This window comes from Oncorhynchus masou, chromosome 9 (assembly GCF_036934945.1).
Source record: "Oncorhynchus masou masou isolate Uvic2021 chromosome 9, UVic_Omas_1.1, whole genome shotgun sequence".
In the NCBI taxonomy this organism is placed as follows: Eukaryota; Metazoa; Chordata; class Actinopteri; order Salmoniformes; family Salmonidae; genus Oncorhynchus; species Oncorhynchus masou.
Genome location: NC_088220.1, coordinates 55621145 through 55692827, shown reverse-complemented (window position 1 = coordinate 55692827; position 71683 = coordinate 55621145). Strand labels below are relative to the sequence as shown.

Sequence of the window (71683 nt, the reverse complement as noted above, 5' to 3'; positions counted from 1 at the left end):
CACACAGTGCAGCCGCACAAACAAATACACCACCGCATACACACAATGACAAAATACACAAACCAACACACTTGGAAACAGACACAATAATTGTGCTCATACTGACATGCATGCTGTCATAATACATATTACATAATCATGCATTACATTATACACATTTTCAATTCCTGCCCCTGGTCTCTTTTGCTTTGGGGCTCAGGTTGAGGGTAAATGATTGTGCTCTGAAACAGCTGCAAATCAACCAAAGGACTCTAATGTGTCTGCCCTACTCGGCCCCTCTCCCTGTGTGAGTGTGTGTCTGTCTATCAGAGCTCTGGTTATTTAGAGCGTTAAGTAAAGCGGCCCCAGGCCAACAGGGGCTCAGCCAGCCTAGCTAACCCAGCCATTCAGGGAGAACTGTAGGGAGCGGGCCAAGGGGACGAGGGGAGGGGAGCTCTGCCAGGTGGATGAAAGGACGCAGGGTTAAGGGGGCATGGGGAAGGAGGGGGAAGGAGGGGGCTACTGCTGTACGTCCACAAGCCTCCAAGCAGATGGCTGAAATCTTCATTTTCAGTCTGTCGCTCTCCCTCAAGCCCTCTCTCTCTATCTCTCTATTTCTCACCCCCTCTCTCTCTCTCTCTCTCTCTCTCACCTTCTCTCACCCTCTCTCTCTCTCACCTTCTCTCACCCTCTCTATATCTATCTCTCTCTTCCTCTCTCCCTCTCTCACCCTCTCTCACCCTCTCTCTCTCCCTCTCTCACCCTCTCTCTTTCTATCGCTCACCTTCTCTCTGTATCTCTCCCTCTCTCTCTATCTCTCACCCTCCCTCTCTATCTCTCACCCTCTCTCTCTATGTCTCACCCTCCCTCTCTATCTCTCACCCTCTCTCTCTATCTCTCACCCTCCCTCTCTATCTCTCAACCACTCACTATCTCACACCCCTCTCTGTATCTCTCACCCTCTCTCTCTCCCTCTCTCTCCCTCTCTCTCCCTCTCTCTCTCCTCTCTCTCCCTCTCTCACCCTCTCTCTCTCTATCGCTCAACTTCTCTCTCTATTGCTCACCTTCTCTCTCTGTATCTCTCCTTCCCTCTCTATCTCTCACCCTCCCTCTCTATCTCTCAACCACTCTCTATCTCGCACCTCTCTGTATCTCTCACCCCCTCTCTCTGTATCTCTCTCTCTCTCACCTTCTCTCACCTTCTCTCACCCTCTCTCTCTCACCTTCTCTCACCCTCTCTCTATCTCTCTCTCTCTCTCTCTCACCTTCTCTCACCCTCTCTCTCTATATCTCTCTCTCTCTCACCCTCTCTCACCCTCTCTCACCCTCTCTCTCCCTCTCTCACCCTCTCTTTCTATCGCTCACCTTCTCTCTGTATCTCTCCCTCTCTCTCTGTATCTCTCACCCTCTCTCTCTGTATCTCTCACCCTCTCTCTCTGTATCTCTCACCCTCTCTCTCTGTATCTCTCACCCTCTCTCTCTGTTTCTCTCACCGTCTCTCTCTGTATCTCTCACCCTTCTCTGTATCTCTCACCCTCTCTCTCTCTGTATCTCTCACCCTCTCTGTATCTCTCACCCTCTCTCTGTATCTCTCACCCTCCCTCTCTATCTCTCAACCACTCTCTATCTCGCACCTCTCTCTGTATCTCTCACCCTCTCTCTCTGTATCTCTCACCCTCTCTCTCTGTATCTCTCACCCTCTCTGTTTCTCTCACCCTCTCTCTCTGTATCTCTCACCCTCTCTCTCTGTATCTATCACCCTCTCTCTGTATTATCTCTAACCCTCTCTGTATCTCTCACTCACCCCCTCTCTCACTCACCCTCTCTCTCTCTATCACTCACCCTCTCTCTCTATCTCTCACTCTCTCTATCTCTCACCCTCTCTCTCTGTATCTCTCACCCTCTCTCTCTGTATCTCTCACCCTCTCTCTCTGTATCTCTCACCCTCTCTCTCTATCTCGCACCCTCTCTCTCTATCTCGCACCCTCTCTCACCCTCTCTCTGTATCTCTCACCCTCTCTCTGTATCTCTCACCTTCTCTCTCTTTCACCTTCTCTCACCCTCTCGCTGTATCTCTCACCCTCTCTCTGTATCTCTCACCTTCTCTCTTTCACCTTCTCTCACCCACTCTCTGTATCTCTCACCCTCTCTCTGTATCTCTCACCTTCTCTCTCTCTGTATCTCTCACCCTCTCTCTCTGTATTGTCTCTCACCCTCTCTGTATCTCTCACCCACCCACCCACCCTCTCTCTCTCACTCACCCTCTCTATCTCTCACACTCACCCTCTCTCTCACGCACCCTCTATCTCTCACCCTCTCTCTGTAACTCCCACCCTCTCTCTGTAACTCCCACCCTCTCTCTGTAACTCTCACCCTCTATTGATATCTCACCCACTATCTCTCTCACCCACTATCTCTATCTCTCACCCACTATCTCTATCTCTCACCCTCTCTCTCTCTATCTCTCACCCTCTCTCTCTGTATCTCTCACCCTCTCTCTCTGTAACTCACCCATCTCTCACCCCCTCTCACTGTATCTCTCACCCCCTCTCACTGTATCTCTCACCCTCTCACTGTATCTCTCACCCTCTCACTGTATATCTCACCCTCTCACTGTTTCTCTCACCCTCTCTCTGTATCTCTTATCCTTTCTCTGTATCTCTTATCCTTTCTCACTGTATCTCTCACCCTCCCTCTGTATCTCTCACCCTCTGTATCTCTCACCCTCTCTGTATCTCTCACCCTCTCTGTATCTCTTACCCTCTCTCTGTATCTCTCACCCTCTCTCTCTGTAACTCTCACCCTCTCTCTCTGTAACTCTCACCCTCTCTCTCTGTAACTCTCACCCTCTCTCTCTATCTCTCACCTTCTCTTTTTCTCTCTTTCCCTTTCTATTTCTATGCTCACTTTTCTCATTTTTTACCAGCATACCAGTCACACCCCTCCCACATCCCCCTTTCCAGTCTGTCCTTCCCTCCTCCCTGATCCCCTTCTCCCCCTCACAGTCTGTTTCCTCCAAAGGCCCTGTTCTGATTTGGCCTCACCAGCCTTCTCTCTCTGTCTGCTGAAAGCTAACACAAGTGGAAGCTCCTACCCTGGGACTCTGTAAAGGTTCACCATCCCTCTGCCAGATCCAAACTAACTCCAGCTAAAGCCTTTCTGGCTCAGATCGTTTGTCTCAACGGATACATTAGAACGATGAGATGTCCTGTGCAAATGCTTTTTTTAGTCTGGATCATGTTGTTGTGTTGTATTGTATTGTTGTATGTTTTATTTATGTCATGTATTGATTGTTGCTGCCTTCTTGGCCAGGTCTCCATTGATAAAGAGACTCTGGGTCTCAATGGGCTTGTCCAGGTTAAATTAAGGTTAAATTAAGGTTAAATAAATGTTTAAAAAAAAAAGAAAAATACATCATGAACTGAGCACCTCACTGTTAATGGTTGAGTGAGGGATGAACGGGATGATGATCTGATTGTTTTGTCCTTTCTGCTCTCTCCTCTCTCAGCTCCATGTCCCACCGGCTGCCCCCGGCCTCACCCTCCACCCACAGCATCGCTGGGGCCTCGGGGACCTCCTCCTCTTCGGGCTCCCGCCTCACCCGGGGCTCCAGCATCCGCAGCACCTTCCACGGGGGCCAGCTGAGGGACCGGCGGCCTCCCTCCCACGCACCCCCCACCTCCCCCACTCTGTCCCACGACGCCAGCCCCCTGCCCCACGCACGTACCCGCGCCACCTCCAACCTGTTCAGCAAGCTCACCTCCAAGCTCACACGCAGGTAAGAGGAGAGTGAAGGGAGTGTGAGGAAGCCCTGAGCTTTAGCCCCCCAGTATAAGTATGACAACACTTCTAGGCTAGTCCATAGTGAGGGTAGAATTCTTAGCTGTTGACTGGATATTTAAGGAATTTCAGTAGAAACATCAGAAGTGTAAGCAATCCTAGTCTAAACAGCTGAAAGGGACAGGAAGCGTGAAATTGGGAGGATTCTAATAGATGTTAGTTCTAATTATACGATGCTGCGCGCGACATTGTGAAATTCAACACTCGTCAGGGATAGCGACTGCCGTTTAAGCAATTAGATCAAATAAAGATCATGTACGGTCTAGCAAGGACAAGGATTACTGTGAGCGTTTGCTCCTGTTACGCCCCCGTGTTATTTTAAGTGTGAAAATCTGGGGAGCTCTTTGTTTAGCGAAGCCCAGTAAACTGCTCATCTGTGTGCACTGATGGAGACAGGCCTGAACCAAAAGGGAATGTTGATTCAGGCAAATCAACATGAAATAGCACCCGAAATGAGACTAGCGTGAGGTAGAGGCCTTTATGGGTCCAACAAGTTAGACGTGTTCCAAAATGGAAAAATGCATAAATACATTTTTAAAATAAAGAGACCCGTTCCGAACGGACCCGAGGACAACTAGACCCGTTCCGTATAGACCTGGTCGGATCCAGACCCGGGCCCAGCCGAGTGAAAGAAGCAGCAGAAAAGTCAATTTTTAAGCTACTTTATGAACCGGAACAGATAAAGCGTGAAGGAGAGGAGGTAGAGAGAGGTGACGCTCTAGCAGGGGTCGTACTGTGTGTAGGCTACTGTGAGTGTGTGTGAGTGACACGGGAACAGGGAGGAGGGAGGGAGAGGAGAAAAACTGGCAACCAACCGAGCCGACTCGCGCTATAGTAGACTAATAGCTGCCATAGCTAGGTTATTTATCATCCAAAATGTTTACATCGCACCTGTCTTGACTGCATCAAACCGGGAGGAGCTAGTTAAGCTAGCAGCTAGCTAGGCTAATTGGTGTTGCATGCTCTTTCTCGTCCCACAGTTACAAACAGCAACAACTCCATTCAGAATATAAATTAGCTGCCTACCTGTTGGCTCTTGGTCATTGTAGCATATCCTTCTCCTTTAATTTTTAAATCCATCATTTTAATTCCATCTTCCATTGATTAGATATTTCCTAACCTTCGTCCCGAACAGAGGCTCTATGACTATAGCCTATTGTCGCTTTGATGACTTATGATTGACCAACAACAAGCTTACACGTGCCCCTCTCCTGAAAAGCAAAGAGTAGTAGCATCAATTATACAATTACTGTAGCAGTCGCGTTTGGATCTGTATGGGTCCTTCTGGAAAAGTCAGTTGAAATTACTCATACCCGTGACAATCTGATCCGACCCAGATCCGTGACATAATTTAGAGTTCTTGATCCGGAACCACTCGGGTCCTGGATCGGGTCTCGGGTATTCGGAGCCGTGAAGAACTCTAGCGTGTAGGCTACAGTGTTAGATAGTGTGTTAAGGACAATATAGTTAGGTAACTGTAGAGGAGGGCACACAAAGCCCAAGACAGGTGACAGTGACTTCCTCAATATGGAGAGCATTCGTCTTATCCCTAGAGACACAGTGGAGTCAGTAAGGTGTGTGTGTCTGGCCATCGGTACTCAGACTTACACTGCTGGAGGGTCCGAAATGCTTCTGACGTCCCCCTCTCTCACTCTCCTTAATCTGCATTGACTTTACTCAGGCTTACTTCCTCCTCTATTAACCACAGGCTGCAAACCCTCCACTTACCCAGTTCACATCTCCCTACTTCCTACTACACTCTCTCTCTTGGTCTTGGCTGTTTTTTGGGGAGGTGCTTCAAGTTTTTTTCTGTTTCTTAACTACTACTACTTTACTTTTCCTTGTTAACTTTACTTTTCCTTGCCAATCAGCTGCAGTCTTTTATCCTTCTTTCCCCCCCCTTTATCCATATCTCGTTCTCTCTCTGTCTTTCTTTCTCTGTCTCTCTGTTTCTCTTTATTTCTCTCTCTTCTTCCTCGTAGGGTCAATCTTGACCCCTCTAAGCGTCCCAACTCAAACAAGTCCGTCTCGGGCTGCACTCTTCCGCAGGGATCAAAAACAGTTAGTAAGTTCTTCTTCCCATGTTTCTGGCTCCTTCTCTCTGCCTGCCTGTCAGTCTGTCTGCCTGCCTGTCTGCCAGTACCTCTAACCCCTCGCACACTCCCCTCTCATTCACTGCCTCAGTCTGTGTGCGCCCTGTCTGTTGTCTGGGTTCAGTACAAGAGCGCACTCTAGAGGCCACAGGTGACACAGCATACCCTTGACAACAACAGAACAACAGCCAACAAGGACCCTGCTTTCCAAAGGCTTTTAAAATGAGTGCAGGCTTATACATTCTTCTTGTATTTTCAGTTCAATTAAAGACAATTGGTTAATGGATTTATTATTGTATGGATATCTACCAACTGATTGTGGCACTTCAAACAATAATACATGATTGGACATGAAACATTTCTTTATTCTTATCTTTGAAAATCAAAGGGGTCTGATGTGACTTTGGACTCTACGGGCTGTTCTTTACCTTCTCCTAAAGCTTTAGGGTGAGTGGTGATGACCTCACCACTCATTGTGCAGTTGTATGCCGTCCAGTTGTAGTTTTGAATGCAATTGTAAGACGGTGACTCATTTAATGAACTCCATATATTCCTCGCGTTGTTAAAACACCATCAGTCTCAGAGCCAGTTCTGTGAAGCTGTCTCAGTGTTTTTGGTAAAGCCTACCTACCTCTTTGCCACAACACAACGGTATCACAAAGCCAAGGAGGCACAGATTGGTACAGTTTTGTTTGTAAGGAGCTGCTGCCATGCGTTCTTAGCATTGCTGACACTTTAAACCAGGATTAGTTGCTTAATAGAGCCTTTATCCCCCTCTTAACGGGATCCTCTTCACAGTCCCAGCCAGAGGCACAGGCTTGTCATTCCTTATCCTCCCTCTCCACTCCTCTCCACTCACCATGGGCTCCACTCACTCCCTCCCTCCCAGAGAAAGATTTGACCCAACATGGTAGCCCAGACGCTATCCCACTGGCAGGTTTGTTTTAAGACACTCGACAGCTCAGATCTCTCCACTATCCTGTTAGATGTAGATTTTGTAGAAGGAAACCTCTCGTCCTTTCAAGAAACACCTAGTTTCTGGAAAGGCATGTGGTTTGCCAGGTTCTTGGAGATGACATTTGAAATGGGAAGGTTACGAACATAGGCGACACTGTTTGTGGTGCTTGAACAGCAGCGCCCCCTTGTGTGTGTTAGATGGATGTGTAATGGGACATCTCAAAACCTGTCCATACTTTAGTGGTAGTAGACATTGGGCGAACACCATGTGCTTTCATATGCTTTTTGTCCGAATTTATGGTACACATGTTCTACAAAACCACTGTCACGCATTGCAAGCAGTAGAAGCTTTCTAGTCTCTTGGCAGACACCCAAACCTGCCCCCAGTCCTTTCCTCTAAAATAGCTTTCTCGTGTGGCTTCAAAGTGTATGTTTTTATTTATTTAATTTCCTTGCATTTCAGAAGGTTGATGTCACTCTGGCTCTGATGAGTTGATGTTGGCGTTGTGGTTGATGTTGCCTTGCTGAGGGAAGCATTGGAATAGGAAGGGGAGGGAACAAGGGATATTTCTCTTTGGCTGTTGCTGAGGGAAGGATTGGAACAGGAAGGGGAGGGAACAAGGGATATTTCTCTATTGGCTGATTCATTCCTAACACGCACCTTTGTCTTCCTCTTGAGGGTCACAGACGAACCTGAGAGAGTCTGCAGATCTCCGGTCACAAGGTGAGTGTATACAATACAGTATGTCCCACTGTGATGAGAACCTCTTTAATTACTGGCCCAAGATCAGTTTCCCCAAACCCAGTTGTAACCACATTCATTATGATCACACAATGCAAAACTGACCCCAGACCAGCTAGTTAGTTGTGATGGATATCAATCAAAGACATTCTTTATCACTCCATGTCTGCCCACCATTGGGCAGTATGACAGCTCCAGGACCAGTAGTTACTAAAGGCATTTCTATTCTCTCCCTCACAATGTAGCCTCAGCTGCACATTCTCTGGTCAGACAGTCTCTGGTTAAATCCAGCAGGTAAAGCTCAGAGCATGGGTCAATGCAGCATTAGCTCTAAATGCCCTTGGTGTGACTCGTAGATAGTAGATGTGGTACCCTATACTAGATGCCTGTGATTGAGTGCCTCTAATTATTTTCTGAAGTAGGCTCCTCGGTGTTTGATAATAACAATTTAAACTCCCCATCCTTTGACATGAACCTCATTCTCACTTACTCAAATTATTTGAATAAATTAATACATACCCATAATGTAGACATGCCGAATACTTACGGAGCTTCCATTTCATAACTTCCAGTCTTAGTTGTGTTGGGTTGGTGGTGTGTGGATATAGTTGGTAAGTCATGCTGTTGAACTTGCCTATGTTTCCAAGAGTAGTACTAGTACTAGTGTTTGGTATCCTAGCTATGTCCACCCCCAAACCTACACCTACCTACACAGCAGATGTGTTTTTGCAAACTTGTGACTGAGCAAGGTAAGATACCACCTCAAGCTGATTCTGTGACCCACCAGGACAGCATTCCAAGGAAACATTTCTGCTTTAAAATGTAAATAAATCTCAACTTAAATTAGCTGTTATAACCACCAGGGCTGGGCTCAATTTAATTTCAATTCAGGAAGTACACTGAAATTCCAATTATCTTCAATGCTTTTCAATGAGGATTTTTTTAAATTAGAATTGGAATTTGGTTTAATTTCTGAACTTACTGAATTGAAATGGAATTGACCACAACCCTGCCATCCAAAGACACCTCCAGAAGTACTAATGTAATGATAAGAATATACAGTGCATTCGGAAGGTATTCAAACCCCCTTACCCTTTTCCACATTTTGTTATGTTACAGCCTTATGCTAAAATTGATCAAGTTATTTTTTCCCTCATCAATCTACACACAATACCCCGTAATGACAATGCGAAAACAGGTTTTTAGAAATGTTTGCTAATTTATTCAAACAAAAAAACAGAAATACTTAATAAACATAAGTATTCAGACACTTTGCTATGAGACTCAAAATTGAGGTCAAGTGCATCCTGTTTCCATTGATCATCTTTTAGATTTTTCTACATCTTGATTGGAGTCTACTTGTGGTAAATTCAATTGATTGGACGTAATTTGGAAAGGCACACACCTTTCTATATAAGGTCCCACAGTTGACAGTGCATGGCAGAGCAAAAACCAAGCCATGAGGTCAAAGGAATTGTCCGTAGAGCTCCGAGACAGGATTGTGTCGAGGCACAGATCTGGGGAAGGACACCAAAAAATATCTGCAGTATTGAAGATCACCAAGAACACAGTGGCCTCCGTCATTCTTAAATGGAAGAAGTTTGGAACCACCAAGACTCTTCCTAGAGCTGGCTACCCGGCCAAACTGAGCAATCGGGGGAGAAGGGCCTTGGTCAGGGAGGTGACCAAGAACCCGAAGCCACTCTTCAGTAAAAGGTACATGACAGTCCACTTGGAGTTTGCCAAAAGGCACCTAAATGACTCTCAGACCATGAGAAGCAAGATTCTCTGGTCTAATGAAATCAAGATTGAACTCTTTGACCTGAATGCCAAGGTCACATCTCGAGGAAACCTGGCACCATCCTTATGGTGAAGTATGGTGGTTGCAGCATCATGCTGTGGGGATGTTTTTCAGCAGCATGGACTGGGAGATTAGTCAGGATCAAGGGAAAGATGAACCGAGCAAAGTACAGAGAGATTTACTTGATGAAAACCTGCTCCAGAGTGCTCAGGACCCCAGACTGGGGCGAAGGTTCACCTTCCAACAGGACAACGACCCTAAGCACACAGCCAAGACAACACAGGAGTGTCTTTGGGACAAGTCTCTGAATGTCCTTGAGTGGCCCAGCCAGAGCCCGGACTTGAACCCGATCAATCATCTCTGGAGAGACCTGAAAATAGCTGTGCAGCGACACTCCCCACCTAACCGGATAGAGCTTGAGAGGATCTGCAAAAAATAATTGGAGAAACTCCCCAAATACAGGTGTGCCAAGGTTGTAGCATCATAATGTAATCGCTGCCAAAGGGTCTGAGTACTTATGTAAATGTGATATTTCCGTTTTTCATTTTAATGCATTTGCAAACATTTAAAAATATATATGTTTTTGCTTTGTCATGGGGTATTGTGTGTAGATTGATGGGGGACTGTTTAACCAATTTTAGAATAAGGCTGTAACGTAGCAAAATGTGGAAAAAGTCAAGGGATCTGAAAACTTTCTGAATGCACCAAGCATACATCATTGCGTGGGGCAGGACTGTAGCCTGGTCTAATGAATGAGGTATGATGGTGCAGCATCACTTAGAATGCTGTTGCCTTGAAGAACACGTGTCCTCAAAAAGGTAAAATTGTGTTGTTGACTTGCCTAACTTGTGTTGCTGCCTAATATTCAATTTTATTGCGCTCTGGTATCCTCTGAATTGTGCACCACAGATGTATTTTTCTAGAATTGTCTAAATTATGGCAGCATTTTAATATGGCGATGCAGATTGTGTGTGTTGTGGATGCTACATCCACTCTTCAGCGAAGACTGTTAAAAACTTTTTCTACTATTGGCCTTGTTATCTATTTTAATGAATTTCTATTGCTGTTGATAAATTAAGAGTAGTGGCTGTTAAACCAAACCCTATATGATACTAATCTATTTCTCCCCTGTCCCCTTCTTCCCTTCCACTTACCCACATTAATGCATCGTCTCACCCACACTCCACCTGCACCCTCTTCTGTCATTCAATCTCTCACACCCACTCACTCCCCCACTCCCCACCCACTTTGCCCCTGCAGTCGCCATCTACCTGGGCATCAAAAAACGACAGAGCCCCGGACCCCCCGATGCGGCTGGGATGTGAGGGTGCGGAGCCCGCGGGACCCGGCGGAGGTGGTGCTGGCGCTGCGCGAGGCGGCCCAGGGCTGCGGCTGCCAGGTCCACCTGGCTGGGCCCTTCCTGCTCTCCTGCACCCACGGGGCGGCTGGCTCACGCGTGGCCTTCGAGGCTGATGTGTGCCAGCTGTCCGCAGGCCCCGCCGAGGCCAGCGGCGTGCGCTTCAAACGGCTGTGGGGGGCGCCGCTCGCCTTCCGGGACATCGCAACAAAAGTGTCCAAGGAGCTGGAGCTCTGAGGGCGACAGGGGGTGGGGCAGAGGGCTTCTACACTGGACAGACTGACCGAGGGGGCGGGAGAAGTAGACGGGCAGAACCCGCTACCCCCACTGCCAACCTCGCCTCACCCCCGCCAAAGACCCGCTTCTGGTGCCACACTGACACGCAGACACACAGGCACGGATGGTACGGGCCCGCCACTCACAGACCTATGACCTACAAACCCTGCTAAGGCACCTCAATATTATGTGAATCTACGGAGTCAAGCAGTTAGTTTTTAACTCCATATTTGCAGATGAAGATATTTTTCGTCAATGTCGTTATGATTATATTTGTTGTCGTTCCTTTTTAACAGCTGCTATTTAAAAGGTTTTTTAATTTTGTTTTTCTTGTTTTTCGCTTCAATGAGTGATTGACGCAGACTGAATGCATATTTAAGAAACAAGGGACCAGCCCTTTCCTAGACAGACCTCCAGGCTATATAGCAGGGGTGTCAAACTCATTTTGCCCTGGAGGCCGCATTCGGTCTTCAACAAGGTCCGGAGGGCTGCATTGAAAATGTGTTATATTTCTTCGCAGTCAATTTTCCAAAAATAGTCCTCTACCCATAGTTTTTTTTTAATGATTATGCTCTAGCTTTAGACTGTTTAGCTTTATTTGGGAGATTATTAACAAGCTGGACACAGTCAATAAACTGTATGAATGTAGGTCCATTATCTTATAATTTCTACACAGTTTCAATTTGGTTGTAGTTATTTTAAAGTATACCATTGTTTTGTTTTGTTTACTCAAACCCGCGGGCCAGATTTGACCCCCTCGCGCACCGAATCCTGCCCGTGGGCCGTATGTTTGACACGCCTGCTATATAGGGAGACATGCAGAAATGCAGAGACGAACAACAACAAAAACAATGCTGTAAAACAAAATGCCAAATTCTTCTGCCCATCCATTGCATCTGCTCAATTCTGTAAGGCCCCCTCTGCTACTCTCGTCAAGTTTCATTTTGTGTTTTGTATATACCGGTATGTTGGTTACCAATGAGAAAAGCTGTCTGACTTCAATGTCCAAAACGGAGTAGGCGATGACTGCTCTTCTGAGCCACTAACCCTTTGATCTTCTGCGTTTCAGCAGGTAATGTACACAGGCATTCTACATGTTCTTCTGGGAGCACTTTTGGTTTAGCAATATCACCTCTTCAATTGTATTTCCTCTTAAATGGTACAGCACATCCACCAGGCCAAGATTCCAAACATGATTTGATATAAGCAGTGTTTAGTATAATGTTGGGGAACATCATTTGTCACATTTCAAGGAATCTCAATGGATCACTTTTTTGTATAAGATGACCCAAGATCGCATAAAAAAAAGAGAATTGGATCAACTCTAATTTTCTGCTCAAAAAGAAAATAGTATCATTGATCACACAGACTATAACAACTTCAGCGACGCTTGTTGAATTGCATTCAGTATTTCAATTGATCAGCAAAACAGGCGTTATGTATCCGCTTCCCTTCTGGTAACCAATCAGCCTTCTGTATTCCTGAGTGACGTATGAGAGTGAGGTTGGTAGTTTAGAATGTGACCCTGGGTGACGTTGTTGAAATCAACCCTGACACTCTTCTATAAATGAAGAACGCTCCCAAGCTCCTCACAATAGATCCAAGTCGGGTAGATAATCAAGGCCTGGGTGAGTGACTGTTTGTCACTGGCGTTGGTTTGCACCAATAAACAGTAATGGTCCTTGTCGCCTGGCAGTGGGTCACAGCAGCAGACATGCCAGAACGTCATTCCCAGTTGGTGCAGTGAGCTGCAGTGGGCTCCTCTAGTTTAGATCTCAGAACCATGTTTCTATTTTCTCAGCTCAGACTGTGGGTGTCGCTGAATGTTCCTCAACCTTTCTTGTTTGCAGAAAGTCTGTCTGGTCTTTAAATGGCTCAAAGATTCATCAAGAGTGGATGTTCTCATTACAGAATGTGTTTGTCACTGTTCCAGTATGATGACTTCTCTACAGTATGTAACATCCCAGTTATATTCCGTAACCTGTGACACCCCTGACCATCTTCGCCAGCCTGCCCACACTGGACTGCCTGCCCAACACAATCTTCAGTCATTTTCAAACTCCACCATTTTCCACCTTATTCCTTTTGGCAAAATGTATATTGCACACGTGTATGGCAGTATTACATAGTAATCCAGGACACTACTATGACTTCAGTTTGCCCGTTGCAAGGAATCATGGGAGTTTTCAGTTGCAACAGGTGGCCACAAATGTCTTAAAATGTGAAAGCTGTGATTTAGGGCAATTCTTTTGCAACTTTGCCCAAAATAGGACCTCTTGCCCAACAATTCCCATCTGTATTGCTAAAAGCTTAGGACCATGCTTCAAGAGTAGGAAGTCGTTGTGCGTTTGAAGCCGTCGCTGTTATCGGAAAAACGGGGTGCGACTATGGAAATGACTGACCTGCAGTCCTGCATGTCTCCTGAGGACAATTGTATGAAGCAAAAATAAATTTCTCCTTTCAAATTCTGACATTTTGGATCAAGTTTATTTTTGTTCTCAGTGGGGTTGATGTGGTGTCAATAGATGACAGATCGGTCATGTTATATGTTTGTTTATTGTACCATGGTTTTAGGGCATTTACGAGGCTGCTGTAGCGTGTGCATGTGGTGTGGGTGTGCGCCCACTGAGTGTGTGTGAGTGTGTATGTGGATGCACCGTGTGTTTCGAGACCATACATCAGACAGTGGGGTTGATTAACTGGGCCTTGTTTTATTTGATCAATACATTTTACAACCAAAACAATGATTTCTAGATTAGGTGCATACACAAAGTAATGGCCCATGACACTAGACTATGCAATGGTACTTTTGATCCCAGGAAAGAGCGGGAGAGATGGAAAGTGACCGTAGGAAGGAGAAAAAGAAATGATGAAGAGAAAGAATGAAGGATGGAAATAAAAGTTGGATCAGAGTGGAGTCTTTTTAGGAAAAGTCCAGGGAGGCAGTCTCCTGCCCGTGTAACGACAAGGCTAGTCATTTTTATTATACAAAAAACACTGAAGCACAAGTACCACTTTACTTCTGGGCGGGGATCATGCCATCGATGGCCTCTCCCTTCTCCAGCTTCTTCTCCATCTCCACCATGAGCTTGACGCCATCCACCACCATCTGCACCTGCTCCACCTCTGAGGAACCCAGACGATCAGCGTTGGAGATGTCGAAGATTCCGCCCACGGAGGCCGTGTCCACACCACCTGCAGGCAAAGAGGTCAAAGGTGAATCTTCATAATCCTCTACACTGGTACTCAATGATGTACATGTCAGGTTAAATATGGCTTGGCTAGTCACCTCAGAGATCCATATGTAATGGCAATGTAATTACATTCTATGGACTATTGCATGAAGACTGTAAAGTGAGTTTGAGAGTAGCTCGTACCTGTGCCGCGCTTCTGCAGACGCAGCCTGGTCAGGATCTCCTCAAACTTGGCGTGTGTGCTCAGCTTGGGCAGCTTGACGTGCACGCCACCGCGCAGGCCAGTTCCCAGGTTGGAGGGGCAGGTCAGCACGTAGCCGAGATGCTCGTTCCACATGAAGCCATGGTTGTGCTTCTTGAAGACCGCCTCAATCTGCACAAGGTGGAGAAAGACAGGAGACGAGAACGTTCCGGTGAGTGCGTTTTCAGGTGAGAATAGCCAACCGAAAGTGATGTGTGTTCGACTACTGACTATAAGAAAAGCCAGCTGCCATCGTTGTGAACGAGCGATAAATAACAATCTAGGTATTGACAGTGTCAGTCCTGTAGGCTCTGTGGCTAGCCTACCTTCTGCAGACCAACGCAGAAGCGTCTGAAGACCTCCTTCATGTTGCCTCCCTTCTCCATGGAGATGACACGCAGGTGATCCTCCTCGTTCACCCAGACCAAGAAGCTCTTGGCATCGTTGTGCCTTCAGAAAGGAGGAAGTACGTATTACATGACACACCACTATGATACACCGTGGGACATACTGTACATACATTATCTGGTTTCACAAATGTTATTGTTTTGGTTCGGGTATTGGTATGGGCCTGTGTCCTGGGAACTTACCAGATTCCTCTTGCGTCTGGCCAGTCACGGGCCATACCAGCGGAGAGCAGCAAGGGGGAGACGGGCTTGTCAAACAAGAAGTGGTCGGCGATCAGCTGATCCTGCTCGGCATCGGTCATGGCGTTCAGGGGGTAGTACTTTCCCTTGAACTCACCATCCAGTGTGGCCAGGGCTGAGGGGAGAAAGACATACACATGAGATTGACATGGTTGTGCTCCAAGGCAGCACAGCTGACCCTGATTTATAGTGCTGATTTTACTGAGTGCTCAGAAACTTACCCTCAATGGACAGTTTCTCAACCATTCTGCGCTCGCCACGGCTGTTGTGGGGGGGCAGGGTGTATCCCTTGATGCTGCGTCCGGTACGCACACGGCTGGACAGGACGTAGGCGGGGTCAAGATCATCACCTCCCTGCAAATGGGGAAATTAATGTTATTTCACTCTAGACATATAACTCATTCAAATGCTGTCTAGTCACCACAGTCCACTGCAGCCTTATATATTAGTTATTAAAAAAAATCAAGCTTGCAAAAGGATCAACGCCAATGTAGAAATGTGATTGTCATGGCCACTTTCTTCACTCACCTTCAGGTTCTCGAAGTTCAGGTCGGTCTTGTGCTTGTCGGTGGGCTTGTAGCCTCCGTGACGGTCGGAGATGATGGGGTCGAACATATCCTTAAAGACATCGTAGCACTCTTCATCACCAGCAACGCAGCCGACGGTCATGATGAAGGGGTGTCCTGCAGACAGAAAGAGAATAAGTGAGAACTATTGCCACAGGAAAACTACATGTAACAGACTAACAACAAAGTGCACTACCAACAAAGTGCACGAGCAACAGTCTCATTTTTCATGTCAATAGTGTATAAGTTAATATCACTAAGAATATTTTGCTTTGAGGTGCCCTTATCAGCCACCAATCAGAGCTGATCCGGACATGCATATCCTGTGACCTCACAGGGCCCTGACGGGTCTTCCTGTGTGTGTGCTTCCGAGTCTTACCAGGGTTGTCCACACCGGTCTGGGTGCAGTCGTCCAGGGTGAAACCGGAGGGGGTAGACTTGCTCCTCAGCTTTTTGTACATGTCCTTGGTCAGCACCTTGGCCATGTGGTTGTTGTGCAGGGAGAGGTCTGGGAACTCCTCTACATCAGAGAATTTCATCTTATAGTCATTATGGCAGTTCTTCGTCATGATTGCAGCTCTCTTTTGTCCTGCTAAAAGGAGGGGGGGAAGAAGTGTGAATATATGTAGGATGATCTGGCACACAGTAACGAAAGCCCTCCCAACTAAATATTCAAGAATGGTGAAAGAAAAATATCTTGGTCCCGAGCAACAGAATTGTGCCACAATTTGTAAAAGAGAGCATGATGGGTTTTCAGAAAGAAAATCACAAGGAATTGTCCTAGCAATGGCCTAACAAAGCAACACATACCACTAAATGTACCATCTTTTGGGTTTTGTAGTAATGAGTCTCCTAGTGTCTTATCTATCAGTGTCCCCTCCAGCCACCGTCTCATAATTCCACAGAGGGACAGGGGTGTGATCTACGTGCTTTATGCACTTAGCAGCAGAAGGTATTTTTAGACCAGGCCATCCATCCTACACCCTCTTGCTGTGGCTATACTCTGACACTGGCATGCAAGCCACCTTCCCATTCCTTCAAGGGAAACACCATCACTGGAGCCTAGTCTGGCTACCCCCCAGTAGGCGGTACCAGAGAGTTCCAGAGACTGACTTGATTCATTCTCCGGTCATTAGCACAACTGACCTTCATATCAGAATGAATAGGATCGCAGAATAAAAAACATCAGAACTACAAACATGCTGAGGAACAATTGCAGACATTATAGAAATTCAATACTTCACATTGCATGTTTTTTTTCTGCAAAATATCTAAAATGACTCGGTGTCATCTATAGATCACCACTGGTAACAAATCAACCAGCCACTGTTCTGGGACTATCCCTCCTCTACAACAGCCGTTAGTGATCATTGCTGTTTTCAAACCAGTGCTCTCTTTTACGACCAAACCTTTTAACAAAGTTACAGTTTGCACTCAAGAGGATGATGAGTAAAAACGCATAAGTAGTAATATATCTTCCATTTTAGGAAACACTGCAGGAAAAGGAAGAGGGGTCCAATGCAAAAAACAAGAATAACCGATTTCAGGATTCCAAATGGTGCAGCGACGGAGAGGTTACAATTGCCTAGTGTTTGTTTAAAATTCCTCTTTTCTTTTTGTGCTGTTTTTCAGGAGTTCTCCTGATTTCTACTTAAAGCCATTTTCCAGAAGCTCACTGCCTAGTAGGTTTACCTGCACAGAAGAAAAGAAGGAGGTAATGTTCCTGGGATCCACCAAAGCCAATATAGGGGTTGCCCAACTTTGACAGGTGTTCAACCTTAGCTTATATACCCAGAGCTTTGCACCCATTGGCTGGTTTGTCTCTGAATTCTCTCAATCGATTGGACAGCCACAACCCCCGATGTCCAGTTGAGTTTCTAAAAGGCAAGAACTTACATCACAACACCCGAGACGGTATAACAGCTGTGCCTACCCCCTGAATGGCAATGTCCCCCTCCTCCTCTTATTAGCTAGTTGAGGTGGAGGCGGTTGAAAGACACAGTTGAAGTAAAGCGACAGTTGTAAATAAACACTTTCTCCGTGGACAATTATGTAAGTGTTCACACTGAGAGATTGAGGGATCCTGGGGAACAAATAACTACTAAACTCAGCAAAAAAAGAAAGGTCCCTTTTTCAGATCCCTGTCTTTAAAAGATCATTTGTAAAAATCAAAGGTGAGACAAAACCGCGACTCGTCAGTGGAGTATTTTTTGCCAGTTCTGTCTGGTCCAGCGACGGCGGTGTGTAACAGCATCATTGGACTGAGCTTGTTGTCATTGCAGGCAATCTCAACGCTGTGCGTTACAGGGAAAACATCCTCCTCCCTCATGTGGTACCCTTCCTGCAGGCTCATCCTTACATGACCCGCCAGCATGACAAGACCATCTGTAAGAGGTGCGTTACTGGCTGCAGGGAAGTCAGGCGCAGGAGAGCAGAAATGGGTAATAACCGGAGCAGTTTAATAAGAAAAAACCAACGGCACCCAGAACAACAAAATATGGGTACAAAATAACCCGGCGTGAAACAGTCAGAGTGCACAAACACTTTACAACAAACAATTTCACACACAGACATGGGGGGGAACAGAGGATAATATACACAACAAGTAATGAGGGAATGTAAACCAGGTGTGTGGAAAAACAAGACAAAACAAATGGAAAATGAAAGATGGATCAGCGATGGCTAGAACACCGGTGACCTCGACCTCCGAACGCCGCCCGAACAAGGAGAGGAACCGACTTCGGCGGAAGCCGTGACACCACAAGCAATACTGCTTGTTCTGTGTGTGATTTCCTGCAAGACAGGAATGTCAGTGTTCTTCCATGACCAGTGAAGAGCCCGGATCTCAATCCCATTGAGCACGTCTGGGACCTATTGGATCAGAGGGCTAGGGCCATTCCCCCCAGAAATGTCCGGGAACTTGCAGGTGCCTTGGTGGAAGAGTGGGGTAACATCTCACAGCAAGAACTGGCAAATCTGGTGCAGTCCATGAGGAGGAGTGCAGCTGGTGGCCACACCAGATACTGACTGTTACTTTTGATTTCTGTTTGTCACATATCTGTGGAACTTGTTCAGTTTTGTTTCAGTTGTTGAATCTTATGTTCAAAGAAATATTTACACATGTTAAGTTTGCTGAAAGTAAACGCAGTTGACAGTGAGAGGACGTTTCTTTTTTTGCTGACTTTGTCTAAAAGCGTCTGCTAAATGGCATATATTATATTACTAGTTGTGTGTTTTCATGGGAGTTCTCCCCTACAGTCATTGGAGCTCCCTCTCATTCATCTGTAGTGTGTTTGGTGTGTATTCCCACCCCCTTGGTCCTAATTTGAATCAGTCAAGTTAATATGATTTTGCATAGGAATATGGTTGTGGTCCCTTGAGAGAGATGGAGAACAGGACGAGGAGAAAGGAGAAAGCCACTTCATAGAGCATTTCATAAACAATACCTGACAATATCAACCACAAACTGGAACTGTTTGACACACTCCACTTGGATTCAGAGCAATTGGTCTTCGCAGAGGTTTTTGTTGAAGCTCATAGTCAATCAAGGCTTAATGTGATTTCACACAAGGTTTAACAATTTTAACGAGGAGATTGTTTAAAACAAGTCTTCCGCACAGTGCCACTGTGTCTCCCAGCTCAATGACTCGACGGAATGAACAAGTGGCACAATGTTAGTCTGATGTAAACAGACCTATTTTGGGTGAATTTAACAAACTAGTGCTTTTCTTAATATCAAGAATTGTTAAGGTCCAAATGTTGGTGAAGATGATTGTATCAGAAATTATATCTTATATTTGCTGATATTTTTACTAGTCTCCCTCTTTTCCTTTGTCCCTCTTCTCAGTATCCTCCTTATTCCCATCAAGTTTAATCAGGGATGACGAAACAGAACATTCCACTGTCTTTATACCTTGACACAACCTCGTTGGCGAATGTTACCACTTTTTGGCTTTAACGGTTATCATTGGTTTTGTACAGACGGGCTCGGGAGGGGGGCATCTTCTTTCGTCTCTATTATCAGATGAGAATAGTGAGACCTACAACTGTAATACTGAGCTTTGGCATGAATCACTAGATGACTAGGGGCGGCTAGATCGAATCCCCGAGCTGCCAAGGTAAAAATCTGTTGTTCTGCCCCTGAACAAGGCAGTTGAACCACTGTTCATTGTAAATAAAAATGTGTTCTTAACTGACTTGCCTAGTTAAATAAATAAATAAATGACGATGCTAAAAAGTCCAACACACACTAGCAGAGTTGTTGCTGTATATATATATTTTTTTTCACCTTTATTTAACCAGGTAGGCTAGTTGAGAACAAGTTCTCATTTACAACTGCGACCTGGCCAAGATAAAGCATAGCAGTATGAACAGACAACACACAAAAGGACACAAAATTGGGCACACAAAAGGATGAAAGTCCCTTACTCACAAATCCATGCTGGCCACCCTTTGCTTTTGTGCCAACCATTCTGTCAGGACACATCTCCCAACTGTGCTAGATAATATATGCCTTCGTTTCTATTTCTAGCAGCATGCCAGGGCCCTGCCAAAGAAAGATACTGTGTCCCCATGGGGTGATAGTCATAACAAACATGCACACACAGAAGAAGAAGAAGGTGTCTTTCTTTGGTTGGAAGTGCAGCATAAGATTTAATTGAAAGCATCTACTGTCTACAACCAAAGTTTGCTGAAGCAGATTTAGAGACGGTAAGAGTGATAGAGGTTGATGGTCAAGACCTCTTACACAGTATGTATTATCAAAAGTATTATTAAGTTGATCTTTACAAAATTCGGTCAAAAGTCAGTCTTGTATGGAAAATTAACCTTGCATAATACAAAAAGCAAAAAATAAAATAAAGGGAACACTAAAATAACACATCCTAGATCTGAATGAATGAAATAGTCTTATTAAATACTTTTTTCTTTACATAGTTGAATGTGTTAACAACAAAATCACACAAAAATTATCAATGGAAATGAAATTCATCAACACATGGAGGTCTGGATTTGGAGTCACACTCAAAATTAAAGTGGAAAACCACACTACAGGCTGATCCAACTTTGATGTAATGTCCTTAAAACAAGTCAAAATGAGGCTCAGTAGTGTGTGTGTCCTCCACGTGCCTGTATGACCTCCCTACAACGCCTGGGCATGCGCCTGATGAGGTGGCAGATGGTCTCCTGAGGAATCTCCTCCCAGACCTGGACTAAAGCATCCGCCAACTCCTGAACAGTCTGTGGTGCAATGTGGCGTTGGTGGATGGAGCGAGACATGATGTCCCAGATGTGCTCAATTGGATTCAGGTCTGGGGAATGGGCGGGCCAGTCCATCAATGCCTTCCTCTTGCAGGAACTGCTGACACACTCCAGCCACATGAGGTCGAGCATTGTCTTGCATTAGGAGGAACCCAGGGCCAACCGCACCAGCATATGGTCTCACAAGGGGTCTGAGGATCTCATCTCGGTACCCTATGGCAGTCAGGCTACCTCTGGCGAGCACATGGAGGGCTGTGCGGCCCCCCAAAGAAATGCCACCCCACACCATGACTGACCCACCGCCAAATATGCTGGAGGATGTTGCAGGCAGCAGAACGTTCTCCACGGCGTCTCCAGACTCTGTCACGTCTGTCACATGTGCTCAGTGTGAACCTGCTTTCATCTGTGAAGAGCACAGGGCACCAGTGGCGAATTTGCCAATCTTGGTGTTCTCTGGCAAATGGGCTGTAAGCACAACCCCCACCTGTGGACGTCAGGCCCTCATACCACCCTCATGGAGTCTGTTTCTGACCGTTTGAGCAGACACATGCACATTTGTCTCCTGCTGGAGGTCATTTTGCAGGGCTCTGGCAGTGCTCCTCCTGCTCCTCCTTGCACAAAGGCGGAGGTAGCGGTCCTGCTGCTGGATTGTTGCCCTCCTACGGCCTCCTCCTCGTCTCCTGATGTACTGGCCTGTCTCCTGGTAGCGCCTCCGTGCTCTGGACACTACGCTGACAGACACAGCAAACCTTCTTGCCACAGCTCGCATTGATGTGCCATCCTGGATGAGCTGCACTACCTGAGCCACTTGTGTGGGTTGTAGACTCCGTCCCATGCTACCACTAGAGTAAAAGCACCGCCAGCATTCAAAAGTGACCAAAACATCAGCCAGGAAGCATAGGAACTGAGAAGTGGTCTGTGGTCACCACCTGCAGAACCACTCCTTTATTGGGGGTGTCTTGCTAATTGCCTATAATTTCCACCTGTTGTCTATTCCATTTGCACAACAGCATGTGAAATTTATTGTCAATCAGTGTTGCTTCCTAAGTGGACAGTTTGATTTCACAGAAGTGTGATTGACTTGGAGTTACATTGTGTTGTTTAAGTGTTCCCTTTATTTTTTTGAGCAGTGTATAACATTATTTTGAGATGTTCAGCAGTAGTTTGAGATGTTGCAGGTGCCTTGTGTCTGAGATCTATTACATATCAGTAGTGCAATTACTGACAGATATTAAATCAAAGAGAGCCCATGTGACAACAAAATTGTTGATGGGTGTGAAGCAAACACTACTAATCCCTCCCATTATGCAAAGTAGAAGGCAACAGAAGCTAAGCTCAGTACTTATTGATGCGCTCAGGGGTTTTCTATTGCAACGCTACTGAGGGGTCCCGGTCATAGCAATGTAATAAATAACCAAATGTGTGATGACTCAATAACCAGGTTCATATTTCTTAATGAGGGAAGTGGAATGTGTCTCAGCAATATGTTTCAAGCTTGCTATTCTCTGTGGTACAAGGAAGATGCGACTCTGATACACATGGGAATATCTTTGGTTTGTCATTATGAAGCTGAACTATGAATTTCCAGAGGCGAGGAGTCAAAGAAATTTGACTTTGCTTGGGAAGTAAATCTCATACAATGTCATGGGCATTAATGTGGAGCTGCTATAAACAGCCTCCACTCTTCTGGGAAGGCTTTCCACTAGATGTTGGAACATTGCTGCTGGGACTTGCTTCCATTCAGCCGCAAGAGCATTAATAAGGTTGGGCACTGATGTTGGATGATTAGGCCTGGCTCGTAGTAGGCGTTCCAATTCATCCCAAAGGTGTTAGATAGGGTTGAGGTCAGAGCTCTGTTCAGGCCAGTCAAGTTCTTCCACAACGATCTCGACAAACCATTACTGTATGGACCTCGCTTTGTGCATGCTGAAACAATAAATGACCCCAAACTGTTGCCATAAAGTTGAAAGCACAGATTTCCCTTCACTGGAGCTAAGGGGCCTAGCATAGACCATGAAAAACAGCCCCACACCATTATTCCTCCTCCACCAAACTTTACAGTACTATGCATTCGGGCAGGTAGTGTTCTCCAGACATCCGCCAAACCCTGATCCGTCCTTCAGACTGCCAGATGGTGAAGCGTGATTCATCATTCCAGAGTACGCGTTTCCACTGCTCCAGAGTCCAATGGCGGCAAACTTTACACCCCTCCAGCTGATGCTTGGCATTGCGCATGGTGACCTTAGGCTTGTGTGCGGATGCTCGGCCATGGAAACCCATTTCAAGAAGTTCCCGACGAACAGTTCTTGTGCTGAAATTGCTTCCAGAGGCAGTTTGAAACTCGGTAGTGAGTGTGACAGACAATTGTTATGCGTTAAGCACTTCAGCACTCGACGGTCCCGTTCTGTGAGCTTGTGTGGCCTACCACTTCACGGCTGTAGCTCCTAGATGTTTCCAGTTCACAAAAACAGCACTGACAGTTGACCAGGGCAGCTCTAGCAGGGCAGAAATTTGACGAACTGACATGTCGGAAAGGTGGCATCCTATGACGGTGTCATGTTGAAAGTCACTGAGCTTTTTAGTAAGGCCATTCTACTGCCAATGTTTGTCTATAGAGATTGCATGGCTGTGTCCTAGATTTCACACACCTGTCAGCAACAGGTGTGGCTGAAATGGACAAATCCACTCATTTGAAAGGGTGTCCACATACTTTTGTGTATATTGTGTATGTCTGGAAATCTGGTCTAGACTTTATTTTCCTTATCCCTTATTATTATTATTATGGTGGTGCATTTAATATAGGCTATAAATAATAAATGGCAAAAGGGGACCCTGGGGGAAAGGTTTGGCAACCCCTGCTCTAAACCCTTTGTTGTTGAAAGGAACAGCAGAGAAGCAACTAGACAGGTTTAAGTCTGTGTGTGCATGTGTACATGTATGTATGTGCAGTGAGAATAGGGGGGAGGGGTACTCTAAGTCAGGTGTGTCAAACGGATGGTTTGAGTAAAAAAAAAAAATCAAATGACTAAAACCAAATCTAAACTAGTTTCTTGACTGTGTCCAGTTCACTAATAATCACAGAAATTAAACTAGACAATCAGGGAGCATTGGAAATTACAAAAACGATTGATAGAGGACAATTTGTTGCTAATTTTGACGGCGAGGAAATATACCATATTTTCAGTTCAGCCCTCCAGACCTTGTTGAAGACCCAATGGGGCCTCCGGGGCAAAATGAGTTTGACACCCCTGCTCTAAGCCAAGCGTCCAGTTTCACAGCTGTGCCGTGCCTATCTTCCCCTAACATGACTGACCAAATTAGTCTCTGTCCATGTCCCCATGCCCCTCCCGTGTGCCCCTGTCAACCTCATAAATCCCTCCATGATTAATGCACCATGGTCAACAGCATTACCATGACTGCATGTTGGGCACCACTCACTTCTGCAGCTTATTTGAGGTTCCCTTTTCAAATTTTCATCAACCAATCAATAAAACACATTCAATCAGTCATTTAATTTGTCTTGGTCTTGATATTTGTCGTTTTTCCTTTTCAGTTTTGACCATGTACAAAATACACCTACTTGCTGAACACTGTCCATGCATAGGTTTTATGTTTTTACTATTCCCATGTTATTGTGCATTACGTCTACACACCTGCTCTGCCCACTGAGGCCTCCATGACACGTGCTGGTCTCTCCACCAGGGTGCCTGGGCCCTGCTTGTCTCTGTGCTGGTTTGAAGCCAGACCAGAAGCCAGACCAGACAGGTTCTGCTTGTCTCTGCTAGTGTGAGGCCAGACCAGACAGGTTCTGCTTGTCTCTGTGCTGGTTTGAAGCCAGACCAGACAGGTTCTGCTTGTCTCTGTGCTGGTGTGAGGCCAGACCAGACAGGTTCTGCTTGTCTCTGTGCTGGTTTGAGGCCAGACCAGAAGCCAGACCAGACAGGTTCTGCTTGGTGAGGATTCACTGAGGAGACGATAGAGAAGGAAAAGAGGAGACAGAGGGAAGCACTCTGGGCCAGCCTGCCACTTTATCCTCTCTCTGGCTCCAGCTGCCTGGGCTGGCAGACAGGATGAACAGTTATGTAAAGCTAGCAGCAGCATGAAGAACAGCGGGGACGGGACAGTGGTCCCCGTGAACTAATAGGACTCCCTAAGGCCCTGCTGTGGAAGCGCCAGGGAGCAGCGAGGGAACCGGGAGGGAGTGAAAAGGGGGAAGGGTCTCCATACACAAGACAAGTGCTCCTCAGAGCACCTTGTGTTTAACAGAGTGCCCGTGTGATCGGAGTGTGTACGTGTTTACCGCCGAGGCGGCAGGTGGGAGGAGCTATAGGAGGACGGCTCATTGTTATGGCTGGAATGGAATGGAGGCAAGCACGTTGTTTGATGTGTTTGGTACCATTCCATTCCAGCCATTACAATGAGCCGTCCTCCTATAGCTCCTCCCACTAGCCTCCGATGGTGTACTATGTATGTGTGCGTGTACGTGTGTGTGCACAACAAAGTATTTATGTATTTTTGTATGTGACGAAGTGTTCAAGTGCTGCTATGTGCGAAGAGTGAAATATGTTAGTAGAGTGACAGTTGCTAACTTCATAGTCCCCAGGTCCAAAACTAATTTAAGGTAACACACATTATTGTATAGAGCCATGGCTAATTGTAGCACTGCCCTTCAGCTGTTCTTGTCTATTATTGTTCTGCATTATGTCATGTTTTGTGAAAGAGTAGCTGTTGCTTTGACAGCAACTAATGGGGATCCTAATGAAATCCTAAATCCTAATGATCTGTCAGTGCATGCAATTGTGAAAATATTGCTTACAAATCAAATAGAACATTTTTTTTAAACGAATAACACAAGGAATAAATACACAATGAGTAACGATAACTTGGCTATATACACAGGGCACCAGTACCGAGACGATGTGCAGGGGTACGAGGTAGATATGTATGTACATATAGGTAGGGATAAAGTGACTAGGCAAAGGGATAGATAGAAGACAGTAACAGCAGCTTATGTGATGAGTCAAAAGAGATTAGTACAAAAAGGTCAATGCAAATATTTTGGTTAGATATTGGTTAACTATTTAGCAGTCTTATAGCTTGGGGATAGAAGCTGTTCAGGGTCCTGTTGGTTCCAGACTTGCTACTGCAACTGCATCGGCAGTAGCAGAGAGAACAGTCTATGACTTGAGTGGTTTGACAACTTTTAGGGCCTTCCTCTGGCACTAACTGGTATAGAGGTCTGGGGCCATACGCACTACCCTCTGTAGCGCCTTGTGGTCGGATGCCAAACAGTTGCAGTACCAAGCAGTGATGCAGCCAGTCAAGATGCTCTCAATGGTGCAGCTGAATAACTGAGCATCTGAGGGCCCATGCCAAATCTTTTCAGCCTCCTGAGGAGACAGAGGCGTTGTTGAGCCCTTTTCACGACTGTGTTGATATGTGTGGACCATGATAGTTCCTTAATGATGTGGACACCGAGGTACTTCCAGCTCTCAACCTGTTCCACAGCAGCCCCGTCAATGTGGATGGAGGCATGTTCAGCCCTCCATTTTCTGAAGTCCATGTTCAGCTCCTGTGTCATGCTGATGTTGAGTGAGAGGTTGCCTCTGACCTCATCTCTGTAGGCGGTCTCATTGTCGTCGGTGATCAGGCATCTGCAAACTTAATGATGTTGTTGTGAGCGGACACACAGTCGTGGGTGAACAGGGAGTACAGGAGGGGACTAAGCACGCACGCCTGAGGGGCCCTCGTGTTGAGGGTCAGCATGGGGGATGTGCTGTTGCCTACCCCCACCACCTGGGGAGGTGTTTCATCCCAGTGTCCTTAGCTTAGTCATGAGCTTGAAGTGCACAATGGTGTTGAACACTGAGCTATAGAAATGAAAACCATTCTCACAGAAAAGCAGAACTTAATATTTGGTACAGAAACCTTTGTTTGCAATTACAGAGATCATATGTTTCCTGTAGTTCTTGACCAGGTTTGCACACACTGCAGCGGGGATTTTGGCCCACTCCTCCACACAGACCTTCTCCAGATCCTTCAGGTTTCTGGGCTGTCGCTGGGCAATACAGACTTTCAGCTCCCTCCAAAGATTTTCTATTGGGTTCAGGTCTGGAGACTGGCTAGGCCACTCCAGGACCTTGAGATGCTTCTTAAGGAGCCACTCCTTAGTTGCCCTGGCTGTGTGTTTCGGGTCGTTGTCATGCTGGAAGACCCAGCCACGACCCATCTTCAATGCTTTTACTGAGGGAAGGAGGTTGTTGGCCAAGATCTCGTGATACATGGCCCCATCCATCCTCCCCTCAGTGCAGCCGCCCTGTCCCCTTTGCAGAAAAGCATCCCCAAAGAATGATGTTTCCACCTCCATGCTTCATGGTTGGGATGGTGTTCTTGGGGTTGTACTCATCCTTTTTCTTCCTCCAAACACGGCGAGTGGAGTTTAGACCAAAAGGCTCTATTTTTGTCTCATCAGACCACACGACCTTCTCCCAATCCTCCTCTGGATCATCCAGATGGTCATTTGCAAACTTCAGACGGGCCTGGACATGCGCTGGCTTGAGCTGGGGGACCTTGCATGCGCTGCAGGATTTTAATCCATGACGGCGTAGTGTGTTACTAATGGTTTTCTTTGAGACTGTGGTCCCAGCTCTGTTCAGGTCATTGACCAGGTCCTGCCGTGTAGTTCTGGGCTGATCCCTCACCTTCCTCATGATCATATGCCCCACGAGTTGAGATCTTGCATGGAGCCCCAGACCGAGGGTGATTGACCGTCATCTTGAACTTCTTCCATTTTCTAATAATTGCGCCAACAGTTGTTGCCTTCTCACCAAGCTGCCTGATGTCCTTACACAGCTCTCTGGTCTTGGCCATTGTGGAGAGGTTGGAGTCTGTTTGATTAAGTGTGTGGACAGGTGTCTTTTATATAGGTAACGAGTGGAGAACAGGAGGGCTGTGAGAGCCGGAATACTTACTGGTTGGTAGGTGATCAAATACTTGTGTCATGCAATAAAATGCTAATTAATTACTTAAACATCATACAATGTGATTTTCTGGATTTTTTTCAGATTCCGTCTCTCACAGTTGAAGTGTATCTATGATAAAAATTACAGATCTCCACATGCTTTCTAAGTAGGAAAACCTGCAAAATCGGCAGTGTATCAAATACTTGTTCTCCCCACTGTATATATAATGTTAACTAATAGCAAAGAAAAGTTTTGTATTGGCCTAATCAAAACCAAATTAAATCTGTGTGACATAATACCCTTTGTATTTGTAATTTTAGAATGTCAGTGTACTAGTTAGTACACAGTGCAGGTTTTAATCATGACCAGAAGGACCGCCTACGTGCCAAATTATCCTAGGTAGATTTGAAACAGCATAATTCTGTTGTTCTGGTGAGAAATGGCAAAACGTTTCACAAACTCATCCATGTTGAAGGGAGCGAGACCTCCTTGACTCAACACTGAGAATTCCGAGGTGACTTAATTCTGTCATCAACCATTGTTGTCCTAAAGTGGGTTTTAATCTGTTTTAAAGCTGAGAAGCTTCTCTTACAAGAGGCACTGCTGACTGGTGTAACAACAGAAATCTTACAAAGTCGAAATAGCTCATGGAAGACCTCTTTATAAGGTTCTAGAAATACAACAAAGTCAAGGAGAGTAGATGGTCTGTCCCTTCCACTTTCCATAGTTCTCCATAGTAACCCTCACTGCTCTAGTCCTGTAATGTGTCTGTAAGGGCACCTACTAGATACACAGCCCTTGTGAGGTCAAGAGAGCTTGATTGGAGCATGTCAGAAAGACATTTGGCATCACCAAGCACTTCGCAAAAGCCCTATGAAATGTAAATCTTTCTGAGAAAGAAATCCCCTTGCCTGTAATATCCTGTAGCACTCTCAGAACTGCTGGAAGCCTGTCCCTCAGGTTACGGCATGCCATGTATCTGCATGTGAGAGTGAATTAACATGCAAAGGCCTCACCAAGTGACTTACATCTGTAAGTCTCTGTAGTTCCCTGGGCTGCTGCTGTGGATACAGCTCTTTCTGAACTGCAAGCCATTTGAGATGAACGTACGAGCCAGATACAAAGTTATAAAGCTTCTGCAGGAGAGCAAAAAAGTTAACTGCAGGGCCTCCCGGGTGGCGCAGTGGTTAAGGGCGCTGTACTGCAGCGCCATCTGTGCCACCAGAGACTCTGGGTTTGCGCCCAGGCTCTGTTGTAACCGGCCGCGACCGGGAGTTCCGTGGGGCGACGCACAATTGGCCTAGCGTCATCCGGGTTATGGAGGGGTTGGCCGGTAGGGATATCCTTGTCTCATCGCGCACCAGCGACTCCTGTGGCGGGCCAGACGCAGTGCGCGCTAACCAAGGATGCCAGGTGCATGGTGTTTCCTCCGACACATTGGTGCGGCTGGCATCCGGGTTGGATGCCTGCTGTGTTAAGAAGCAGTGCGGCTTGGTTGGGTTGTGTATTCATCTCTCCCGAGCCCGTAAGGGAGTTGTAGCAATGAGACAAGATAGTAGCTACTAAACAATTGGATACCACGAAATTGGGGAGAAAACAGGGGTAAAATACATTTTTTTAAACTAAAGAAAAGGTAACTGATTCAGGCACGGATTTTACAGCATCGACAAGGACCAAATTCAAACAATGTGGATTACAGTGCACATCAAATACAAATCTTGCACTGTTTTTAATCCGTGCAGACACACCAGAATGTTTTCCGCTCATGAGGAATGCACAAGATTATTTCTGTGGTCCAGACCATATTTTTTCAAGGAAATCAATGATCATTTTTGTGAGACCTGCTGCATCTAAGCTTTCAGCTGACTGAAAGTGTAAAAAGCTTTCGTGGATGGCCCCGTTGTAATAGTTCTAAAGACATTTGTTATTTTTTCTTTAAATCTTTAGTTTCATCTGCAATTACACTAAAAACTTCACTTTCTTTTACTTCTCTTATTTCACTTTGTACCATCTCAGCTAAACCCTCAAGAACTTTGTTCTGGATTTGGTGGCTTGTGGACTTAGCATTGCCACATGCATTCTTCCCTTTCACAATGAGAAGGTCATGCTTTGCTATTTCTTCGAAGATTGTCAAAAAATGATACTTGTTGTGAGAGTCACCAGACTCTCGATGACCCTCTCTGCCCTATGTTTTCAGTTCATGTAAGTACTGCTGTTGAAAGCCCTTTTCCTAGTACCATGCTGAGTTCTGGGAAATGTTTTCAAACACGGCTGTACAGGACCATCTTCTCTGGATCTTGAAATGTCTGAAATACACGTTAAATAATGTGTCATATCTCTATGGAAATGTATAATTAAGGGATCCACAAGATTAGATACTAACAGCTGCCAACTAAATGTGTAGTTTAAAGTATAGGCCTGGCCTACCATTGGGTGTAGTTTAAAGTATAGGCCTGGCCTACCATTGGGTCCTTTTGGAACAGCATATCTGGTGCTTGATGCTGTTGGGATGGGCTCGATGACATCTCCTGACAGCTCTGGCCCACGATCTTGCTCAGAGGTCTCTGTGTCATCCCTTGATGCAGTTGGGAGGGGCTCCATGACATCTCCCAGCAGCTCTGTCTTGCTCATCTCTGTGTCATCCCTTGATGCAGTTGGGAGGGGCTCCATGACATCTCCCAGCAGCTCTGGCCCACGGTCTTGCTCAGAGGTCTCTGTGTCATCCCTTGATGCAGTTGGGAGGGGCTCTGGCCCACGGTCTTGCTCAGAGGTCTCTGTGTCATCCCTTGATGCAGTTGGGAGGGGCTCCATGACATCTCCCAGCAGCTCTGGCCCACGGTCTTGCTCAGAGGTCTCTGTGTCATCCCTTGATGCAGTTGGGAGGGGCTCCATGACATCTCCCAGCAGCTCTGGCCCACAGAGGTCTCTGTGTCATCCCCAGCAGCTCTGGCCCACGGACTTGCTCAGAGGTCTCTGTGTCATCCCTTGATACATCTATTACATTAAAATAACACAAGAACCATTAGTGTATAATCACAATAAAAATGCCACAGCCATCAAAACAAGAACACACATGAATCAACAATCAACATTTTAAAGTGAGGCTTAATCTGACAAAATCATCTATTACAAGCTGAAGCTAAATTTAAAATCTGAACTGACCTGGTGGTGGTGGTCCTTGTGAAGTCTGATCACACGGAATCTGACTAGCCTCAGGTAGGGAGCTGCTCTGGGGTGCAGTGGTGATGCAAGGGCTGGGGTCTGCACCTGATCTGCCTGTTTGTGCTTCTTTAAAATGAAGTCTGATCTCTCCCTTCCTTTTCATGTTTAATTGACCCTATGCAAAACTAAAACAGTCTATGGTTGCATCGAAGCATCCAATTACCCACATTTTAGTCCAATCTCAAATCACCATTATCATAACTGTACCTAAAAATCCCCGAGGTAAAGACAGTTTCAGGTTGGAAATTCGCCTGTAGTTCACCAACAGCAGTTAGGGATGGTCAGCATAGTGACAAATCAAATTTTATCATTTCAATTGCTCTTTAACCATTACTCCTAAAACCTTCAACACTGGTTGTAGCTAACCCGATGGCATAGACACACATTCAACACACTTTTTTTGTCGATTTACATCTCACACTATTTTAAATTATTTATTTACATTTTTTAATTTCAATAGCTCATTGGTCATGTGACCTACTGACTTCAAACAAGGTTCAGAATATCCACGGACTACCCATCTATATTGCACACACTAATTTGTCCATTTTCATCTCACAAGATTTTACATGAATTTTTCTAAATTTAAAATTTCAATAGCTCCTTGGTCATGTGACCTGCTGACTTCAAACAAGGTTCAAAATGTCCACTCAGTGGACCTACACATTGCACAGATGGGCTATGTACAGGTGTAATGATCTGTAAGCTGCTCTGATAGCTGATGCTTAAAGATAGTGAGGGAGATATGAGTCTCCAGCTTCAGTGATTTTTGCAATTCATTCCCGTCATTGGCCGCAGAGAACTGGAAGGAAAGGCGGCCAAAGAAGGAATTGGCTTTGGGGGTGACCAGTGAAATATACCTGCTGGAGCACGTGCTATGGGTGGGTAATGCTATGGTAAGACCTGGAGCCAGTGGGTTTTGTGACAAATATGAAACCAGGGCCAGCCAAGAGCATACCGGTCTCAGTGGTGGGTAGTATATGGGGCTTTGGTGACAAAACGGATGGCACTGTGATAGAATACATCCAATTTGCTGAGTAGAGTGTTGGAGGCTATTTTGTAAATGACATCACCGAAGTCAAGGATCGGTAGGATAGTCAGTTTTATGAGGGTATGTTCGGTAGCATGAGTGAAGGATGCTTTGTTGTGAAAATTCGAAGCTTAATATGAGTCTGGATGGAGAGTTTACAGTCTAACCAAACACCTAGGTATTTGTAGTTGTCCACATATTCTAAGTCTAACCGTCCAGAGTAGTGACTGGACGGCAGGCAGGTGCGGGCAGCAATCGGTTGAATAGCATGCATTTAGTTTTACTTGCATTTAAGAGCAGTTGGAGGCCACAGAAGGAGAGTTGTATGGCATTGATGCTCATCTGGAGGGTTGTTAACACAGTGTCCAAAGAAGGGCCAGAAGTATACAAAATGGTGTCATCTGCGTAGAGGTGGATAGAGGAGAGGAGGAGAAGAGAATCACCACCCGCAAGAGCGACATCATTGATGTATATGTAACGGATGTGAAACGGCTAGCTTAGTTAGCGGTGGTGCGCACTAAATAGCGGTTCAATCGGTGACGTCACTTGCTCTGAGACCTTGAAGTAATAGTTCCCCTTGCTCTGCAAGGGCTGCGGCTTTTGTGGATTGATGGGTAACGATGCTTTGTGGGTGACTGTTGTTGATGTGTGCAGAGGGTCCCTGGTTCGCGCCCGGGTATGGGCGAGGGGATGGTCTAAAGTTATACTGTTACATTGATGCTGTTGACCCGGATCACTGGTTGCTGCGGAAAAGGAGGAGGTCAAAAGGGGGGTGAGTGTAACGGATGTGAAACGGCAAGCTTAGTTAGCGCTGATCTCTCTTATCTGATTAACTGTCTGTTAATGGAGCCAAAGGTGTAACTTTAACTTACACAGCGACTCAACTTTCGTAAAAGTTGTTCAGGAGACCTAAACCCGATGCTAAACCTTAAAACTTACTTCAAATATGATGCTATCACGAAAAGAGCTCATGGATCTGTGGAACTATTCTCTCTTCTTCTTCTGTATCTCGCAACCAACTTTAATATTCTCTCGTCCTCGATTTGAAAACGTCAAAATAAATGCTTCTTTCAACAAGAGGTGAAATGAGATGTCAATCAGCATCAAACTGCCAGTAGCAAATGAAATTTTGGCCAATCAGAAGGCAGGGGTGTCCAGTGCCACCCCGGACACCCCTCTAGCTCTTCCTCTGTGCCTAGTGTCTGCAGGATTTTGTTTTCTCAATTAAGCCCTAGACCAGCAGGTGTGGGGAGTTCCTTAATAATTAGTGACCTTCATTCATCAATCAAGTACGCAGCCATACTGTCCTACCGATGTATAGAAAACCACCTAGATTTATATTTATAATACCCTTGTTCAGCCACTACTCTGAGAAACATAGAATATTAAAGTTCTTCAGATCACGTTGATAGGATAGTCTCGAACGGAGCTCATCCAGTTTATTCTCCAGTGATTGCACGTTTGCCAATAGAACAGATGGTAAAGGCAATTTATCAACTCTCCGACTTGCTCTCATCAGGTATCCCGCATGTCGGCCTCTATAGCGCCGTCTCCTCCTTCGAGTGTCAGGGATTTGGGTCTGGTCCGCGATAATCAATATGTCTTTTGCCTCTGACTCATTGAAGTAGAAGTCCTTGTCCAAATGGAGGTTAGTGATAGCTGTTCTGATGTCCAGAATCTCTTTTCGGTCATAGGAAATGATCAGCGCAAAAAAAATAAAAAAATAGCACAATTGGTCAGGACGACCGACAACGACCAGCTTGTTGCTTATTGAAAGTAAAGCACGAGTAACAGGTGTCACTGCTTGCGTAACAGTTTTAGCTTCCTTCCACGTCCGCTAATGGACGTGATCCCGAATACTCTGCTTCGCAAACTCACGTGACCGACCTCTTGAAAATGTTTTTGCCAACTACGCTACCGAAAATCTAGCAATTTCATAGTGCATGTGTAGACATTTCAAGCTGGGGAGTAAGGATACAAATCCAACTCCGTTACACATGCACTGAGAGATAATACATTGGCTTCTTAAATAGGCTACTTTTAAGGAAAGCCTAGAAGGTTAGAGGGTAGAAGAGGCCTGGAAGAGGCTGAAAGAGCAGAGAACTCCCCTAGAAGCAATGATGGCTGTACTACATGAAACATAGAATATGAGACAGGAAGTTAACGCTGGGCTACAGTGACACCTTCTTTGGAATCCACACATGGTTTGACCTCTGAGCGGCCAGTGTCAAACATGTATACCTATGTAGAAAAAAGCGTGTTAGCAGTTTGCGGACCCTACAAATAGATCCAGCCTTTGAAATGGGACACCATCAACATATGTGACTATGTTGCATTTGTTGCAAAGTGGAATAGACTGGAGTGGCGTTCTAAAGACTAGACAGAGAAGTGGGGGTTGGTGTTGTATAGGTAAGGTCTCACTGTCTGAGTTTCAGATGCCTTCTAAGATATCGGGTAGCATTGTAGTACCATGTACAACTAGATCGTATAGATATTTGCAAAGCACTACAATGTGTTTAACATTCAATTTCACATAGGTGTCAAAGCCTCACCACAGTACAGCAGCTTCCCATTACCATCACTATTTGAGTACTTTCACACATTACAGAATCAAAATAACCTTGGCAGATTATGTGTGGATTGCTGTTGCTATTCAAAAACATGTTTTAATGTTAGTGAATGGCAATGGAAAGCATCACAGGTCCCTATATAAAAAATGCATGTACGAAATGTGTACTGTACATGTGACTTGTACATAATGTATATATGACTCATACACATTATGTAATATTCTGGTTGAGTTGAGGAATATCATATCATTGTCGTGCTGTCGGCACCTTAGCTTACCAGCCATGGTCAAAATTTGCAGCAAGCTAGGAGCCTGCTATCAAGAATTTCTCACGACCCCACCCCACACCAAATCTAATGACACAGCCTTAAAGTCTATACATTTAGATTTTTACATCAACAAATAACCTTTAAATTCATTACTTATCCAAATGAAAAGAAACCAATAAATACATTTACTCAATTACATTTTATTTTTCAAATGATCTTTCTTAAAAATATTTGTATATTGTCAAATACAACGATCTGTACCCCGCAAATAAATCATACAAAAATTACATTAAATTGCAGATTGCACTGCAGTTCCCCTCCACTAGGGGTCGGGACCCCGACTTTGAATACTACTGCCCTAGATACTTCTTGGTAGGACAACGACCCTAAGCACACAGCCAAGACAATGCAGGAGTGGCTTCAGGACAAGTCTTGAATGTCCTTGAGGGGCCCAGCCAGAGCCTCGACTTGAACCCGATCGAACATCTCTGGAGAGACCTGAAAATAGCTGTGCAGCACTCCCCATCCAACCTGACGGAGCTTGAGAGGATCTGCAGAGATGAATGGGGGAAACTCCCCAAATACATGTGTGCCAAGCTTGTAGCATCATACTCAAGAAGACCAGAGGCTGCAATCGCTACCAAAGGTGCTTCAACAAAGTACTCAAATCAAATCAAATTTATTTATATAGCCCTTCGTACATCAGCTGATATCTCAAAGTGCTGTACAGAAACCCAGCCTAAAACCCCAAACAGTAAGCAATGCAGGTGTAGAAGCTAAACCTAGGAAGAAACCTAGAGAGGAACCAGGCTATGTGGGGTGGCCAGTCCTCTACTGGCTGTGCCGGGTGGAGATGTTCAAATGTTCATAAATGACCAGCATGGTCGAATAATAGTAAGGCAGAACAGTTGAAACTGGAGCAGCAGCACGGCCAGGTGGACTGGGGACAGCAAGGAGTCATCATGTCAGGTAGTCCTGGGGCATGGTCCTAGGGCTCAGGCCTCCGAGAGAGAGAAAGAAAGAGAGAAGGAGAGAATTAGAGAACGCACACTTAGATTCACACAGGACAACGAATAGGACAGGAGAAGTACTCCAGATATAACAAACTGACCCTAGCCCCCCGACACATAAACTACTGCAGCATAAATACTGGAGGCTGAGACAGGAGGGGTCAGGAGACACTGTGGCCCCATCCGAGGACACCCCCAGACAGGGCCAAACAGGAAGGATATAACCCCACCCACTTTACCAAAGCACAGCCCCCACCCCACTAGAGGGATATCTTCAACCACCAACTTACCATCCTGAGACAAGGCTGAGTATAGCCCACAAAGATCTCCGCCACGGCACAACCCAAGGGGGGGGGCGCCAACCCAGACAGGATGACCACATCAGTGAATCAACCCACTCAGGTGACGCACCCCTTCCAGGGACGGCATGAGAGAGCCCCAGTAAGCCAGTGACTCAGCCCCTGTAATAGGGTTAGAGGCAGAGAATCCAAGTGGAAAGAGGGGAACCGGCCAGGCAGAGACAGCAAGGGCGGTTCGTTGCTCCAGAGCCTTTCCGTTCACCTTCCCACTCCTGGGCCAGACTACACTCAATCATATGACCCACTGAAAAGATGAGTCTTCAGTAAAGACTTAAAGGTTGAGACCGAGTTTGCGTCTCTGACATGGGTAGGCAGACCGTTCCATAAAAATGGAGCTCTATAGGAGAAAGCCCTGCCTCCAGCTGTTTGCTTAGAAATTCTAGGGACAATTAGGAGGCCTGCGTCTTGTGACCGTAGCGTACGTGTAGGTATGTACGGCAGGACCAAATCAGAGAGATAGGTAGGAGCAAGCCCATGTAATGCTTTGTAGGTTAGCAATAAAACCTTGAAATCAGCCCTTGCTTTGACAGGAAGCCAGTGTAGAGAGGCTAGCACTGGAGTAATATGATCAAATTTTTTGGTTCTAGTCGGGATTCTAGCAGCCGTATTTAGCACTAACTGAAGTTTATTTAGTGCTTTATCCGGGTAGCCGAAAAGTAGAGCATTGCAGTAGTCTAACCTAGAAGTGACAAAAGCATGGATTCATTTTTCTGCATCATTTTTGGACAGAAAGTTTCTGACTTTTGCAATGTTACATAGATGGAAAAAAGCTGTCCTTGAAATGGTCTTGATATGTTCTTCAAAAGAGAGATCAGGGTCCAGAGTAACGCCGAGGTCCTTCACAGTTTTATTTGAAACAACTGTACAACCATTAAGATTAATTGTCAGATTCAACAGAAGATCTCTTTGTTTCTTGGGACCTAGAACAAGCATCTCTGTTTTGTCCGAGTTTCAAAGTAGAAAGTTTGCAGCCATCCACTTCCTTGTGTCTGAAACACATGCTTCTAGCAAGGGAAATTTTGGGGCTTCACCATGTTTCATTGAAATGTACAGCTGTGTGTCATCTGAGTAAAGGGTCTGAATACTTATGTGATAGTTCAGTTTTATATATTTTTTTCAATTTGCAAAACTTTTTTTTTTTTAACTGATTTTGCTTTGTCATTACGGGGTATTGAGTGTAGATAGATGAGGGGGAAAAACAATTTAATCAATTTTAGAATAAGGCTGTAACATAACAAAATGTGGAAAAGTCTGAATATTTTTCGAATGCACTGTAAACCTGTAGTCTAGCTAGCCCATACCCTTTGACACATTCTGATGTTGCCATATATTGTTGCCATACCTATTTGATCCTTTTAGATCTATCCTGTTGGAGGAAGGTGAACCTTCAGCCAAGTCTGAGATCCTAACCTGATCCAGAGCTCTTTTCATCAAGGACCTCTCTGTACATTGCTCTGTTCACCTTTCCCTCGATCCTGACTCGTCCCCCAGTCCCTGCTGTTGAAAAACAGAGATGATTGAGTGCTGCAGAGATGGTTGTCCTTCTGGAAGGTTCTCCCATCTCCACAGAGGAACTCTGGAGCTTTGTCAGAGTGACCATCGGGTTCTTGGCCACCTCCCTGACCAAGGCCTTTCTCCCCTGATTGCTCAGTTTGGCCGGGCGGCCAGCTCTAGGAAGACTCTTGGTGGTTCCAAACTTCTTCCATTTAAAAATGATGGAGGCCACTGTGTTCTTAGGGACCTTCAATGCTGCAGAAATGTTTTGGTAACCTACCCCAGATCTGTGCCTTGACACAATCCTGTCTCGGAGCTTTACCAACAATTGCTTTGACCTCATGGCTTGGTTTTTGCTCTGACATGCACTTTCAACTGTGAGACCTTATATAGACAGGTGCGTGCCTTTCCAAATCATGTCCAATCAATTGAATTTACCACAGGTGGAGTCCAATCAAGTTGTAGAAACATCTCAAGGATGATCAATGGAAACAGGATGCACCTGAGCTCAATTTCGAGTCTCATAGCAAAGGGTCTGAATACTTATGTCAATAAGTTATTTATGTTTTTTATTTGCAAAAATTTCTAACAACTTTTTTTTTATTTGTCATTATGGGGTGTTGTGTGTCTATTCACGGAAAAAAAGATTTTATCAATTTTAGAATAAGGTTGTAACATAACAAAATGTGGAAAAAGTCAAGGGGTCGAATGCACTGTATATGTAACTGGTCCAAGGGTGATTGAGAAAGTACACATTGTAATGTATTAATAGGATAACATATTATTCATCCACAGAGTCAAGCACTTACACTGCCGGTCAAAAGTTTTAGAACACCTACTCATTCAAGGGTTTTTCTTTATGTTTTTACTATTTTCATTGTCCTTGTTTTTCAACAGGACAATGACCCAACACACCTCCAGGCTGTGTAAGGGCTATTTGACCAAGAAGGAGAGTGATGGAGTGCTGCATCAGATGACCTGGCCTCCACAATCACCTGACCTCAACCCAATTGAGAATGTTTGGGACGAATTTGACCGCAGAGTGAAGGAAAAGCAGCCAATATGTGTTCAGCATATGTGGGAACTCCTTCAAGACTGTTGGAAAAACATTCCAGGTGAAGCTGGTTGAGGGAATGACAGGAGTGTGCAAAGCTGTCATCAAGGCAAAGGGTGGCTACTTAGAAGAATCTCAAATATAAAGTATATTTTGATTTGTTTAGCACTTTTTCCGTATGTGCTATTTCATAGTTTTGATGTCTTCACTATTATTCTACATTCTAGAAAATATTTTTTTTTAAATAAAGAAAAACCCTTGAATGAGTAGGTGTGTCCAAACTTTTGACTGGTACTGTATATTTTTCAGATTTTTGGAAATTCTCCCGAAACTCCATTTTCATATCAGGTAGTATCTCTCACACACAAATTATCAGTCTCTCCCCCACCGTTTGTGCCAGATTCTGTGTGCCTTACCACTCTTTCAGATGTTGTATATTATATTTATTTTGTTGATTTTTAGGAGTTCCCTAGTGTGGGAACTGCTGTTATAATATATATTGTTTTGTGCAGGCCCTATATGTTTTTTCTCTCAGGATTTTGGAAATTCTCTGAGACCCCGTTTTCATATCAGGTGACCCCATGAGAGTCGCGACCCCTACTTTGGGAACCGCTGATGTACATAGACAACCCACTCAGCCATTCCCCCATCTAAGCTATGTAATATTTTTTTATATATAACCTTTATTTAACTAGGCAAGTAAGTTAAGAACAAATCCTTATTTACAACGACGGCCTACCCCAGCCAAACCCTAACCCAGACGACGCTGGGACAATTGTGCGCCTCCCTATGGGACTCCCAATCACGGTTGGTTGTGATACCGCCCAGGATCGAACCAGGGTCTGTAGTGACGCCTCAGACCTCTGCGCCACTCGGGAGCTGTTGTTGATGTAATTTGAGAAGAGTGTGGGGCCTAGGACAAAGCCTTGGTTTACTCCCTTGGTTACAGGCAGTGGCTGAGACAGCAGATGTTCTGACTTGATACACTGCACTCTTTGAGAGAGGTAGTTAGCAAACCAGGCCAAAGAACCCTCAGAGACACCAATACTCCTTAGCCGGCCCACAAGAATGGAATGGTCCACTGTGTCAAAAGCTTTGGCCAAGTCAATAAAAATAGCAGCACAACATTGCCTAGAATCAAGGGCAATTGTAACATCATTTAGGACTTTTAAGGTTGCAGTGACACATCCATAACCTGAGTGGAAAAAATCTGGTCAGTAAAAATCCACTGTTCTAAAGTCACATGTCACGGGGAGGAGTGGAGGTATAGGTAAAGAGACTATAGACAGAAAGACAGACAGACTGACAGCTGAGTCGATGCAATTTAATCAGCCAATCTGGCACTGGTGGATGGAGAACATTACACTGTGGCACTAAACTTAGCCCCTCCAGCACAAGTGACTGAACTGGCTCTGGTTTCAATGGATGCAATTTCATCACAAGACACACAACACACCCAAACGGAGAGTCATTATTTTAATGGACCCGTTTCCAAAGATGTATTTTGTTTACTGTTTATACACTACCGGTCAAAGGTTTTAGAACACCTATTCATTCAAGGGTTTTTCTTTCTTTTTTACTATTTTCTACATTGTAGAATAGTAGTGAAGACATCAAAACTATGAAATAACATATCTATATATTTTTTTAAACCTTTATTCAACTAGGCAAGTCAGTTAAGAACAAATTCTTATTTTAAATGATGGCCTAGGAACAGTGGGTTAACTGCCTTGTTCAGGGGCAGAACGACAGATTTTGTACCTTGTCAACTCAGGGATTTGATCTTGCAAACCTTCGGTTACGAGTCCAATGCTCTAACCACTAAGCTACACTGCCGCCCCGGAATCATGTAGTAACCAAAATAAAGTGATAAACAAATCTAAATATATTTTATATTTGAGATTCTTCAAATAGCCACCCTTTGCCTTGATGGCAGCTTTACACACTCTTGGCATTCTCTCAACCAGCTTGTCCTGGAATGCTTTTCCAACAGTCTTGAAGGAGTTCCCACATGCTGAGCACTTGTGGCTGCTATTTCTTCACTCTGCGGTCCAACTCATCCCAAACATTCTCAATTGGATTGAGGTCAGATGATTGAGGAGACCAGGTCATCTGATACAGCACCATCACTCTGCTTTTTGGTTAATTAGCCCTTACACAGCCTGGAGGTGTTTTGGGTCATTGTCCTGTTGGAAAACAAATGATAGTCCCACTTTGCCCAAACCAGATGGGATGGTGTATCGCTGCAGAATGCTGTGGTAGCCATGCTGGTTAAGTGTGCCTTGAATTCTAAATAAATCACAGACAGTGTCACCAGCAAAGCACCCTCACACCATAAATCCTTCTTTACGGTGGAAAATATATGCTGAGATCGTCCGTTCACCCACACCGCGTATCACAAAGACACGGCAGTTGGAACCAAAAATCTTCAATTTGGACTCCAGACCAAAGGACAAATTTCCGCTCCACACCCCACGTCTCTAATCGGTGGTCCCAATGCCACCCACGTGGAGTTCCTGGTCTCCGGTAGCCTCTGGAACTGCCGATCTCGGCCAACAAGGCAAGTTCATCAGCCTACTGATCTAATGTCCATTGCAAGTCTTTTCTTCTTATTGGTGTCCCACTCCAATTTGCATACCGCCCAAACAGATCCACAGATGATGCAATCTCTATTGCACTCCACACTGCCCTTACCCACCTGGACAAAAGGAACACCTACGTGAGAATGCTATTCATTGACTACAGCTCAGGGTTCGACATCATAGTACCCTCAAAGCTCATCACTAAGCTAAGAATCCTGGGACTAAACATCGCCCTCTGCAACAGAATCCTGGACTTCCTGACGATCTGCCCCCAACTCTGTGAAGCATTTATTTGGGCTGTAATTTCTGAGGCTGGTAACTCTAATGAACTTATCCGCTGCAGCAGAGGTAACTCTGGGTCATCCATTCCTGTGGCGGTCCTCATGAGAGCCAGTTTCATCATAGCGATTGATGGTTTTTGCGACTGCACTTAAAGAAACTTTCAAAGTTCTTGTCTTAAAGTATTAGAAAATAGTAAAAAATAAAGAAAAACCCTGGAATGAACAACCCTACACTGAAACTCACATCAATACCTTTGTCAGATAACACTGCCCAGGGACTGCGGTTTTAAATTAGCCGGCTGGCTAAAACCGATACTTTTACTGAAACGTTGATTAATGTGCACTGTCTCTGTAAAAATGTAATAAACTCAAACTGTTAAACGAAGAATGTATGCTATTGCTAGCAATCGAGAAAACTGACTGAATGATTCAAACTCCTCTGCTTATGCTCTCCAAATGGACGTAGTCTGTGAGGGCCGAGATTCCCATGCATTGACTTTTGTTCCCTATACATGTCGGGGGATGCTCTTTCACGAGGATATATTGTTCTGTCTCACGATTCCTGAGCATGAAACGGCAAATGGGATGCTCAGTGTGCTACGTGGCTATATTGACGAAAAATGGTGGGCTTTTGCACAGATGGCTCCATCTATCACGGGACGGCGGGCAGGCCAAAGGGACTCAAAGGAAATACCCTGCCGTCTCCCTCTGAGTATTAAATGCTGCGTTCAAAACAACTGAGAACTCGGAACTGGGAACTGGGAAATCTCAAATTCCGACTTCAGTGCGTTCAAGACAGCTGGGACGTCGTAAAGAAATGAGCTCTGACTGGGAAAAATAGTTTTGAACAGTCATCCAACTTGGAATTCCAACTCGGGAACTCTGGCCTCTTTCTGAAACTCTGACTTTCCGACCTAATGATCACTGATGTCATGATTTGACCTCGTATTTTCCTGAGTTCCCAGTTGTCTTGAAAGCACCATAAAACTAATGGTAGGCTACCCTTTACCAGCTCATGTATGTGTGAAGTTGGATTCAGTGCTCTCGTCTGCAATAAAAACAAATAATCAATACAGGTTAGACGTGAAAGCAGAGATGATGTGCTCACTCTGGTGGTGAGATAAGAGACATGTCAGACTAATTTGCAATTGACTGCCCCACATTAAAAGTATGTGATGGTGAATTGAGAAGACAATCAGAAATACTGCTAGAAGGTTTGACTGCCATAACCCCAAATAAAAAAGTAAACATTGGCTGTTAATTACATACTTTTTTGTGGTCATTGGCCAAAAACAATTGGGAACCCCTGATGTACATGTTACAGTGTGTCCACTATGTTAGCCTGTTCATGTACACTTGTTTACATTCATATTCCATTTCTCAGGGTCACCAATTATTTGTTTAATTGCTTACTTACTTTACATGTTGCCACGAAGACATTGCATAATGCCCACCCCCAAACACACACTAACCTCCATACACTGACTGATAGGCAGTCATCCAACTGTCATATGATTCCCCCCTCTCAGGCATGGCCAGTATGCACAGAGACAGCCGTCCAGTGTGCGTCAGTTGGTGTAACGTTCGCTTGTACCATTTGCCAAACCCCCTGGACACAGACGCATTGATCACATTCCCTGCGATTAACACAGGCTTTCCACAAACCCATATCTTCTGGAGCCTTAAGCCCCACTGCAAACAATGAGCTATGGGAAAACACACACACACACACACACAATGTCCTGTTTCAATATTGAATGGACAGTCCACTCTGCAGGACTACATGGACGCTGGCTCGTGTTATTATATAAAGGAATGACGGGCTGTCGTGGCATAAACCAGGACAGTTCAAACCACTGACATCAGTTGAAGCATCATTATATATTATTTTTAATATTGACATCACACTAGAAAGGGAGGGTGCACTTTATTACATTGCCAGAGATATAAACGTAGAATAATATTGTATTGTTATTAATTAACCTCACATTTTATATTATATGAATTACATCTCGCTTTTTTGTTTATTTTTTTGTTGTTGTACATACTGGGTCTGGCTCAAAGGGAGACCTAAATAAGATTGCAGACCTAAATAAGATTGAAATCACAAAAGTGTAAAACATAAGGCCAACTGGCAAACATATTGCCACAGATGGAAAAACAAATAAACATTCTGGTCCACGCCACTGAATTTTGAATTGGGTGCAGAGTGCACTGCAGGGTCACTGATGCTGCCAAGCAGGTGACCTGATCTGTCCCCTGAGCAGTGTTCACCTAGGACAAGATCATCACGGACTTCAGGAAACAGCAGAGGGAGCACCCCCCTATCCACATCGACAGGACTGCAGTGGAGAAGGTGGACATTTTTAAGTTCCTCTGCGTACGCATCACGGACAAATTGAATTGGTCCACCCAAGCTGACAGTGTGGTGTAGAAGGCGCAACAGTGCCTCTTCAATCCCATGAGGCTGAATAAATGTGGCTTGTCACCTAAAACCCTCACAAACTTTTACAGGGGCGCAATTGAGAGCATCTTGTCGTGCTGTATCATGGCCTGGTACGGCAACTGCACCGCCCACAACCCAGGGCTCTCCAGAGGGTGGTGTGATCTGCACAAATCATCACTGGGGGCAAAGTACCTGCACTCCAGGACACCTATAGCAACCGATGTCACAGGAAGGCCAAAAAGATCAAGGATAACAACCACCCGAGCCACTGCCTGTTCACCCCGCTACTATCCAGAAGGCGAGGTCAGTACAGGTGCATCAAAGCTGGGACCGAGAGACTGAAAAACAGCTTATATCTCAAGGCCATCAAACTGTTAAACAGCCATCACTAGAATAATGTGTACATATCTTGCATTACTCATCTCATATGTACAGTGGGGCAAAAAAGTATTTAGTCGGCCAACAATTGTGCAAGTTCTCCCACTTAAAAAGATGAGAGAAGCCTGTAATGTTCATCATAGGTACACTTCAACTATGACAGACAAAAAAAAAATCCAGAAAATCACATTGTAGGATTTTTAATGAATTTATTTGCAAATTATGGTGGAAAATAAGTATTTGGTCACCTACAAACAAGCAAGATTTCTGGCTCTCAAAGACCTGTAACTTCTTCTTTAAGAGGCTCCTCTGTCCTCCACTCGTTACCTGTATTAATGGCACCTGTTTGAACTTGTTATCAGTATAAAAGACACCTGTCCACAACCTCAAACAGTCACACTCCAAACTCCACTATGGCCAAGACCAAAGAGCTGTCAAAGGACACCAGAAACAAAATTGTAAACCTGCACCAGGCTGGGAAGACTGAATCTGCAATAGGTAAGCAGCTTGGTTTGAAGAAATCAACTGTGGGAGCAATTATTAGGAAATGGAAGACATACAAGACCACTGTTAATTTCCCTCGACCTGGGGCTCCACGCAAGATCTCACCCCATGGGGTCAAAATGATCATAAGAACGGTGAGCAAAAATCCCAGAACCACACGGGGGGACCTAGTGAATGACCTGCAGAGAGCTGGGACCAAAGTAACAAAGCCTACCATCAGTAACACACTACGCCACCAGGGACTCAAATCCTGCAGTGCCAGACGTGTCCCCCTGCTTAAGCCAGCACATGTCCAGGCCTGTCTGAAGTTTGCTAGAGAGCATTTGGATGATCCAGAAGAAGATTGGGAGAATGTCATATGGTCAGATGAAACCAAAATAGAACTTTTTGGTAAAAACTCAACTCGTCATGTTTGGAGGACAAAGAATGCTGAGTTGCATCCAAAGAACACCATACCTACTGTGAAGCATGGGGGTGGAAACATCATGCTTTGGGGCTGTTTGTCTGCCAAGGGACCAGGACGACTGATCCGTGTAAAGGAAAGAATGAATGGGGCCATATATTGTGAGATTTTGAGTGAAAAACTCCTTCCATCAGCAAGGGCATTGAAGATGAAACGTGGCTGGGTCTTTCAGCATGACAATGATCCCAAACACACCGCCCGGGCAACGAAGGAGTGGCTTCGTAAAAAGCATTTCAAGGTCCTGGAGTGGCCTAGCCAGTCTCCAGATCTCAACCCCCCCATAGAAAATCTTTGGAGGGAGTTGAAAGTCCGTGTTGCCCAGCAACAACCCCAAAACATCACTGCTCTAGAGGAGATCTGCATGGAGGAATGGGCCAAAATACCAGCAACAGTGTGTGAAAACCTTGTGAAGACTTACAGAAAACATTTGACCTCTGTCATTGCCAACAAAGGGTATATAACAAAGTATTGAGATAAACTTTTGTTATTGACCAAATACTTATTTTCCGCCATAATTTGCAAATAAATTCATAAAAAATCCTACAATGTGATTTTCTGAATTTTTTTCTCCATTTTGTCTGTCATAGTTGAAGTGTACCTATGATGAAAATTACAGGCCTCTCTCATCTTTTTATGTGGGAGAACTTGCACAATTGGTGGCTGACTAAATACTTTTTTGCCCCACTGTATATACTGTATTCTATACTATCTATTGCATCTTAGCCTATGGCACTCTGTAATTGCTCATCCATATATTTATATATTCCCTCCTTTACTTAGATTTGTGTATTAGGTATTTGTTGTGGAATTGTTAAATATTACTTGTTAGCTATTGCTGCAGTCAGAACTAGAAGCACAAGCATTTCACTACACTCGCAATAACATCTGCTAATCATGTGTATGTGACCAATCAAATGTGATTTGATTTGACATGGGGAGTAGTGACGCCTTGCGCTCAGGCCTGGCTTCCCTTATAAGGTATGGGTCTAACTCAGTAGCCACACAAGCCCAGTAGCTGAACCATCAATCACCCCGATAGTATAACTGTCTACAGAAACCCACAGTGTGATCTGCTCTCTGTCTCCCTCTCTCTTCATCTCTGTAGAAGATGCCACTGTGTTCTATAGTCCATGTTGGTCTCTAAAGCCTTGCAATTTGTTTCTCAGATTGCTCCTGCTCTTGCCATCTTTCCCATCACTCTGACTTTTCCTCACGATTTCTTTCTGGTTTTCGTGCATCCTTAATATTTGCAATGAACCTTTTTACATGAATGTTGTAATTCATTCATTCTGGGAGGCCTGCACATCAGATATGCTGTCCAATATCCACAGACATCAATACCTTTTAGTTGACTTACATTCTCTTTTTCACTCTTATATCTAAGCCATTATTAAGTCATTGCTCTCTTACTGTAACTAATGTTGATGCCTCGTACAACCCTGCCATCACCACTGTCTCAACTAATACTGCTACTCCTAATGTTTATTATTCTCCCTGGGCCATGCCTCCATCCCATCCCACCCTTTTAATCTGCTTTGTTAAAAACTTGCCAAGTTATATTAAGTCCCCTCAGGATTCCACTACCCCTTTTACTCCACCCAAACACACCCCTGTCCCACACACACTGGCCCCCACCTTTCTGTTATTTCTGGCTATTTCGAAGTCTGCATGATAAATACAACACCATGCAGTGATGTGTGGTGCAACTGGGCATGTTTGTGTGTTGTGTTGTGTTGTGTTGTGTTGTGTTGGTTACAATGTAACTGACTTATGGACAATAACCACTGACTCAGCAAATTAATTATGCACATACCAATTCCTTACTTACAATAACAGTAACACTGTGCACACACGCATGCAGCATATTCCTAAAGAATACCACAACAAAAAACGCATTTCATGGAGAAATAGCCACAAACGTGTTCATAACATCAGAATACCAGTTCTGGTATGTAGCACTTTGAAAACTAAAATGTCATTCCCCATTACAGTCTAATAAATTGAGAGCCTGTCATAGATAAATATAATTTATATCATATTAAATACATCATATATTATTTGAATATATACCCTTCATTTGGGTGACAGTCAGCCTTACAGTCCTGTCTGTGCTGGTTTGTCCCGTCACTCGCAGTTCGGAGCACCCACAGATAGATGGCCTTGTCCCCAGACGGAGATGACATCCATCTACCGCGGTGCATGGTGGGAATGATCTGATCAGGTAAGCTGAAATGAGAGTCTGAGCCGCAAGAACAGGTGAATGATTACTGAATTACTGTAGGACTACTGTTAATGCCGTCGTCTAAATTTATCCGTTATCTTGGTCCCATGATAAACAAATAGTGAATGTTTTCACGCGAACGGTCCAATTAACTTTAATGGGAGCCCAAATAAAAATCGGAGATACGTGACAAAAAGAGGGCGACAACTCGACAAAAGCCTGGAATTAGCAGCAAGTAGGTTAAAAATAACTTTGTTGGTAGTACTCTTGTTAGTGTTAACATCAATGTGATCTTTGACATGTGGCTCATACTTTTGTCGTTTCTATGGCTGCATTATATCGCAGTGTTCTTCATTTTCTTCTGCATGATTGTAGTATGTCATCAATACATTTATTTGTCAAAATTCATTTATTTATTTTGATTAATATATTTTTGTCTTTATTTGTCGTAGCCTACCCAGTATACTTTCCCCTATACCATTTTAAACGCGTTGACAAAGCCACAACAATACACCGGCCTAACCATCTGTTGTTATTGCCTAATGTTATACAAATTCGTAATCCATATAAAACCGTGAAGGCAGACACAGTAGTAGCCTATGGCACAAGTCCTCCTGTACACGGGCACATGTTGTTTATGTTGTTGTTTGTCTCTGACAGGTGGTTGCATTTCTCCCATAGAGGTTGCTCCTCTGTAGGCCTATCGTAACTGTTGGCCTATCGTAACTGTAGGCTTATCGTAACTGTAGGCTTATCGTAACTGTAGGCTTATCGTAACTGTAGGCCTATCGTAACTGTAGGCCTATCGTAACTGTAGGCCTATCGTAACTGTAGGCCTATCGTAACTGTAGGCCTATCGTAACTGTAGGTCTATCGTAACTGTAGGCCTATCGTAACTGTAGGCTAATCGTAACTGTAGGCCTATCGTAACTGTAGGCCTATCGTAACTGTAGGCCTATCGTAACTGTTTCACTATTTTTTTATTTAGGTCTACTGACCTGTCAAAGTGCCTTAGTGAGTGTATAAAATGGTCAAGGACAAAATAACGCATTGTAAAAATTATATATTCTCATTTAATAGGCCTGTTCATCCATAAAACATGACATTAACTCATTTGATTTGCACACAATAAAGTAGGTAAAGTAAGCTTGATTTGAAGCATACTGTGGGAGGGGGGAGGCGGGTAGGCCTAACTATTCAGTCATCACATTTATTGCTTTCAATTGATCAGGCCCTCCTGAATCTCACCACCACTTGTATGATATAGAATTTCAGGCACAACACAAAAACTTTAGATGATGTTAAATAGGGTCTAAGCTACAACCTATACAAAAATGAAGCAAAAAATGGAGTTGACATTGACTTTAAATGTTTTATTATTATTATTTTAAATAAATAATCAAATATATTGAACAAAAATAGAAACGCAACATGCAACAATTTCTACGATTTTACTGAGTTACATATAAGGAAATCAGTCAATTGAAATAAATTCATTAGGCCCTAGTTTATAAATTTCACGACTGGGCAAGGGCGTAGCCTGGGAGGGCATAGGTCCAACTTTATATGTTACATTTATATTTTTGTTCAGTATAGTTTGACAACACTATTAGTAAGCTTTTAAATTATCTCAAACTCAAAAGTGTATCTTTTCCAGTGATGAAGACATTGATGTCTCAAGGTATGGTGGAGTATGCAAAATGGGCCAACTTTGAGTACTTTTATCTCCTGAATGTTTTAGCATTCATGTTCAGAAAGTCACTTTCTGACCACTTCTTCCATGGGCAAACATGTATGGAAATGTACTGTATGTTTAAATCAAAAGTGATGCTGTCAAAAAGTGATTGAATTGAAATGGATTTACCCAAATATTAAATAAGTTCACCACTCTTTTCAACTTTAGATCCGTTATTGGTCCTTTATAAACTGACTGCAGCATGCGTCCCAATCAATTCCAATGACCCCTGTTGTTCACAACTGCCATACGCTGCTCTCCTCCCAGGAGCCACGAGTAAACCGATATCCTTGTGTTAATGTATGGTCTGCTGCAGCTGGCCTGCCTTTTGGTGTTATGCTGATGCAGCCTCGTGCTCAGGCCCAAGCACAGCTCACTCTCTTGTTCCCCAAAGACACCTGTTTCTCCTCTTAGGCGCTTGGCTTCACAGTACAAACCTCCTGTCCTGTACTCCCATTAATATTGGTATGGTGAAAGGGTGATCAGAGGTCTTTTATGCTCAGGCTGCCCATCTGGTTTTCGAGAAGCCAACCTTTTTAAATGTATTTTTTGAGGCCATCCCCTGTAGCCGTGCTGCAAGATGCATCAACATGTTATTACCACAGAGAGCGAGGACCATGAAATAGAACACCCAACCAGAAATAGAACACCCAACCAGAAATAGAACACCCACTACTATGTTTTATTTGTATCTCTACCAGGTCAGGGTTGATATTGTTGTGGGTTTTCATTTAATGTCAGAACTGCACTCCAACCATATGATCAGACCTTTTCTCTCTGGGCCTGTTTTCATTGTACTACACATCCCACTCCAACCCCTCAATGTGGCATGAAGGCCCATTGACCAGGAAGTAGGCTACATCATGTGTTATGACTTGAGTCGGCTCCAGGCTTTATGCCTTCGGGCTCACAGAGCAACATCACACCGTTGTCCCAGGATGTGTTTTACATACAGTACAGTCCCATAGGTGTCTGTATTGGCTATTCACTGTTTCCTTTGGCTGCCAGAATGCATAGTTATTGTGGTTATGAAAGTTTGCATAAAAATACCCAGGCAGATCACTTTACAGTTTCAAAGGCTCTGACAGGCTGTCAGGTCAGCATGCTGTTGTCATTGGTGACACCCCCCTGTGGTGGTAAACATAGGCTACACTTGTAGTTTTGCACTTTGCATGGAACATTTTATGTTCTGATAAGACATTTTGTTTTGTAAAACAGCTATAGGACAAATAAAATGGATTGTTGTCATTATGGTAGGCTTGTGCGTTATTAGTTTGGTTAGAAGTGACTTATCCCCTCTCCTTTCTCCTCTGTGTGTTTGTCTTTGTGTGTCTAGGGGCTGCTGTTTGTGAGACATCTCAGTTCAGTACCAGCTGTATTTTACTGTAAATCACTAGTCACAAGTCTCTTTGGCGTACTGTCAGTGGTAAAATGATAGTTGCATTTGTAAAGCTAGTTGGTTAGCCAGCACATTGTCATAGTCCAACACAACATTGTTTACTGTGGAGTGTTGCCATTAGCCATATTACCACCAGTGCACAATTCCATGCTGCCATTGAACACCGCTGTTGGACCTTTATTCACTTGGTGTGTTCCATGCATATACACTGAGTGTACAAAACATTAAGAACACCTGCTCTTTCCATGACAGACTGACCAGGTGAACTCAGGTGAAAGCTATGATCCCTTGTTGATGTCACTTGTTAAATCCACTTCAATCCGTGTAGATGAAGGGGAGGAGACAGATTAAAGAAGGGTTTTTAAGCCTTGAGACATGGATTTTCTATGTTTGCCATTCAGGGGTGAAGTAGTGAGGGTCAGGCGCAATGGTTTGTGTTAAGAACTGGAACACTGCTGGGTTTTTCACACTCAACAGTTTCCTGTGTGTATCAAGAATGGTCCACTATCCAAAGGACATCTGGACAACTTGACATAACTGTGGAGTCAACATGGGCTTGCATCTCTGTGGAACGCTTTCTACACCTTGGATAGTCCATATGACCATGTACAAGTATTTTTTTAAATGGTGAACCCTCCCCTTCCTCCTCCTCCATCCAGGGTTGAGCTTAGAGTGGCACCATGTTGTCTGGGGAGGAGATTCTGTGCAGCACGCGGCAAGTGATCGCGGGCCTGGAGGCGCTTCGTGGCGAGAACCACACCCTCCTGGACGACCTGCAGAAGGCGCTGGAGGGCCGGCCGGTGGCCGACAGTGGCAGTGTGGAGCAGGAGAAGAGTGGGATCATCCGCCAGTCTCTGGAGAGGATAGAGCTGGGCCTGGGAGAGGCACAGGTGGGATCATACTGGAGATGAGGGAATGTATGGAGATAGTAGAATGCATAAAGACCGCATAATGGGGGAAGTTGTCTTATTGGCTGTATTTTGGGTGTGTTGTATCTGTACATGTGTATATATGCACACCTACTTCACTCTCTTTCTATTTCACTCTCTATCTATCTTTCTTTCCCTGTACCTCCTCCCTCTCCCTCCTCCTCCCCAGGTGATGATGGCTCTGTCGGCCCACCTGGGCTCCCTGGAGGCGGAGAAGCAGAAGCTGCGGACCCAGGTACGGAGGCTGTGCCAGGAGAACCAGTGGCTGAGGGACGAGCTGGCCAGGGCCCAGCAGAGGCTACAGGACAGGGAGCAGGTGGTGGTCACGCTGGAGGAGCAGAACAGACACCTGCAGTTCATGAGCAGCATCCGCAAGTACGACCAGGAGGAGCCCCCACCGGTATGTCACAGACCACCACAATCAGGGTCATATTCATTAGGCACCAAACGGGAAAAAACAAACTGATACAGTGAGGAACTACCAAAACTTGTCTAATGAGAAATGTTTCGCTACGGTGTGTCCTAATGAATATGACCCACTACATGGTGCATGTGTTTGCCTCATCTTTTATGTTATGACTAAAGCTAAGCTGTTGGTGGCTTATCAGAACAGGTTGATATGTGTTTCTCTGTAAAGTTCATATAGATACTCCCCTCAGCTCTGCACTATAAATCTAGTTATGTTTACTATGTCGACAGGAAGACAAAGAGACTGGCTCCACCAAGGAGTCCCTAGATGACCTTTTTCCCACGGACGAGGAGGAACAGTCACAGAGTATGTGCACTCGTCAAATGAGACGGATATTCTTGTCTATCAATCTGCTGTACAGACGAGCTATGCATGTATGTGTGCCGGTGTCTCGATGTGTCTCTCTGTGTTGCATAGTCTGTCACTCACTGTGTGTTTGTATATGTGTATATGCACAATATATTTGCCAGTGAGCATATGTGTCCATGTATGTCTGTGTTCATGTATATTTGTGTGTCTGTATGAATGACTCTACCTCCCTCTCCTGTCCCCCAGTATCTCAGCCCCACGGTAGCAGTGCGGCAGCAGCGGCCCAGCAGGGAGGCTATGAGATCCCGGCCCGCCTGAGGACCCTTCATAACCTGGTGATCCAGTACGCCTCCCAGGGCCGCTATGAGGTGGCCGTGCCCCTCTGCAAACAGGCCCTGGAGGACCTGGAGAAGTCCTCAGGCCACAGCCACCCTGATGTGGCCACCATGCTCAACATACTGGCCCTGGTCTACAGGTGATTGGCGCCACGTTAGCCTAGCATAGCCTCGATGCTAGGTCTTACTGTGGGAGATTTCTGTAGTGTGACAAGTTAAGTTAGCCGTGTGCTAAAGCTAAAGGCTGTTTCGCTCTTCTCTGTAGAGACCAGAACAAGTACAAAGAGGCGGCAAACCTCCTGAATGACGCATTGGCCATCCGGGAGAAAACCCTGGGCATAGATCACCCTGCGGTATGTTCCTCTATAGTCTATAATGAAGGTCAAGGGTCACCAAAATGGACAAACCGCTAAATAAGATGTCTAAAACATGCATAGCTAATGACTTTCCCCAGCTCAGTGGATAAGCAGCTACAATATGTAACTAGTGGTGTAGTGGAGGTTAACCCACCTTTTGTGGAAAAATTAAAATATAGGGAGTGTTTCTTTTTTCACTGCGACCGGCGATCAGAGTTCACCCCCCCCCCCTTTTTTTTACCACTACATCACTGTATGTAACTAACAGTACTGTATTTGTTTATAGGTGGCAGCCACACTCAACAATCTTGCTGTACTTTATGGAAAGAGAGGGAAGTACAAGGAGGCTGAGCCACTGTGTAAGAGAGCCCTGGAGATCAGAGAGAAGGTAATGAGGCAGTAACCTAGCAGCACCGTGACTAGAAACCCTGCCATCTGATGGACCAATGGCAACTCTGCAAGAATTCTGTACTACATAGCACTGCAACCATACTACATAAAACATTGGGGTCATTACTCAAAAAAAGTAATATTACCTATGACTCATAACTTCTTTAAACAATAAATAATTACTTACTACTCCCTGGGAAAAGTAATTTGTTATATTACTTTTGCGTTACACCCCAAAATGTTTCACATTCTCACTCAATGTAAACAATGTTGTGTTTCTCGCAGTGGAGAGGTGTTTCTCGCCTGGACACAGTTGACATTTTACTGTTATATTCTTGTAATTGTATCCTACCAAATCAAAGTAATGGGAGTACTTCCGCTCTGAGAAACTCAATGTTTAAGATGCTTCTACTACTTTCCATCTCCCTCACTAAAGCAGTTAGTAGTGTGTGTGTGCGTGAACAGGAACTTTGTGAGAGGGCGTCAGATGAAAACCATTAGAATCTGGGGCGGGGGGGATTTAAAAAATATATTTTGCTCTGTCACAAATACTTATTTGGATCAGTAACTGTAATAGGAAATTAATGATAACACAAGTAACAACCCAAAAATGTATCAGTAACTGTATTATTTAAATTGGAACAGTAACTGTTGTTTTTTATTTATTTATTTTACCTTTATGTAACTAGGCAAGTCAGTTAAGAACAAATTCTTATTTTCAATGACGGCCTAGGAACAGTGGGTTAACTGCCTGTTCAGGGGCAGAACTACAGACCTTGTCAGCTCGGGGATTTGAACTTGCAACCTTTCGGTTACTAGTCCAACACTCTAACCACTAGGCTACCCTGCCGTTATATTACTCGTTACCGCAAAAAGTAATTTAATTACTGTAACGCATTACTTTGTAATGCGCTACCCCGAACAATGCTTATTACCAAAACCTGCCTGTTGATCTTCCTTCACCCCCCTCCTCTCTTGTTGTCGTGGGCAGGTGTTAGGCACGGACCACCCTGACGTGGCAAAGCAGCTGAACAACCTGGCGCTGCTGTGTCAGAACCAGGGCAAGTACCAGGAAGTGGAGCAGTACTACGAGCGTGCCCTGCACATCTACCAGAGCAGGCTGGGCCCCGACGACACCAACGTGGCCAAGACCAAGAATAACCTGGTGAGGGATGGAGAGGGAGATGGAGGGAGGTGTAAAAAGGGGGAGTGGACATGGTTGGCATGGTCACTGGGCTAGATGATACCATATTATTTGTGTGTATAATAAGCTATACTTGGGTAGAAGTGGGGGACATAGACACACGCATGCAGCTTGGGTCAATCTATCTGAGGTGTGATTGCGCTATTTGTGACTCTAGTATTGCTGTATTTCTGGCTACAGGCTTCATGTTACCTGAAACAAGGGAAGTACAGACAAGCTGAGGCTCTGTATAAAGAGATCCTGACCCTGGCCCATGAAAAAGAGTTTGGATCTGTGGATGGTGAGAGCAAAGTCATAATATGCTCTTTGAAACCTGCTCTCTAGGTTCACTAGCATTTTGACCCTAAAAGGGTGTATGTATAGGAATAATAATGTATCTCAGATATGTACTGTAAATAGCTAATCTTACCGGAATGATGCCACTGATGTGTATCCTCTGTGATGTTGGTGTCTCAGGTGAGGTGCGGGATATCTGCACCCACACGGGAGAGGAGGGCTCCATGCAGGATGGGCTGGGCAGTCTGAAGCGCAGCGGCTCGTTCACCAAACTCCGCGAGTCGATACGCAGGAGCAGCGAGAAGCTGGTCAGGAAGCTGAAAGGAGTCGGAACTCAGGATACCACCCCTCCGACTCCTGGGTAAAGACCAAGTCCTCATTCTGCATGTGTTCGCTCTCAAAATTATGTTAAATTTGTTACTCTCACTCTCTCTTTCTTGTTCTCTCTCAGGATGAAAAGGGCTAATTCTCTGAATGTGCTGAACGTGGGTGCGAGGGAGCGGCAAGAAGCGGCAAGGGTGAGCATCCGTTTCTGGGTTCTGGCTTTTTCTCACATTTCTGTACAATATGATTGTTAGTGTTTATTCATCACCTTTCATTTTAAGTGCTTCATATCCTAAGGCATTTCTCTGGCTGTGTGTCATCAAAATCAATGTACTGTGTATGTCATTGTTATACACATACGGTCAGACTAGTCAAATGTTTTGTATGTTCTTCCAGGGCACCAGCGACCTAACAGAGAACCGAACCCTGAGCTCCAGCACCCAGAGCCTAGCACGGCGAGGGTCCCTCAGCTACACGTCTGAACACTAGCCCCCCCTCCCAACAATTAGGAAGTACTCATACAGCTCTGGCCCCGACTCCACTCTGTCTGTGGATTGGCCTCTTGCGCCGACATGGGTCACTCCACCCCTTTCCTGTTTAAATCGAACACTGATCCATTATCAGTTGAGGTTTGTTTACTGCACTATGTTGTAGCTGGGGGAGGCCACTGGTACTCCTTGCCTGCTGTCTGCTAGTTTCATCCCCTGGTGCCCCAGTTCTGGGGTATAGATTAGGATACACACAGCAATGAGGGCTGGTTTTGAGTGACGCAGATGGTATCCATTTCAGACCAGTTTAATCTGGAAATGGAATTACATTTAGCTTTTTTAATGATTTAGTAATGCTCTGTTGTGACTTACTGTACAAGGAGGGAAATGCTTGAATTCTTCAATGATTGATTGTTCACAATTATGAACATGTTAATTTCTATTAAGGTAGTGTCTGAAGCTATTGGATATTATCTAAATGACTGTAGCTATGCATGAAAAAATACCTTATTTATACAATGTGTTTTTTAAAATGTGTTACATTCTGATTTTATCTTCTTGTGTTCATGTTTACCAGCGGTTCTCGTGTTTTTGGCACTAGATGATTTTAATTCCAAAACACTGATCTGCACAAGCACAATTAAAACAAAGATTTACTAATTTACAGTGGGGAGAACAAGTATTTGATACACTGACGATTTTGCAGGTTTTCCTACTTACAACGCATGTAGAAGTCTGTAATTTTTATCATAGGTACACTTCAACTGTGAGAGACGGAATCTACAACAAAAATCCAGAAAATCACATTGTATGATTTTTAGTAATTAATTTGCATTTTATTGCATGACATAAGTATTTGATACATCAGAAAAGCAGAACTTAATATTTGGTACAGAAACCTTTGTTTGCAATTACAGAGATCATACGTTTCCTGTAGTTCTTGACCAGGTTTGCACACACTGCAGCAGGGATTTTGGCTCACTCCTCCATAAAGACCTTCAGGTTTCGGTGCTGTCGCTGGGCAATACGGACTTTCAGCTCCCTCCAAAGATTTTCTATTGGGTCCAGGTCTGGAGACTGGCTCGGCCACTCCAGGACCTTGAGATGCAACTTACGGAGCCACTCCTTAGTTGCCCTGGCTGTGTGTTTCGGGTCGTTGTCATGCTGGAAGACCCAGCCACGACCCATCTTCAATGCTCTTACTGAGGGAAGGAGGTTGTTGGCCAAGATCAAGCGATATGGCCCCATCCATCCTCCCCTCAATACGGTGCAGTCGTCCTGTCCCCTTTGCAGAAAAGCATCCCCAAAGAATGTTTCCACCTCCATGCTTCACGGTTGGGATGGTGTTCTAGGGGTTGTACTCATCCTTTTTCTTCCTCCAAACACGGCGAGTGGAGTTTAGACCAAAAAGCTCTATTTTTGTCTCATCAGACCACATGACCTTCTCCCATTCTTCCTCTGGATCATCCAGATGGTCATTGGCAAACTTCAGACGGGCCTGGACATGCGCTGGCTTGAGCAGGGGGTCCTTGCGTGCGGTGCAGGATTTTAATCCATGACAGCATAGTGTGTTACTAATGGTTTTCTTTGAGACTGTGGTCCCAGCTCTCTTCAGGTCATTGACCAGGTCCTGCCGTGTATTTCTGGGCTGATCCCTCACCTTCCTCATGATCATTGATGCCCCATGAGGTGAGATCTTGCATGGAGCCCCAGACCGAGGGTGATTGACCGTCATCTTGAACTTCTTCCATTTTCTAATAATTGCGCCAACAGTTGTTGCCTTCTCACCAAGCTGCTTGCCTATTGTCCTGTAGCCCATCCCAGCCTTGTGCAGGTCTACAATTTTATCCCTGATGTCCTTACACAGCTCTCTGGTCTTGGCCATTGTGGAGAGGTTGGAGTCTGTGTGATTGAGTGTGTGGACAGGTGTCTTTTATACAGGTAACACGTTCAAACAGGTGCAGTTAATACAGGTAATGAGTGGAGAACAGGGGGGCTTCTTAAAGAAAAACTAACAGGTCTGTGAGAGCCGGAATTCTTACTGGTTTGTAGGTGATCAAATTGGTCATGCAATAAAATGCGAATTAATTAAAAATCATACGTGATTTTCTGGATTTTTGTTTTAGATTCCGTCTCTCACAGTTGAAGTGTACCTATGATAAAAATTACAGACATCTACATGCTTTGTAAGTAGGAAAACCTGCAAAATCGGCAGTGTATCAAATACTTGTTCTCCCCACTGTATCTCGTGAATGTGATGCACAATCTGTGTATTGGCTTCCATATTAGGTTATGGTAAAGGACTCTCCTTAGTCCACAATATTACAGCAAAATCTCTACTTCCCAGTCCAGCTGTAGAATGCCAAGTAATTATTGTTTAAGGCTTGGCATTCTGTGAAATATGTTTAGCCAATTTCATTATGAGCAGATATAAAAAGCATAAGGGGCGCTCCCAAGTGGCACAGTCTAAGGCACTGCATCTCAGTGCTAGAGGTGTCACTACAGACCCTGGATAGGGCGTTAGGATTTGTAAATAAGAATTTGTTCTTAACTGACTCGCCTAATAAAATTGATGGCCCAAAAGTAAAAGCACTACAGTATGTGCCTGTATATAATCTCTTATTTTTAAATTTGTCTCAGTTTGGGATACATTTACATTTTTTGGGGATAGCTGGCTCTAATTTAAATTCCTTCTGGAACATGTTTTAAAATGATTTGATTTTGTTGATGTAGCCTATGCATCTTATTCAAGATGTTAGCAAGTCAAGTGTTGTTAATTCACTGTGGCGGTATTGGCACGTGATCATTGAAAGAGCTGTAGAGGAGTGACTAATGTAGAAAACCTAGATTGTTAACCCCCATTAAGATGGATTGAAGGCGTTAAATGCAGATTGCGACAAGGTCGCCAGTTCGAATCCCAATGGGTCTTATTTTCCAACCTTAACCACATTTCTCATTTGATGTTCTCAATGACAGACTGAACAGCTTTATAAATGTGGAGACATGTGGCACCCTCCCTCATGCTGCTGCAGTGGACTAGAAACTGGGATAGGGACCAGAAGGCCACAGGTTCTAATCTTTCCCATGCCCTTTTAATGGTCTACACTGGTCTAAAAAAAAAATAAAGTGCACAATCCGATCAGGACACAGAATGCATGTTAGAACCGGGGATAAACTGACAAAAGCACAATAAGGGCTCTATTCAATATGTATCAAGCGTTTCAGATTGAGCCAACATATGCAGCGTTTACCATGAATGCAGTCTTCGCCAACACGGGAACATAGCCTTTACATTTTAATCACGCTGTAATGCTGAACTTCAGCAGTACAGATGAAATAGAATCCTACTTATGTTGAACTCTTGCTGTTACGGAGAGCTTTCTTTGCAGATTGTCAATGTTATTGAAAATGACAAATGTATTTAATAACTGGAAACCATAGCAAACAAAATGGCAAATAAAGTATATTGAGTCTCTTCAATCCACTGTGTTCATGCTAGCCTTGTCTGTTTCATGATGTACATGTGCAAATATTTAGAAAAAAAACATGCACCACTGCATGGTAGAAACTGTAAACATTTATTTTTCAGCCTCCAGGCTTATGCAAATATACACTTTGTAAGAACAGAAGCTGCTCTATGTACAGTAGGATTGAAACAGTGACCTTGTGGGTTTGACTAGGTGATAACATTTCCTCTTAGGCTTGGTGAGTGATCTGGGCGATCTTTTGCAGCATGTCCTCTGACGAGCTGCTCCAGTGTCAGCAGAGACAGGCCCAACTGGTCCTCCTGGGGGGGCATTCAGAGAAAAGAGGGGTTAAGGGGAGACCTGGGATACGTTCACTTGGTAAACATTGAAGAACGTTGCAGGTAGAGATGTCATGAATAGATCTGACGAGATTTCTTATTCTACATGTCAGACGGGCATCTCCATAACATTTGTTTCCACAACCTCGGAAACCTGCTAAACATGTCCCTGTACTGTGCAGTACCTGTCTGAAGGGCTGGGCCATCTGGCGTAGGAAGTGTTTGGACAGCTGTACCGTCTCGTCGATGGTCAGGTTGAGGCTGCCGTCAGTGAGGTGCTCCTGAATCCACCAGGGCAGCTTCTCTCGCTTGTCAGCCCGGGCATAGCACTGCAACACGAGAGAAAAAGGATCTTAGGCTTTGTTCCAATTCTCTTCAATACTGATGTGAAGGAACTAGATCACTAACAGCATTATGGAAGAAATCCACTTGGATATTTTTTTATTACAAAAGGAATTTAGAATTTTTATTAGGATCCCCATTAGCTGACGCCATAATGTCAGCTAATCTTCCTGGGGTCCAACACAGAACTATAAATATATTAAACATTTAGGTAGACAAAAGAAAATGATCCGGGTCAAGTCTGTATCAACGATCAGAGTGGTAAGAAATGGTCCAACAATTCCTCTCAAACTTTGACACACCAAGTTCCAAAGGCCCTCACCTTGTCTGCGAAGATCAAGCCGTAGTCTGTCTTGCCCCTGATGGCGCGGCCCACACACTGCGCTGCGTGCCGCATGGCGTCAAACGGCAGGAAGTCATTCTCTCTAATCTGGAACTGGTCCCGCAGGTACTCCAGACAAGCCTGGTAGGGATAGACAGAGGGAGGAGAAGGATCATTATTTTGGACAAACAGCACATTAGGATTAAAGGAAGTGTAAGACAAGACAGAGGGGTGAGAGGACATACACGGAACATAAGAGAGGAACAGACCAAAACAGTGAATAAAGCAGAAGAGAAGAACAAGGGAAGGATGATGAACAGAGGAGTTGGACTGACCTTCAGGATCCGGCTCTGTGTGTAAACGTAAGGCACTCCGAACATGATCACCGCACGGCCAAAATGGTGGACTGAGGGAGATCGTTTCACAGCACTCATCTCGTCAAATAACTACAATGAACAACTCACTGCACATGACCTGTGTTGTAACTTTGGCGGGCATTTTATTTTGCAAATGACACTGAAGGATGCAATACAACTGTGTTACAGGAACTAAAAACACTCACCAAAGTCGATTCCCTCGGACACCTTCCCCCTGGCCACAGACAGCAGGATGGCTCCTCTGCCGTTCTCACAGGCCTGGGGCACAACAAATAAGAGGTCACAGGTTGTCTTCTGTCGTTGAGTCTAAGACAATCAAAGAAAGGGTCTCCTGACCTGGTATTTCTCCAAAGCCATGCTGGTCTCTGCTGCGTCTGGTGTCTCGATGAAGATCAGCTTGTTCCTCTGGACGTTCTCCAAGATGCCCTACAGACAGAGACACACCGGGACAGGACAAGAGGACAACCGTTTACTCAACTTTCAGATTACTACCCTTAAAAAATTACATTTCTCCAACTCCGGAATCTATCACCAATATCAACATTGGGCACAATTCCAGCTGCTGCCAATAAAATGCTAACATACTGTATACTGAACAAAAGTATAAAACGCAACATGCAACAATTAAATAAATTCTTGGGCCCTAATCTATGGATTTCACATGACTGGGAATACAGATAATTGGTTGGTCACAGACACCACCACCCCCCCACCAAAAAAGGTAGTGCCGTGGGTCAGAAAACCTGTCCGTATCTGGTGTGACCATGTGTCGTGCTGCATGAGGCAAAACTCCTTCGCATAGAGTTCATCAGGCTGTTGATTGTGGCCTGTGGAATGTTGTCCCACTCCTCTTCTATGGCTGTGCGTAGTTGCTGGATATTGGCAGGAAAACTAGAACATGCTGTCTGGTGAGTATGCAGCCCATGGAAGAACTGGGACATTTTCAGCTTCCAGGAATTGTGTTCTGATCCTTGCGACATGGGGCCATGCAGAAACAAGGTGATGGCGGGGATGAATTTCACGACAATGGGCCTCAGGATCTCATCACGGTGTCTGTGCATTCAAACTGACATTGATAAAACGCAATTTCTCTTCATTGTCTGTAGCTCCTGCCTGCCCATACCATAACCCCACCATGGGGCACTTTGTTCACAACGTCATCAGCAAACCGCTCGCCCACACGACTCCATACACATGGTGAGGCCGGTTGAGCTTACTGCCAAATTCTAAAAAATTACGTTAGAGGCGGCTTTTGGTAGAGAAATTAACATTCAATTCACTGGCAACAGCTCTGGTGGACATTCCTGCAGTGTGAAAAAATTTTTTTTAGAGTAGCCTTGTATGGTCCCCAGCACAAGGTGCACCTGTGTAAATATCATGCTGTTTAATCAGCCTCTTGATATGCCACACTTGTCAGGTGGATGGATTATCTTGGAAAAGGATAAATGCTCACTAACAGGGATATATAAAAACAAATATGCACAACATTTGAGAGAAATGAGCTTTTTGTGCATATGGAAAATGTCTGGGATCTTTTATTTCAGCTCATGAAACATGGGACCAACACTTTACATGTTGTTTGTAATTTTGTTCAGTGTAGCTATGTCTATTGCCATAACAGCACAAACAGAACCACACGATATTCACTTTTATTCTCACTTCCATTTGTGGACCGTGTGTACACACCTGCTCATACCACAATGTTCTCCATGTAGGTGTAGCTGGTAAAGAAGGCCACGATGCCATCGGGCATGATCGCAGACATCTCCAGCAGCAGGTTGCCATAGTTACAGGTGACAGCTGAAAAATAGAAACCAGACCAGGTTTATTCCAATATTTTGTTTTATCACAACTAAGGAAAGGAGAGTCTAAGCTTACATTGTATTGAAATAATTGTAACAATCACTAACCAAAATCTTAACTTGTGTCTCAAACTTGGAGGTCATGGCCACCTGGTCGTTCCCCCTCCCACCACCTGAAAGAGATCAGTGTCACCCCCTTGCATCCTTTCTGAAGCTCAGCATAGCTTGAATTAACCACTCAGGTTAACGTAGACTGTTTCTGAGGTTACTCACAAGAGGGCAAAGGCAGGTGCGTGCCAGCGCCATGGTGAAGGACGCCGTGGTAACAGGCCGGAAGTCTAGGATTCGGGGGTAAATGTCCAACGGTGAAAGGGTCTGTGGGTAGAAACATGATCAGAAGTCGACATCCACAGGGTAGGACAGCTGAGCCAACACACAGCCAAGGGATCTAGTGTGCGGATCAATGGCGTGAGGTGATGATCATACTCCTGAACTGACTGCTGAAGACACCTACAGGCAAAATAATATAACTATCGTACTTCTTTACATTTGTTTGCATCGCATGAACTCTGTCACTCTGCTGGTGTGTTTACGGACATATTCAATCAATCCCTATACCAGTCTGCTGTTCCCACATGCTTCAAGAGGGCCACCATTGTTCCTGTTCCCAAGAAAGCTAAGGTAACTGAGCTAAACGACTACCGCCCTGTAGCACTCACTTCCGTCATCATGAAGTGCTTTGAGAGACTAGTCAAGGACCATATCACCTCCACCCTACCTGACACCCTAGACCCACTCCAATTTGCTCACCGCCCAAATAGGTCCACAGACGATGCAATCTCAACCACACTGCCCTAACCCATCTGGACAAGAGGAATACCTAATGTGAGAATGCTGTTCATCGACTACAGCTCGGCATTTAACACCATAGTACCCTCCAAGCTCGTCATCAAGCTCGAGACCCTGGGTCTCGACCCCGCCCTGTGCAACTGGGTACTGGACTTCCTGACGGGCCAGGAAGGTGAGGGTAGGCAACAACATCTCCACCCCGCTGATCCTCAACACTGGGGCCCCACAAGGGTGCGTTCTGAGCCCTCTCCTGTACTCCCTGTTCACCCACGACTGCGTGGCCACGCACGCCTCCAACTCAATCATCAAGTTTGCGGACGACACAACAGTGATAGGCTTGATTACCAACAACGACGAGACGGCCTACAGGGAGGAGGTGAGGGCCCTCGGAGTGTGGTGTCAGGAAAATAACCTCACACTCAACGTCAACAAAACTAAGGAGATGATTGTGGACTTCAGGAAACAGCAGAGGGAACACCCCCCTATCCACATCGATGGAACAGTAGTGGAGAGGGTAGTAAGTTTTAAGTTCCTCGGCATACACATCACAGACAAACTGAATTGGTCCACCCACACAGACAGCATCGTGAAGAAGGCGCAGCAGCGCCTCTTCAACCTCAGGAGGCTGAAGAAATTCGGCTCGTCACCAAAAGCACTCACAAACTTCTACAGATGCACAATCGAGAGCATCCTGGCGGGCTGTATCACCGCCTGGTACGGCAACTGCTCCGCCCACAACCGTAAGGCTCTCCAGAGGGTAGTGAGGTCTGCACAACGCATCACCAGGGGCAAACTACCTGCCCTCCAGGACACCTACACCACCCGATGTTACAGGAAGGCCATAAAGATCATCAAGGACAACAACCACCCGAGCTGCCTGTTCACGCCGCTATCATCCAGAAGGCGAGGTCAGTACAGGTGCATCAAAGCTGGGACGAGAGACTGAAAAACAGCTTCTATCTCAAGGCCATCAGACTGTTAAACAGCAACCACTAACATTGAGTGGCTGCTGCCAACACACTGACTCAACTCCAGCCACTTTAATAATGGGAATTGAGGGGAAATTATGTAAAATATATCACTAGCCACTTTAAACAATGCTACCTAATATAATGTTTACATACCCTACATTATACATCTCATATGTATACGTATATACTGTACTCTATATCATCTACTGCATCCTTATGTAATACATGTATCACTAGCCACTTTAACTATGCCACTTTGTTTACATACTCATCTCATATGTATATACTGTACTCGATACCATCTACTGTATCTTGCCTATGCTGCTCTGTACCATCACTCATTCATATATCTTTATGTGCATATTCTTTATCCCCTTACACTTGTGTGTATAAGACAGTAGTTTTGGAATTGTTAGTTAGATTACTTGTTGGTTATTACTGCATTGTCGGAACTAGAAGCACAAGCATTTCGCTACACTCGCATTAATATCTGCTAACCATGTGTATGTGACAAATAAAATTTGATTAGATTTTTTGATTTGATTCTGAATGGTGGTAAAAAAAATAACATTTTTTATAAAAGCTGCAGATTTAAGGGGGAATGCCCTGTTGATAAAGTACTGAGAAACAAAGAAAATGCATTTGTCCCTCATTAACACATCTACATAAACAAGATACAGCACTAAGTTTACAAATAGCACCCGAGCCTGACTGCATTGGAATGTGAGTGGCCACATCTTGGACAGATGATACCATCAGCAGGTGGCTTATAATCACTGATTAGTGGCTAGGTCACAGGTAATCTAGGAACATGAGAGAGATTACCCAAGACGTAATGATGACAGACTGGAAGCGCTCAAACACAGGCTTGATGGCAATGGAAGGGCCCATACAGCTGAAGGGAGATCAGAGCCAGGGTTAGAAGTAGATCCCAGATAAAAAGCGTAAAGAGACACACGTTGGTGTTTTTTAATGCACTAGCCCATAAAATAAAAGTCTGTTTAATATCTGAAAGTACATGAATGCCTGGACATGGATTTATGCAATATATAATATAATTTGTTACAGTTTTTCAAATAGATCCCAGATAAGATGAATGCCAAATCAATTCTTATGATGCATTTAAACTATCCAATGACACAATGAGTAACTAAGCAGAGTGTATACATGAGTCATTCACTTGCATCCTAATGGATTATTTCACCCGTGGCTCTTGCAGTGGTACAACATCTCATCCATCAATAACACACCGTTCTGCTGGCAAAATAAAATATGAACCGCACCTGAAGTGCAGAACGGGGTTAGCAAGGGTGGGGGTTCGGTCTTCAAAGGGTTCAATGATGATGGTGAATCCTGAGGGTGGAAGATGGCAAGGAACAGACAAAGAAAGTAAATAACCACAGAGCTGTAGCCGTGTAGAGATAACAGACAGTCAGCCTAGGGAGGTTCAGTACCTTTGCTGTAAGTGCTGACCAGTGTGGCAAAGTTGGAGATGAGGGTGATGGCTGAGAAGTCTGCGATGTCAGCTATCTCTAAAGTCCTCAGCAACGAATGCAACCTCTCGGCACAGAATCTAGAGAAACAAATAGATATGTAATATAAGAATTAAGGAGTGAGGAGTTACTAGAAACTTATTTTGATGTTCCCAAGAGACATATTCCACAATGAAGTCTTAAGTCTAGGAGCATTCATTCTGCATTCCCTGGTGCCCTGGTGGACGGAGTTTGGCCATTCCATTGGTCCTAAAATAGAAATCTCCATGGTCCTAAAGTGGAAATCACCACCAACCAAGGGCACCAGGCTATACAAAACTAACACAAAAGTACTGTAGAAGTCACGTCAATGCAGACCTTCTCAAAGATGTCTTTGAGGAACTGGAGAGTGCTCTCCTGCATTACATGGTGAATCCTCAGCCTGGACTTCAGGTACTCCAGGAAACGCTTCATGAAGCCCACAAAGTGCTCTGCTGTGCGGACGCTGCGAGGCACGGCCTCTGGAGGCAGAGGGGGGAAAGACGTAAAAAAAAGAGTGCGGGGGTGGGAGGACAGGTTATAGAAAGGAAAAGATAGATGCATGAAAACCTGTTTGAGCATAAATCGATACAAATATGAACAAATATTCAATACTTGGATTGTTTTCGACTGGACTCCAGGGGGCTAACCTTGAAGGATCTCATCTGGCAACACGGGATTGGACATGTAGATGTCGGTCTCCCTGGCAACGTTGGCCTCTTTCCGGCCCTCCACCAATCGTCTGTATTCCTCAGTTTGGCTGCGTCTGTCTCCTTTATCCTACAGCAGAGGACATGCGGTTGAGATGACGTCACAAGACTCTTCACTTCTGGGGCAAGAACAACAAACTGGTTGAGTCGGTCTTATTATAGACTCCTTGTACATTCTCCTTTGTACGCAGAAAATGTCAGTGCATCTAGTGCTGCTCTCCACTAGACCCCTGAGCGGATGACCTTACTTGAGAATGGTGTTCTGTAGGGTCTCCACATTGGCCTGACTGCGGTCCAGAGTCGTCCTGGTGATGTTGACACTCATGGAGTCGATGCACACGTTGTCTGAGGAAGAGGATGGAATATCAGCTTGTGGAGGCTTGAAACAGTGGGTTACTTAAAGAAATGGGAAAGAAACAGGTGGATGTCCTTACCGATGTTATATGCTTCGTCAAAAACAACCACTGATTTATTGGAGCGTCTTTGAGACTAGGTCTGCAATCTTTGGGTCCACTGTAAACTATGATGTTGGCATGGAGGATCTGTATGTGTTAAGGAAAGAAAGAAGCAAAAAGGAAAAACATCCTCACTTGTCCATCTCCTTCATACAGTAATGCCAGAGAGTTTCTAAACCCAGAGGCACAACATAGCAAGACTTCCAGGAACAGTTGCGAAACAGACCAAGCAGACCAGGCCAGGGTTTGAGAAGTCAATGAGAAGTGAAAAGTTGTTCCTTACTTGTTAATTTTCTCAAAATGTAAAAGGCACAACCTAGATCCGAGCCAATGTCTTAAGTAGTTAAATGTTATTACTCCAACTTTGTGAAAGTAAACTGATACATTTTAATTTTTGTCAAAAACAACTTTATATCGAAAGTATATTGCCTAAAAGGGTGATCGGGGATTTCTATTGGAAAATCAGTTTCTGCCCATCTTCATACTGTACCGTCTTTAGTAATGCTGTCAAATATAACATGCTACAAAAACAATTGTAAAAGAAAAACATCAGAAGCTATGACAAAGGGCTATTCTTACCGAATATCGTGCTAGGTAGTAGGGGCACCAGCCTTTCCTCCGCCCAAAGTCCTTCATATCGTCCAGGTTGTAGACTCCAGCTGGGAGGGGCACCTGCTTTCCCATAGCGTCAAACTCCTAAAGCAGATAGTCAGTCAGACAGACAGAGGCATAGAAGTCTCCAGATCACCTTTGGGCGCGGATGTATGACGCTGTTAGGCTGTGACATTTCCCTTCCACCTCCTTCCCAAAGCGTAACGAGCTCACCTGAACACAAAGAATCATGCAATTTGGACCATGACATGGACAACAAAAATATTTGCTATTTTGACCACACACAAATGTGTTTGAAGAGTGTGACAGGACCATGGTTAGTGGGTGTCATCGTGAAGACATAATGTCGGCGGTGTACTGACTGCTAGGGCCGGGCAATAAAGTTGTCTACCGTGATCCTTTACAGACACAGAACGCAGTACAGTAACATGTCGATAACTGATTTCAGAAGCGTCTGTACCTTTTCAAATTGTAGGATTCTGCTCCTGCATATAATGTTCCATTGTTTCCCTGACAACAATAAACGTTGCCATTTATTGTAGGGTGGATAGATGTGCTTTCTTTCAACTAAATGTCTAGGGAAGTTGCAATATTTAACAAACTTTAAAGTACAATTTCTTTAGGAAAGAATGATCTGCGGGTGGGCAGCAGGCAGGCTAGGATTGACTGTTCTGGTCACCTACTGATGGAAGTCAGTCCCGCTTCAGAAGCGGCATTACTTTACAGACAAATAAAATGTCATTCATGTCTCCAAAGGTTTCGTGTCGGCGTTTAAATAAGCTGTAGTGTAGCCTACCCTAACAGACAAACAAACATGTCGTAGCAGAGGTGCTTCTAATGGGCCACTAACCATTATATCTGAAAAGGGCCATCGATACAGGCTATACGGGAAGCCTACTGTCATTTCATATTATGAGACAAAAACACACCCACCCACTCATAAACAAAGAGTAGCCTACCCCGTGCTGGCAAGACTGGCCTCAAGATACCCCTGTATCCCAGCGACATTGGTCCCATGAATAGCCTAAACTACGATATTCTACACGCAACAGACCGAACACACACACGGGTCATTAGCAAAGAGAAAGAGCAGGCAGGCAGGCCAGCACAAGGGAAAGACAGGAGGGGCCGTGAGCATATGTCTTGGTAATCTGCATCTTGCAATGTCTTGTCTTGCATGCCTCGCAAATTCAAAAAGTAGCCTAAAGTTAGTCTCTTCCTCTCTGGTTTTATTTAAATTACACAACCATGCCCAGGTCTTTATAGCCATAGAAATCTTATTAGGCTATACCACAAAATAAATAATGTTTTGTGATAACTGCACTGTGATTTTAATTATGTGGGGGGAATTTTTGGTTTGTTCTTCTTAATGTTAAGGATTCCAACTTTGTTTAAACATTTACACGTTCACACCCCTAATGGAATTCATGTTTGATTTCGAGGGGTGATAGTAGTAGCATCTAATATTGGATTTAATTACTTCCTGGGCACCGCTCGGTGATGCAAACGACTCCTTCCCAAACAGAACCGTCCACGGATATACCCTCCAACGTTGAAAAAGCAATGCCAAACAAGCAGACACCAGTCAGTATACTGAATATGTTTCAAGGATTGGGATTGTTAAGCCCATAGACCTCCATTGATTGAGGTCTATAAAATGTGCTATTGGCACTCCTATCTTGGGGTGAATACACAGGTTTTTTTTGGAGAGGAGTTGTTCTTCTCTCCCGTCTCCTTAGAATAGAACTCCGTAAGCTTCCTCAACCACCTGATGGAGAAGGGAGCAACATGGCATCAGAGAAGGGTCTGAGAAACATTTGTTCTTCAAGGACTGGGGAGCACACACACAAAGGTGTAGGAGAAGAGAGAGATCACCTTCCCGAACTGTTCCTGAGATAGAGAACAGTAGATCAGCTTTGTGACTTCAAGGGGATACTCCTGTCAAAGAGAGACCACTATATAAGTGTACTGTCAAAATGGTCCAATGGAGTCCTGACGGAGAAACTGACATATCTTGACTCACCCGCTGATATGCAACAATCAATGACAGAAGAGAGATGGTTTTCCCAGTTCCCGATGGCATCTCCAGAACACCATGTCCCTTTGGATAAGCAATGTGTTACCATCATGCATAGGGTCATAATATTAGGATAGAGTTACTACAACTGGCATGTTGCTGGGTCTCTCTAGTTACCTTGGCATCCAGGGTCCTCTTGAGTTCCAACATGTTGGAATATTGCTCTGGGTAAATGTAGTCATAAAGAAACTAGACTAACAACCATTCGATGTTGAGCCTTAGAATAAAATGTATTACCATTTGTTTTTGTTTTTATTTTGGTATTACAAAAACATGCATGTAAGTGAAATTAGTAAGGGCATTTTAGCCAGGTAACGTTCACTAGCAAAACACAGCTGTGACAGCACGTACCATTAGCTAAATCGAAGAAACCTATAACTACCTAGCTAACGCCCATATTCATCTGTGGCTAAATTGGTTCCAACAGACATTGCATGGTGCAATGTTGACAGTTTAACCAGCTAGCTAGCATATGATAGCCAACTGCTAGCTAATTTTAGCAAAGAGCGGACTTAGTTACGTTTACTAGCTAACGTTACGTGCGCTAGCTAACTTTGCCCTGTCTGATAATCTCTCTGCCACGAGCACTCACTTCATTTCGGTAGGATTTTTTGCAGCCATGATCAAGCAGCTTCTTTGGGTCAGGCACTTTTTATTTTTTTTTCACAATAAATAGATGCCTAGCTAACTTACTGGCTAAACAAAACCCTTCAATTAGCTAGCTATGTCCCACACGTTAGATTTATTCAGACATTCTCCATCGACACTTCTACACAAAGGCCCACCCTTTGCTTCTCTGATTGGTTGCAGAATTGTGAGCTAGTCATTTGGTCTTCTCTGATTGGGTTTTTATGCGTTCCTCAATGGATGTACATACCGTTTCTTTAATCAGACCTAACTAGTCAAATATAGAGTTAAATTTTGACCTGAATTGCATTTGTTGTGCATTGTGGTTGTGGTTGTTTTTGCAATTGCATTGTGGTCGTGGCTGGATATTTTCCACTCGCGTCGGGGATAATTTTATCATTTTAGTTAACCCTTTTCCTAACTTTGTTTTAATTGTCCTAAACCTGCCAATTTAATTTTCCTAACCTGCTACTATACTTCTGCTTGTCAAAACCGTCAGACCTGCCTGAGAGCAGTGTGGGTATCCACTAATGCGATGCAGCCAGCCAGGGAGGTTCAGAGAAAGTCATAAAACCAAGCAAAAAGAAAACTGAAGTACAAAGATTTACCTGAACAGAATATTATATTTATATTCAACATGAGCAGATGGTATTGTCATAATAGTAGTAAAGGTACTGTACTATGTTTTTCATTTGACAAGTTGTATGATAGAATGGGACAAAAAAAATTACTCCATCAAGGGAAATATGGTAATATTTCTAACAAAGATATCTACATATATTTCAGGCCTTTGTATCCCTGGAGATAATCAACATTCACGTAAACTTTACAGTTTGAAAACATACTGTACCTTTTCCAAAAAGAGTGGTCTCTTGGCACAACATGGGGTAAGTTGAGCCCAGTACATGGTAAATTAAAGTGAGACTTAGCGATATGACGTAGATGCAAAATGAGTAAATTTCCACAACAATTAAAAGCATTTAAGCGCCAGGCTCAACTACTCTGCTGTTTTGGTGCCCTGACTACCACGCTGTGAACAGCTTGAAGTGAACCCATGCACATGTACAGATAGTGTGTGTGTCTGTGTGAGAGTTTAGTCTTGCATCTTGCTCATCTCAATATTTGCGGTGCTGCTCGTGCCAACAAATTTTCTGTACTGAATGAAATACCACTACCTTTTTAAAACCATGTCAATATTTATTTCCCAAACACA

General features: G+C 44.5%; 3 protein-coding genes and 1 pseudogene across 7 annotated transcripts in view; 2 read left to right on the top strand and 2 right to left on the bottom strand.

The window, feature by feature from the left end:
• Window positions 1–13516, top strand: part of LOC135546263 (MAP/microtubule affinity-regulating kinase 4-like) — a 72039-nt gene extending 58523 nt beyond the window's left edge. The window contains exons 15-18 of one of the 3 annotated variants that reach the window (XM_064974549.1): window positions 3488–3757; window positions 5802–5884; window positions 7557–7593; window positions 10673–13516. In XM_064974549.1, the coding sequence (XP_064830621.1) occupies window positions 3488–3757; window positions 5802–5884; window positions 7557–7593; window positions 10673–11006 (724 nt within the window). In that variant the 3' untranslated portion in view covers window positions 11007–13516. Of the gene's footprint in view, window positions 1–3487; window positions 3758–5801; window positions 5885–7548; window positions 7594–10672 lie in introns of all 3 variants that reach the window. The other 2 variants (XM_064974547.1, XM_064974548.1) reach the window with 2 other exon arrangements.
• Window positions 13517–13736: 220 nt separating this feature from the next.
• LOC135546264 (creatine kinase M-type-like) lies at window positions 13737–17458 on the bottom strand. 2 transcript variants are annotated; one of them, XM_064974550.1, is made up of 8 exons: window positions 17386–17458; window positions 16073–16285; window positions 15656–15810; window positions 15349–15481; window positions 15071–15242; window positions 14807–14930; window positions 14423–14612; window positions 13737–14240 (listed from the first exon to the last, which is right to left on the bottom strand). In XM_064974550.1, exons 2-8 carry the CDS (start codon window positions 16260–16262, stop codon window positions 14062–14064), a joined length of 1143 nt encoding a protein of 380 aa, XP_064830622.1. In that variant the 5' UTR covers window positions 16263–16285; window positions 17386–17458; the 3' UTR covers window positions 13737–14061. The 2 variants fall into 2 exon arrangements, with proteins under 2 accessions (XP_064830622.1, XP_064830623.1); XM_064974551.1 differs by having other exon boundaries at window positions 16073–16282; window positions 17386–17438.
• A 30319-nt stretch (window positions 17459–47777) lies between these two features.
• On the top strand, window positions 47778–59490 carry LOC135546261 (kinesin light chain 1-like). 2 transcript variants are annotated; one of them, XM_064974544.1, is made up of 12 exons: window positions 47778–47796; window positions 51590–51820; window positions 52029–52259; window positions 52559–52634; window positions 52884–53112; window positions 53238–53325; window positions 53615–53716; window positions 54710–54883; window positions 55103–55202; window positions 55379–55559; window positions 55650–55716; window positions 55919–59490. In XM_064974544.1, exons 2-12 carry the CDS (start codon window positions 51611–51613, stop codon window positions 56009–56011), a joined length of 1551 nt encoding a protein of 516 aa, XP_064830616.1. In that variant the 5' UTR covers window positions 47778–47796; window positions 51590–51610; the 3' UTR covers window positions 56012–59490. The 2 variants fall into 2 exon arrangements, with proteins under 2 accessions (XP_064830616.1, XP_064830617.1); XM_064974545.1 differs by lacking the exon at window positions 47778–47796 and adding an exon at window positions 47824–48031.
• Window positions 59491–59567: 77 nt separating this feature from the next.
• On the bottom strand, window positions 59568–70623 carry LOC135546262 (general transcription and DNA repair factor IIH helicase subunit XPD-like; annotated as a pseudogene).
• Window positions 70624–71683: the final 1060 nt, after the last annotated feature.

Coding starts and splice junctions, on each gene's coding strand:
- LOC135546264 (XM_064974550.1), bottom strand. CDS start 16,262: ATGACGAAGAACTGCCATAATGACTATAAGATGAAATTCTCTGATGTA. Junction 15,243..15,348: donor TGAGAAACTGTCCATTGAGG/GTAAGTTTCTGA, acceptor TTCTCCCCTCAG/CCCTGGCCACACTGGATGGT. Junction 14,241..14,422: donor TCTGCAGAAGCGCGGCACAG/GTACGAGCTACT, acceptor CTTTGCCTGCAG/GTGGTGTGGACACGGCCTCC.
- LOC135546261 (XM_064974544.1), top strand. CDS start 51,611: ATGTTGTCTGGGGAGGAGATTCTGTGCAGCACGCGGCAAGTGATCGCG. Junction 51,821..52,028: donor TGGGCCTGGGAGAGGCACAG/GTGGGATCATAC, acceptor CCTCCTCCCCAG/GTGATGATGGCTCTGTCGGC. Junction 53,113..53,237: donor ATACTGGCCCTGGTCTACAG/GTGATTGGCGCC, acceptor TCTTCTCTGTAG/AGACCAGAACAAGTACAAAG.